The 72,089-nt window shown below is 41.5% G+C and overlaps 2 protein-coding genes across 3 annotated transcripts in view; both read left to right on the top strand.

Moving 5' to 3' along the window:
• The window catches only part of LOC130545909 (zinc finger protein 883-like), a 48,370-nt gene extending 30,052 nt beyond the window's left edge, over positions 1 to 18,318 (top strand). For both annotated transcript variants that reach the window (XM_057320836.1, XM_057320835.1), the window contains exons 6-7: positions 1,473 to 1,663; positions 6,584 to 18,318. In XM_057320836.1, coding sequence (XP_057176819.1) covers positions 1,473 to 1,663; positions 6,584 to 8,247 — 1,855 coding nt within the window. In that variant the 3' untranslated portion in view covers positions 8,248 to 18,318. The remainder of the gene's footprint in view (positions 1 to 1,472; positions 1,664 to 6,583) is intronic.
• Positions 18,319 to 29,759: 11,441 nt separating this feature from the next.
• On the top strand, positions 29,760 to 59,590 carry LOC130545904 (zinc finger protein 271-like). The gene is given in 6 exon segments (XM_057320828.1): positions 29,760 to 29,868; positions 43,478 to 43,587; positions 44,941 to 45,212; positions 47,701 to 47,768; positions 56,195 to 56,385; positions 57,528 to 59,590. Coding segments are annotated over 6 exon segments (2,748 nt in total). The 5' UTR covers positions 29,760 to 29,824.
• Positions 59,591 to 72,089: the final 12,499 nt, after the last annotated feature.

The following is a 72,089-nucleotide window of genomic DNA, read 5'->3' as shown; positions in this document are numbered from 1 at the left end:
ATTTCCACTATTTTATACATTACACAGTATTTAGCTCAATTACATCAGAAGAAACTTTAACTAAATTACAGAAAAAAATAAAAGTAATCCCTTTAATTTAATTACTTTTCTCCTTAAAAAGTACAGTAACTAACAAGAGCTGCAAGCACCACCACCGGGGCCAAGCCCACACTTTGCGCCGCTTTACCCAGCGTACCCACCACACCCAGCCCACACTTGCCCCACACGCCCACACCCAGCCCACACTTCCCCCAGTGTACCCGCAACATGAAATGAGACAGTAGAGCAAAAGTAGCAGAAATACAGTGTATTGGAGGAACAGATTCGGTTTGAATATATTTACATGTATTATGAACCACTTTAAGTTGCACTGCATACATCGCACTTTATTTTATTTTATTACTAAAATTACATTACATTTCGTTTGTTTACATACTTGCACTATTTTTGCACATACTTGCAAATTGAAATGTGCGACACGATGTTCGAACCAGCGGCCTTTCGTAACCGAGACTGACAATTTATCAGGTGTGCCACTCAGTTGGCATGCTTGACCCAGCAGCATTCATGGGTAATAAAAAAAAAAATATAAGAGTAATATCTCATGAACGCAGGTATTGATGACAGATGTCAGAAATGACAATGACAGAAAGAATGTAATTTTGTACTTACCTTGTTTCTGTTTGTATATATTTACATGTATTATAATACACTTTAGGTTGCACTACATACATCGCACTTTATTTTATTTCATTACTAAAATGACATTACTTTTCGTTTGTTTACATACTTGCACTATTTGTGCACATACTTGCCAATTGAAATGTGTAAATGCGCATCACGAGGTTCGAACCAACGACCTCTTGCACCAGAGACTTGTAATTTATCAGGTGTGCCACTCAATTTTTGGGTCAACTTTGAAAAGTTTGCGGCGTTGTAACTTTTGAGAAACAGCGAAAATCTCAATTCCGGAGCTTCTCTTCTATTCGGATCAGTCCAAAGATCGTCTCAGCCGATTTTCATGACAATCTGTTACAAATTCTAGGACTAGTAGCCTTCGGGACTTGGCCCCTAATTACTTAGTAACTAGTTACACCCAACACTGTTGTTGACTAATGCTGTCAGTCCCTACATTCTGCTTTTTGTTGTCTACTGAAGAAGTAAAGTCATAGAGGTTTGAAACAACACAAGGGTGAGAATATGATGAGAAAATAATACCAGAATACAGTGAACAGTTTGGATGGGAGGGGTTAAAAATAAGAGGACATGATGAAAGTTGGTTTAGAGGTGAATCAGAGCATTGCATTTAGATGAATGATTATAAAGTTTCTTTTTCAAATCTTGAGATTGTGCATTTGATTTGAGAAATCAAGTGGACTAGTTTATTTCCGTTTGAAAAGGGTTGTTAAGGAATATTGACACTGAGATGGAGCTTGTTTTTAATACCCATTTTTATTTGTTTTTTTTCTCAGGTATGTAAATTGTGCTCGCAGTGAAGAGGAACAAAATCTGGTGGCATTTCAGTATGAAGGAGCGATTCTGTACCGATGTTGCCGGACAATCAAAACTGGAGAAGAATTGCTAGTCTGGTATGGAGAGGAGTATGCCAGAGATTTTGACATCACTTTTGACCATCTGTGGAACACTAAATGCTCTGAGAGAGGTATGAAAAACTATTTTTTTTGTGAAATATTGTTTTAGTATAAATAAAACAGTAGAGGTTAGAAAGAATATCTCTGGTAATCTTTAGATATCTTGCAGTTCATTCAGGCAGTCTCAATGAAATTATAGTATTTCCATTATATTCTTATACAGTATTCACTCTCTCAGCGTCTACTCTATGCATGAGTGGTGGGGATAAACACATTCAGTTCACGTTACAGCGACAGACTCGTGAATAAAAGACTACACAACAGAGTTTCCAAAACCTGTCACTGTTATCAACTGCTTAGATACTGTATATAAACATGAGCAGAATGGGGTATTTGCACACGGGACGATGACGTACTTCCGTTAAAATCACTGCCAGCTAGGTCACTTCCGCTCTCATAGCACCAAGGGGATTTTTCACCAAGTGATAAAGATGTGTTTAGTAAGAAAAGTTCAAATTTTGGAGAAACGACAGCACTACTGGGGAGCATTGTTAAGTGCCTCTGTGTTCAAGCCTCTAGTAAGTGCAAAAGTTCACTTTGCTTTTCTTCATATTTGTTGATTTTCCTTGAAACGGATAGCCTAAAGTGCTTCTCCTTTTTGGTTGTCGACGTATGGCGAAGTGTTTGAATAATTAGACTCATGTTGTTGACCATAATCCTATGTGCATCCTGAAGCAAAATGCCATTGTTCCCTATGGATGTTACATGTGCCGGATGTAACAGCCTGGCTGAGATTTTAGCAGATGTACGTCATCGTTTCGATAAGCTTCTGCAATGTCCAGAATTTTTCCCTGTCCAGAGTTGCATTCATTTTTGGCCAAGATTTTGTATTGATGATGGGAGAGTCGGACCGCTGTGCCAAAGTCTTCTCCAGCACATCCCGACCCAAAGATTCTCAATGGTGTTAAGGTCTGGACTCTGTGCTGGCCAATACATGTGTGAAAACTATGTCTCATGCTCCCTGAACAACTCTTTCACAATTTGAGCCTGATGAATCCTGGCATTGTCATCTTGGAATGTGCCTGTGCCATCAGGGAAGAAAAAAACCCAATGATGGAATAACCTGGTCATTCAGTATATTCAGGTAGTCAGCTGACCTCATTCTTTGGGCACATAACGTTGCTGAACCTAGACCTCCAATCCAATGGGAGACTCTTACCTATTTGCTTAGTTAAATCCAGGTGGTGACTTTTTTTGGACAAGCAGTGTATAACATATTTACATATAATATAAACTGGCTGGGCTTAATCTTTCTCTTACTTAAGAAACGTAGCCTAACTTGCGTTCTTGTTGCTCGTTGTTGTTCTGCATTTACCAATAAATGTATACATATAAAGTATTTCATTAAACAGCAGAGTTTAAACCAATAACCCAAATTAGCTTATTTTGGCCTTTTTGGCACTAAATAGGCGAAGATAAGCGGTAATAAAAGCAAACCATGCTATTGAGCCACCTAAATACACCACAAGGGAAAATCCTTCAGCGTGACAGGCGTTAATGATTAAAGAAATGCACATAACATTCCATTATAGTACATTACACGTCACGTGTCTTTACGGGATGGGAATACATTACGTGTGTATTTTCCGGGATCTCTGTATGAAAAGTATTACATAATTCGGTGGCGAATGACGTCAACTCAGTTTGACACCAGAGCACCATTTTACTTGCTTTTCTGGTCAGTCTATCTAGCTTGGATTGTTTCGCCATGTATAGTAGACATCGTATACAGGTCACTTTTGAAAGATGTAAGCAGGTCTTCAAAAAACAGATAGTCCCAAAAACGGAATTGGGCATTAAGACCTGAAGTGTAAATGCGGCCATAGATGCTGGAAGGTGTTTAGAAATAAATTGACATTACATTTACATTTTTAGGCATTTAGCAGATGCTTTTATCCAAAGCGACTTACAGAGAAGATAAAGGAAAACAATACAATAAATACTTATACCAAGATACTAGTTTTTACAAAGCTGGAAAAACACCTATTGAAAGTGTTTTTTTTTTTGTAGAGAAGTCACGAAAAATATATGTTTTAAGTTGTTTCTTGAATGATGAGAGAGATGTGGTTGACCGTACTGAATTTGAAAGATCGTTCCACCAGCAAGGAGTAGTGAAGGAAAATTAGCAGGAAAGTGATTTAGTACCCTTTTAAGAGTGTATTACCAGGCACCGTTCATTCACTGAGCGCAAGAGCAGGATGGGGTGTAAGAGTGTAGGAGGGTGTAAAAGCATGATTGTGCAGAGCCAGTAATCGTCCTGTAGGCAAGCATCAGTGACTTAAACCTGTCTGTACCAATTGGTAGCCAGGGCAGAGATGAGATGATGAGGGGCGGCACGTGAGCTCTTAGGCTCCTGGAACATGAGTTCACTGCTGCGTTCTGAGCCAGCTTGAGTGGTTTAATTGCCTTTGCAGGAAGACCAGCATGGGGAGCTTTGCAGTAGTCCAGCCCAGAGATTACGAGGGCCTGGACAAGTATTTGCTCTGCATGCTCGGTAAGGTAGGGCCTGATGTCCAGATGTTGTACAATGCAAATGCATGACCGTGTTGTTTGAAGGACAGCTGGTCTTCGAAGATTACGCCGAGGTTCCTGGCTGTATTGGAATGAGTGATTGTTGTATTGCCCAGTTGGATGGTAAGATCATGTCGTTCCATGGGGCAGGCCGGGAATACAAGCAGCTCTGTTTTGGCCAGGTTCAGCTGGAGGTGGTGATTTTCATCCAAGTTGAGACATCTGCCACACAAGCTGTAATGTGTGCTGATATGGAGTGATCATCTGAGTGAGAAGTAGATCTGGGGCTCATCAGCATAGCAGTGTTAGGAGATCCCATGTGTCTGTATGATAGGTCCTAAAAATGTTGTGTATATGGGTGGAAAGGAGTGGTCCCAGCAGGTCCCTAAGGGACCACCTGACCACGCGGTGAGCTGTGGACAACGTGCCTCTCCATGACACCCTGAAAGATTTATTGGAGGGATAGGATTTAAACCAGAGATGAAGGGTACCTGTGATCCCTAGCGATGATGGGCAGGATCTGATTAATGGTATCGAAGGCCGGAGATAAGTCTGGCAGACTTTGGACCCGTGTTTTGCATTCTGCCTTAGCCAGCCGCAGTGCTTCCATGACTAGCAGCATCTTGGTGGAATGGTTGCTTTTGAAGCCTGACAGGTTGGTGGCCAGTAGATTGGGCTCAGAAGGTAAACACCTGTTTTTGTAATGAACGAGAGAAGTGAGACTGGCCTGTAAATCTGTAAAGGTCAGTGAGATTCTTGGTCTTGCGCCATTTCCTTTTGCTGCCCTGAGTGTTGTTTGTTTTTCACGCAGGATATCACAGAGCCAAGAACAGGAGGGGGTAGCGTGAGCTGGTCTGGACGATAGAGGGCATAGGTTATGAAGGCAGAATGTAAGTGTTGTGCAGAGGGTGTCAGTGGCGGTGTCTGCATCTAGAGATGAGAAGTGGGATGAAGTGAGGATGCCACTGTTGCAGAAAGGATGCTAGGTGAGAGAGAGCGGAGAAGTTGCACCTGTAATAGACTGGTGGTGGTGTGGGGGTAGAGCATGTAGTAAGGTGCATGTTGTAAGGAAAAAGTGGTCAGATGTGTGAAGAGGTACAACGTTGCTGTTGTGTGTAGTGCAGTTACAGGTGTAAATAAGATCAAGCTGGTTTCCTGATCTGTGAGTACCGGCTATGATGAGTCGAGTGAGAACAAACCAGGTGGTGAGTGTGTGGAAGTCCGCAACATAGGGCTTGGCCAGATGAATGATGAAGTCCCCGAAAACTGTGAGCGGGCTGTAATCTTCAGGAAATAAAGAGAGCAGCACTAGTTCTTCTGCAAAGTTGTGAAGAGGACCTGGGTGGTGCCTGGAGTGAAACACTGTCTATTATAAAGGACAGGAATATATTGGAAATATATATTGTTAGTAAACAAGAAAAGTTAAAACCGAAGGATTATATGCTTTGTCGGTGTCCTTGCTCGGTGGAGTTGCACAGGTAGAGTCGCAAGTCTTTACACTCGTTGGTTCTTCACACGAGGGCTAACCCCACTCGATGAGGCAGTGGAGGCACCATTTAAAATATGTGCTTTGATTAGCATTAACAGTATACACCTGAACACGCCTTCACGATCGACCCTCATGACCCTAGTATCGAAACAATGATCTACTAGCACCAACATTTTAAGTGCAAAAACTATAATGTGCAATAGCAACGAGCAGCAAATAACATCTTAATGACGATAGTTCACACAGTCCCTGTTGAAAAAAACAGCTAAGGACCATCTTAAACCAGCTCAAACCAGCAACCATGCTTCAAAACCTACCTAACCAGCATATGCTGTTTTTTTTTCAACATGGGTACCCAACGGAAGAAAACGTTAACACTTCAGCAGTCACTCAACGACCAGATTAAATAAACAAAACAAGTTAAATTACTCTTAACTGACAATGGGTAACAGTCTAGGTAGGTTTAGGATAGGTATTGAGCAGATTTACGTACTACTGCAGACTTTTGCTGACTAATCGCTTTTCCTAAGTTAGCAGAGTGGGCAGTTTAAATGTACTTACGGTCGCTGAACACAATAAGACACAAATAAGAACTGACAACAGAAACAGAATATTTAGAGCAGGGATCTCCAACCCTGCTCCTGGAGAGCTACCGTCCTGCAGATTGCAACTCAAACCCTGTTTCAACACACCTGTTTGTAATTATCAAGCAACCCTGAACACATTGATTAGCTGCTTCAGCTGTGTTTGATTTGGTTTAGAGCTGAAATCTTCGGGATGGTAGCTCTCCAGGAACAGGGTTGGAGACCCCTGGTTTAGAGAGTAGAAGCGAAACAGGTCTGAAATGTATTGTCACTTTATTATGTAATGTTTTGTCCTGTAATGTTGAATGAATGAGGATTTACTTATTTTCTATTTTTGTCTTTTTTAGAGAACTGTTCCTGTCCAGTGTTCACCTGCTCTGTGTGTTCATTGTCATACATGGCTCAAACGTATCTCCACAAACATATGAGAAGATGCCATCATGAGGAGTGTGACAAAATGCTGAAATGGGGAGAGATTGACAGTGAGGACATGGTACCTAAGACCACCTTGAAAACAGAACATGTATCATCTGATTATCTCTGCTCTGCCACTCAGAACGAACTAAAACACATAGAAGGCAAGGAGAAAACTCACCATTGTGCAGATTGTGGGAAGAGTTTCTCTTTATTAAGTCATTTTATTGCACACAAGCGCACACACACAGGAGAGAAGCCGTATCACTGCACACAGTGTGGGAAGAGTTTCTCTCATTTGGTTAATCTTAGTAGACACCAACAAACACACACAGGAGAGAAGCCGTATCACTGCACACAGTGTGGGAAGAGTTTCTCTCGGTCAAGTAATCTTAAAAGACATCTGCGCTCACACACAGGAGAGAAGCCGTATCACTGCTCACAGTGTGGGAAGAGTTTCTCTCAGTCAAGTCACCTTAGTGTACACCAGCAAACACACACAAAGGAGAAGCAATATCACTGCTTACAGTGTGGGAAGAATTTTTCCACATTAAATAGGCTCCAAATACATCAGCGTGCACACACAGGAGATAAGCCGTATCACTGCACACAGTGTGAGAAGAGTTTCTCTCGATTAGGTGATCTACGTGTACATCAGCGTAGACACACAGGAGAGAAGCCGTATCACTGCACACAGTGTGGGAAGAGTTTCTGTCGGTTAGCTGATCTCAATGTACATCAGCGTAGACACACAGGAGAGAAGCCGTATTACTGCACACAGTGTGGCAAGAGTTTCTCTCGGTCAACTCTTCTTAGTGAACACCAGCGCATACACACAGGAGAAAAGCCTTATCCCTGCGCACACTGTGGGAAGAGTTACTCTCGGTTAGGTGATCTCCGTGTACATAAGCGTATACACACTGGAGAGAAGCCGTATCACTGCACACCGTGTGGAAAGAGTTTCTCTCGGTGCAGTGATATCCGTGTACATCAGCGTATACACACAGGAGAGAAGCCGTATCACTGTTCACAGTGTCCCAGGAGTTTCTCTCGATCAAGTCTTCTTATTGAACACCAGCGCATACACACAGGAGAAAAGCCTTATCACTGCACAAATTGTGGGAAGAGTTTCTCTCGGTTAGGTGATCTCAGTGTACATCAGCACATGCACACAGGAGAGAAGCCGTATCACTGCACACAGTGTGGTAAAAGTTTCTCTCATTTGGTTAATCTTAGTAGACACCAACAAACACACGCAGGAGATAAGATGTATCTTTGCTCACAGTGTGGGAAGAGTTTCTCTCGGTCAAGTAATCTTAAAAGACATCTGCGCTCACACACAGGAGAGAAGCCGTATCACTGCTCGCAGTGTGGGAAGAGTTTCTCTCAGTCAAGTCACCTTAGTGTACACCAGAAAACACACACAGAGGAGAAGCCATATCACTGCACACAGTGTGGAAAGAATTTCTCTCGGTCAAGTCACCTTATTAGACACCAGAAAACACACACAGGAGTGAACCTCTATTACTGTGTACCATGTGGAAAGAGTTTTAACAGGTTTATTGGCCTCCAAAGACATCAGCAGAAACACAAATAAGTTATATCACTGCTTAAAGAAGAAACTGATGTCACTATTCATGCAGGTACATAAATTCAGAACATAAATAGAATTGTGAGTTCCCTTTCTGTCACTTACTCAACGTTGTGTAGATGACTTTACACTAGGGGTTCGATCTTAAGAGACCAATCACACTGCTTCTTTCTAAAGAGTGCCATGAGAATTGGCTTTTGGGATTTTCTGGCCTGTCTCCACCCCAGTTATCTGGGTATAAAAGAGCATTGTTCTTCAGAGCAGATCTGTGCATGCTATTGCATTACTCTGCTTCTCTGTTTGGGGCATTCCCCCTGGGACATTATGTGTGCTGGTCTCTTTCTTTTTTTAAATCAATGGACCACTTTGGATGTTCCCTGGGCTGCTGTTTGTGCTGCAGATGTGCTTAAAAGGATACTCCACAGTAGCATGATAATTAAGATGACATTCTGCCAGTTACGTTGCTGTCTCTGGGTGGGAGTCAGAATGCTTAATTTGAGTTCTGAAGATGAACGGAGGTCCTAGGGTTGTTGTACGACTTCAGGGTGAGTAATTCATGACAGAATTTGCATGCTACAGTGGAGTATCCCTTTAAGAGCAATTTGGGAAATACAAGTTTTTTTTTTTGCTAAACGAGTCCTCCTGTTTCCCTTCACACTCATGCTAAACTATCTTCATCCTGAGTTCTCAACAAGACAGACAATCCACTGTTTGGTGGTTTTATTGTCATGTTCGGGAGTACACAGTTTCATGGCCTCGCCAGCATTGGCATATATAACTGACTGGAGTTATTGGCAGTTTTGCTTGCCTTGTGGAGGCTGTGGACTTTGATTCAGAGCAAGCATGTGTTCATCCAGTTAGATATCACCATGTGTGTAAATAAATCACGATGGAGGTTTCCGCTCCCGTTGCTTTTTGCCATTGCAACTCGCCTGCCACTTCCACCTATAGAATCAGCAGAGGTTGAAGTCTTAACGACTCACATGAAAAGCTATGTTGGATGGGAAATGCTTAAGAAAGCAGGACCTTATTTTCAAATTTCTCCCAGGCCTGGCTTGATGCCCTCTTGGCACCTTTGGTGCTTGTGGTCCTTTAGAGAGTCCCTTTTAAGGCCTTAGATTCAAAAAAGTTTAGAGCCCTCTTTTAACAGAGGGTTGGGAATATGCAAACATTCTCTTTGTTTAGCCCGTACCTAGAGATGTTTTTTTGGCTTTTTAATACCGTAGGGCAGTAGAGAGCAGACAGGAATGCGTTGGATATACTGGTACATGAAAAAGGTCAATATTTTTTGTCACTTATTTCAGATAGTTTAACCCATATATTATATAGATTCTTTACACAGAGTTTAAAAAGGAGGCCCAACCAAGTATTGAGTGCATGGAAATTGAGTGCAATTATTGCATATGATGCGATTTCCTTGTTGGTAGTCCCATATGAGGTTATTTCTGCTGTCTAGTTTTCCTGTCTTCCTCTAAACAGAGACCTAATCTGTTTTCTCCATTGAGGTTGGTTGGTCCTTCTTTTCAGCAGTCCTTTGTTCTGGGGTTCAGCCAGATATGTTACCTACTGTGGTATAAAGTGCATCTGTGGTATTTCCACATGTAAACTCTTCTGGCAAGGAGACTGCCATGCAAATTGTATTTGAGTGATTGGTCTCCCAAGGGCAAACCACTAGAGTCAAATCATCATTTTTATTGGTTTTTATTTTTGTTCCTTTTTGTTGTGTAATTCAGGTCTTTAAGAAAATTATAATTTGTCAATGTGAATTGTGATTTGAAAATAAATGTTATTTGAATTTCCAATTTTATTTTCACATTTTATTCACAAACCTAATCATGGACCATGTATAGAATAGTTAGCTCAGTGTGTGGTTCCCTTTCTGCCGGTCTCTCGACGTTGTGTTGAACCGACAGATGGGGTTTGACTTGAGAACCTATCATCTTCTGACTACTTTGAAAAGGCCAATGAAATTGGCGAATGAAATTTGCATGCCGGACTCCACCCCGGATGAGACGGCGTGCTGCATTCATTCACCTTTTGTTCTTCGGACCCTTCGATCTTATGATCCTATTTATGATCTACACTGATCTACAAAATACTGCTGGATTCTTACGACGTGGTGCAGCGGACTGTCCCTTCCTGCAGCGACTTCCCCTGGGCATCTCGGCAGTTCCAGAGGTGTTTTCTATTCTAATAGAGCAAATTTCTCCAGCGCGGCATGTCCCGTTGTTCTCATGGGTGCAACACACTCATCGAGGAGGGGGACGGACACAATGTCTGCCTCAAGTGCTTGGGTGTCCGGCACGCTGAGGCAGCCATCATGGATACGTCCTGCCCACACTGCAGCCGGATAGCGATCCAGACTTTGCGGTCACGGGTGGCTGTGTTCTTTATGGACCCAGCCACCACCTTGTCTGCTTCCCGTTCCACCGCACCGCCCCTTCCCCAACGCTCGCGGCTGGATACATGGTACATCGGGTCTGAGCACGGCTCCAAGCCGCGCACGGCCCCGGTGCCGTATTTCCTGGAAGTGCATGTGGAACTCCGTAAGACCTGGAACGCCCCCTTTTCGGCACGCTCCCGGCAAACTAGTTCTGTCGCCTTTACTTCCCTTGATGGTGGGGCAGCTAGAGGCTACGTCGATGTGCCCCAGGTGGAGCGTGCCTTCGCGGTACATCTGTGCCCGCAGGGTGCGGCCACCTGGAGAGGACGCCCTAGACTCCCGTCCAAAGCGTGTAATTTTTTTTTCGGCCTCTCTGGTGTCAAAGGCTTACACTGCTGTAGGCCAAGCTGCCTCCTCTTTCCATGCCATGGCCATCCAGAATACCATCGGGCCCGACCCCAGCCATTCCATCGCTGGTTGGTTCGATCGGGGACGGTTCCTGCCCCGTCCCAACAGCCCACTTTTAAGAGTTTCCTCTCTCTCTGGGTGTTTATCACAGCCGCTCTCACCCTCTACACGACGGTGTTCGGCAACTCGACATTGCGTCACGCATACTCAGCAGCCCTCAGCACTCTGAGTCCGATGGTGCGTTGAGCTGCAGCATCGCCGGGCAGGTAAGTAAGCAGAGCCGATCTCCTCCCCGGGGGCCTCCCCATGGCGAGGGATCCGCACTGCCAGCCATCGAACCACCCCCCGGGGGGTTGATGAAGCAGATCGAACCCCTAGTCCCCCTGTCTCGGTCCCTAAGAGCCTGGCTAGAGCTTCCCAAACCGTCACGGTGGCTAGGGAATACAATCCGTCTCGGCTACGCGATCCAATTCGCCAGACGCCCGCCCAAGTTTCGGGGCATCCTCTCCACCTCAGTCAGAGGCAAGGATGCTCCCGTGCTTCGGGCCGAGGTTGCCACCCTTCTGGCAAAGGAAGCGATCGAGCTCGTCCCTCTAGCCGAGATGTTCAACGGGTTTTCCAGCCCGTACTTCATCGTCCACAAGAAAGGCGGGGGGTTGCACCTCATCCTAGATCTGCGTACTCTGAACAGGCACCTACACAAGCTGCCATTCAGGATGCTCACGCAGAAGCGCATCCTGACGTCTATCAGATGTTAGGATTGGTTCATGGCAATCGACCTGAAGGACGCGTAATGTATAGATCCTCCATCATCATCGACCGTTCCCGCGGTTCGCTTTCGAGGGACAGGCATATCAGTACAGGATCCTCCCCTTCGGCCTGTCCCTGTCCCCACGAGTCTTCACGAAGGTTGTGAAAGCCGCCCTCGCTCCCCTCAGGGAGAAGGGCATGCACGTACTCAACTATCTCGACGACTGGCTCATCTTGGCACACTCACAGGGACCTGGTGCTCCGGCACCTAGATCGTTTGGGCCTACTGGTCAACCAGGAAAAGAGCAAGCCCTCCCCATGCAGAGAATCTGTTTTCTCGGATGGAACTCAACTCTGTCTCCATGACAGCGCGACTGACTACCGAGCGCGCACAGTCAGTGCTGAACTGCTTGAACCTTTTCAAGCAGCCAGTGGTCCCCCTGAAACTTTCAGAGGCTCCTGGGGCACATGGCATCCTCGGTGGGGGTGGTCCCCCTCGTGTTGATGCACATGAGACCGCTCCATCACTGGCTACAGAGTCGGGTTCCCTGGAGAGCATGGCACACCGGCAGCAGGCGTATGGTCATCACGCCTCTCTGCCGACGCACCCTAACCCCCTGGTCTTCTGCGGATAGGGTCCCCCTTGGGCAGGCTTCGAGGCATGTCGTGGTGACTACGGACGCCTCCCTGCAGGGTTGGGGTGGCATGTGCACCGGGCACGCAGTGTCAGGGCGATGGACGGCCCCCACCTACGTTGGCATATCAACTGCCTAGAGTTGTTTGCTGTGCTACTTGCACTGAAGAGGCTACAACCTCTCATGCAAGACAAGCACGTGCTGGTCCGGTCGAACAGCACAACTGCTCACGACAGTTAACACAACTTGCCCGACGCATCCTCCGGTGGAGTCAACAGGTGACGAAGTCCTTGCGAGCCACACACATCCGCGGGCGACCTGAACCAGACAGCCAATGCGCTCTTTCGTCAGTCGATGCCTTGCGGAGAGTGGCGACTCCACCCCCGCGCAGTCCAGCTCATTTGGGTGCAGTTCAGGCAGGCACAGGTGGACCTGTTCGCCTCCTTGGACACCACCCATTGCCCGCTATTGTACTCCCTGTCCGAGGCCCCCCTCGGCACGGATGCCCTAGCGCACAGCTGGTTGCGGGACAAGCTGAAGTACGCCTGCCCCCCAGTGAGCCTCATTGCACAGGACCTGTGCAAGATTAGGGAAGAGGTGCATCAAGTGTTACTAGTTGCGCCATACTGGCCCAACCGGACTTGGTTCTCGGAGCTAATGCTCCTGACGACAACTCCCCCCTGGCCGATTCCCCTGACGAAGGACCTTCTTTCGCAGGGGAAGGGCACGTTGTGGCATCCGAGACCATACCTCTGGAACCTCCATGTCTCGCTCCTGGACGGGACGAGGAGATCCTGAATGGCCTACCCCCAGCGGTGGTTGAGATCATTACTCAGGCTAGGGCCCCTGCCACTAAGTGGCTGTACGCCTTTAAGTGGTGCCTCTTCTCATCCTGGTGCTCTTCTCGAGCAGAAGAGCACGAGAGATGCTCGATCGAGAACGTACTGTCCTTCGTACAGGAGATACTTGAGTAACCTCTCCCCTTCCACACTGAAAGTATATGTAACCACCATTGCCGCTCATCATGAACCAGTTGCTGGTAAGTCTCTAGGACAGCACAACCTGGTCATTAGGTTCCTAAAGGCTGAATCCGTCTCGTCCGCGCTCCGTACCCTCTTGGGACCTTGATGTGGTCCTGGCGGGCCTCCAGAGCCCCCCCTTCAAGCCCCTCGGAGATGCCGCTCTTTCTCATCTCATGATGAAGACTGCTCTCCTGGTGGCGCTCGCCTCCATCAAGAGGGTAGCGGACCTACAAGCATTCTCCGTGTCCACGGATTGCCTAGAATTCAGGCCGGGAGACTCTCACGTTATCCTGAGACCCCGGCCCGGCTATGTGCCCAAAGTTCCCACCACTCCCTTTCGGGACCAGGTGGTGAACTTGCAGGCGCTCCCCATCCGTGTTGTGTCCAGTACGCGCACTGCGCCTCTACTTGAACCGGATGCAGAGCTTTAGGAGCTCTGAGCAGCTCTTTGTCTGTTTTGGAGGTTAGCAGAAGGGGAGGGCTGTCTCCAAACAGAGATTGGCGCACTGGATCGTGGACGCCATCACTACGGAGTACCGGTCCCAAGATCGCCTGTGCCCACTGGCAGGAGTGTAGCCTCCTCGTGGGCACTGGCTCAGGACGCCTCTCTGGCAGACATCAGCAGAGCTGCGGGTTGGGCTATGCCCAACACCTTCGCAAGGTTCTACAGCCTCCGCATGGAACCTGTGTCAGCCCGAGTCTTGCATGGTACCAACAGGTAAGACCGGCAACCGGTGGGGCATACACCTGCGAAAGCACCTCCCCCCGTCATAGGTGGGTCTGTGTGCTATTTCCGCCTCCCTTCCCCCACCGGGTGAAGAATAGGCATTCCATCCATCACTAAGCACTTCCTGGTGGCGGGCTGGGCGGAGCAACCCTGCCTCCTCAGGCTGGGCATCAACTGAGTTATCTAGCACATGGCTCTAATCAGAGCTAGTGCCCCACACGTAATAACAGGGTGGTTCCATCTGATGTATTTTCATGGTCTGGTTCCCAGGTAGGTAACACATGACCTTGCCTAGGTGGGCCTCCACCTCTTGCGATACTCCCTTACAGTCCGCACATTCCTCCCAAGAGTTCTCCCCTGCTGGCAAGACCATGTTGGTGTCTCCACTGAATTCCTCCCTATGGTAGGAAGTGGCCTCTGTAGCGCGTTTCCCCTATTGAGTATTATATGTAATTCTACTATTTAAGTGAACTAAGAAATGTAGTTATGGTCATGCACTCCTACTGGAGTTTCCCATTATGGGCATTTCTGTAAAAGTCTTCTTTATAAAAGAAAAAAAATCCTACGCAATATATACATCTGTACCCAGAAATCAACGACAGAACAGCCAACTAAACTGCACACCAAGAAGGCACCATAGGACACTTGCCTTTTTTGTCTGCTTTGAACTGTTTTCTTGTAGCCTAATAAATCCCATTACTTGACATTGTAACAATACAACCATGTGTAAATTACCAACATAAATTACCATGCTTTCTAACTGTCTGGCCATTCTTTTATGGCAAATGTCTGGCTACAGTGTTATGTCTTTACATCAAGTGAAATCAGCCAACAGGCACCAAGCAGATCGGTTGGAGTCTCTAATCGCCATGATTGGCTCAGCAATGGTGAAGCAAAAGTTGTTTCCTGGAGCACAGTTTGAAACTCTTCGAGTCCAAGTTAGTAAAACAAATTGGTGACATACAGTGATCGTAGCATGCTGCGAAAACCCAGACGCCCTTCATCCCTCACCTCCTCCCTTCTTTCCATACTGTCTTTAGTACTCTTGTGTTTTGCCTTTCTTCCTCTTCACTCTCTCTCCCAAGCCCGCTCTTCCTTCACCCTGTCTTCTGCTGTGCCAGTGCCTATTCCACTAAATTCTTCAGTCCTAGAAGCATTTTTTGTTGTTGTTAATTTTTATGTTTGTTTTGAACCAATGAGCTCATAGAAGATCTAATCACAACCCATTTTAAGATTTCTGGCAGAGAATGTCAGGTTTAGATTTTTTTAACTTTTGGTATTTGATAGAAAACATGATTCCATGTATCTGAACAAGATGTTGTTGTGTATAATTTTGTGCACATTTTGTGTAACATTGGGCTCTGTTACCCCAGTTATAAGAAGTATTCATAGGAATGTTAATACCATAGGTGTGTTAGTAGAATAATCTAAAAATCACACTAAACCAAAGATGAGTGTATACAAGTGAAAATATGATGATTTGATGATTTAATGATATAATTAATATACTTAAGCAATGATTGATTGTTGATTGATCACATAATTACATTTTTTATATAATCAATATACTTAAGCACATAAATGCATTTTTAATCATTTTAACTAAGTATAGAACACATTTGAGCAATGCAAAATCCAGTGATGCTTCAGAGGCCTGACCTAGATAAAGCTCGAGGCATGTTGTTCACTTTGAGACCTGGGTACTTTCTATTGTTTACTGGTAACTATGATACGGACAGGGTCCAGCAACATTTTACGACTTCATATGTCAAACATATTTACTTTAAAAGCAAGTTATTATTAAAAAAACAAGTAAAAGTCAACATTCCTCCATTAGATACAAACCTCGTTTCCTAAGAAATAATAGTGGCAGACAAGAACGATTGGATAATAAAAAATAAGAGATAACGGGAATTTACCTGATTGGTTTTTAGAAAGGACCACCTTTCAGAAGTTTTACTATAACTGTAGACTGGAAAACACTTGGTTTTCAGATGACTTGGGACATCTCACTTTGTTTGGCTTGAACAAATAAAGTTAACTCTTTGACACCAGGACCTTTTTTGTCCGAGACATTTTTTGAACTTCAAGTTCGATTTTCTCCCCCATCAATGTCCAGAACCTCTGGCATAAAAGTAGGTCCACAACAATGAAGATCCTGTGGTATATTTAACTGTGGATATGGAGCACTTTTTATCCCTGTGTGCACCAAACCCATCTTGTGTTATTGCTGCCAAAAAAAACTATTTTTATGGCCATAGACCCCAGTCCCGTTTGAAGTTCCAGTATGGCAGATTATTTTTGCATGAGAGCAGAAGTAAATAACTTGTGGTGATGGAGGTGCAGTTTTCCTTTATTTTTTAAATTGCTTTCTGACCCCAAAATTTAACTGAATTCAACAATTTTGCATCTGTGATCTTGGAAGAGTCTTTGGCCACTTAAATTCTTCTCCTCACTGTGCATTTAGACAATATAGACACGTTCTCTTTCAGGAAGATTTTCAACATCTCCAGGCGATTAAAACTTATTGATCATTGCCCTGATGTTGGAAATGGGATTTTTTTATTGTTTTTCTATTTCCTTAAAGCCACTTTTTATTTTGTGTAACTCAATGTCACGATCACCGATTGGAGTGCCCTGCAGATCCACTAGAGGGCACTCCCCTCATCACCCTGACTGCCAATACGCTACATTTCCCATAAACCTTTGGACTCATTACTCAGTATTACATTCACCTGTGTCTAGTTATCTCTTGCACCTCTTTCTATATACAGTAATCAGGTTCAGTCAGTCATTGCAAAGTTTTGTGGTACTACTGCAGTTCTGAGTGGTCCCTGGTGAGGTTTCACAGGTCGTTGTTTTGGTTTCTTAGTTTGCAGTGTTTCAAGTTTTGACCATTCATCTGTGTTTTTGACTTTTGCCTGTTTATTGAATTACGTGTTTGGATTGCCCTTTGGATGTGTTAGCTCTGTGTGGACTGATCACCTGTGTTTTGGACTTTATGCCTGATTATGTCTGTGGATTACCCTTAAACCCAATTTTTACTTGTGCGTCGAACCTACGCCATAGCCTACGTACATAGATGACGGCATCGTTAACATTTATGGTTCTGCGTTGAGAGTATGTGTTGCGCTGCAATTACACTGCCGAAATGCTAGTTGGCTCTTTATGTTTTCACGGGTTTGATCTTTTGGATTTGTGTGTATACATTACATATACTGTTACATTTTTGGAGAGGTGCGCGTCAGGCTATGGTATAGGTTACACGGCTCTGCATAAGCTAGGTCGTAGGCTATGGCGTAGTACCTTCGCACAAGCATAAACTGAACTTTAATCAACTCAATTTGACCCTCAACCTCTCGAGTCCCTGTGCTGATCTGAGCAAGGAAAAGACAAAAACGTTTATCTTAGTCATGTTGCTATGTCTTTTGAAGACTGTGATTGGATGGTTGACCAAGAAGGAAAAAAAAGTGCCTTTACGTATAGGGTCTTGAGAATTTTTAGAGTTTTTCCACACTCAAGCACATGTAACCGGTCCTTCCTGACAACTGTCACGACTGATAACTCTGCGTTGTGTGTAATAAAGACTGGACAACCAACAGCTCTGGAGATTTCAATGAGGTTTTAGCATTGTATAACTGAATGTTTTTGGTTGAATTAAAATTCTAAGTTTAAGATTATACGTCTTTATATGGGGGGCCGCAAAGCGATGCACTTAACACAAAGGGGGCCTTACAACAAAAAAGTTTGAGAACCACTGATCTAATAGGATAGGTCATAGACATGAACCCTACACGATCTAATGTGCTGTGTCTTATTAACTCACTGTCATTTAATTCAATGTAATTTTATTTTATAGCTTTTTTTAGAATTTGCATTGCATCAAAGCAGCTATAGAAGAAAACCAAAACCAAGATAAACAAAAGTTGAACACACAAAAACAACAAAATAAAATATTAGATAAACCTCAAAAGTAATATGGAAATTGTCATGCATTGCAACACATTTCTTCTCACTTTTCGTCCATTTTCTCTGCTGCTAAAGAATTTGTTAAAAGTCCTCCTCGCTACTCCTAAAATTTTAGACCTTAAGAGCTCTTTTAAGGGTTAAGATGCTTTATGAATTACTTTTTTCTGTACTAGGTATGGAATTCCAAACCTGACTTAATAAAAAATAAATAAATACAAAAATAAATCCATGAAGAAATGTAAAAAAGCAAAAATAAATGAGTATTTATACTTTTATTTCCTTATTTATGTGTAATTATATATTTTTTCACGTTTATTTATTTTTTCATTTATTTATTTATACATTTATTTATTTCCACATTTATTCATGTATATATGTATTTATTCCTACATTTATTTATTTTACATTTATTTATTTATGTATTTCTTTGTCTGTATGCTAATGAGTGGGGGCGTGTTTCACCTCAGACATTAGCAACCGATCTCAGAGCGGCGGTGCTGAAGCTTTAAAGCCACAGGGACACCTTGTGGTGTGACCAAACGAAACATAAAAGGAAAACATAAAAAGCCCTTTACTGATGGGAAAATAGTAAAAGAGTGCATGGAGGCTGCGTGTGAAACACTTTTAGAAGGAAAATAAAGACATGAACTAAACGAAAATATTAAACAAACCCCCCTTTCAGCTGCACCAGCCACAAGAAGAGCTGAAATGTTATAAGAGGATGATCAGTCACAACTTGATGCTTCTATTTGTTCATCTCAGTTCAGCAGAAAACAACACTTTAGTTTTCTTTTAAAGTTGTTCATGTTGAAATGAATGTATATTCAGTGCAGGTTCATTGCACATTTTCCTTCATTATATTGTTGTCAGACATTGTAATGCCATCGTATAGATATGAAAAGACATGTTTATTTCTTTGGTCTGCCAAAAACCATCAATTCATGTTTTTTGGTATTTAATTATCCGGACCTCGGCTGGTAAGGAGGGTTCGTTTACTGGACCTAGCGATTTTAGTTGAAGACTCCATACCAAGCGTTGTGCAACAGCTGAACCTGATTTAAACCAGGGGCCTGTACCATGAATGTTGCTGAACAAACTCAGGGTTACAGGATTAGTTTTGGGTTGACAAAACCAAACCGACGTGATCAAGCTTTGTTGGTACCATGAAGCAGCTCATGGAGTTTCTTTGTCAACTCAAGCTTTGATCCTGAAGCTAAGATTAGTTATTCGTGTGCAGGATGAGTGACGTCGGCATCGCAAAACCAATCGCTTTCAACATGGATAGAGGGAGTTCCGTATGTTTCTTAGGAAATAATTATGAGCAAATATTAGTAACACAAAAATGTATTTCAGCCACGGAGTAATACAGTTGTCTATGCAAGAGAGAAGTGTTTCAGAAACACTGCTGATTGTGTTAATGTGCAAGTTAAACGACTATATATATATATTCTGTTATGGTCTCTGTGTACTGTTGTTGCTGTTTCTGTGTTCTGGATGCTCCTGTCACCAAAACAAATTCCTTGTATGTGCAAACATACTTGGCAATAAAGCTCTTTCTGATTCTATATTGTACACACATTTACTGTAGTATACTGTAGTAAGGTAAATACAGTATTACAGAATTGTAATATGATGTGTGTGTATAATGTGTGCGTGTTCCCCCACAGTGGATGAAAATATCCTGCCTTATATTAGTTACCATTTAGTTTACCTTTATTAATGAGGATGAAGCACATGATGAAGTGAAACTATCTGTGCGCTCTGACAGAGTTAAAGAGATCAATATACTGTAGGCTTCTATTCAATATGGCACATGTGTGAATGTGAGGATTATATTTTACATTACTGGTGTCTCATTTCACAACCTTCCCCAGAAACTGAAGTGTCTACCTCCATAGGTTACAGAAGAAATGTGAACAAAATACACTAGAGAAGCTGATTCTAAATAAAGAAGGCTAAATAAAAAAAATGTCAGTAATTGAACTTAGTAGTCAGTTGAAGTGTACATTTAAAAATCTGATGGTCATCTCAATCCTGACTCTGGTTTGACTGCGGGCCATGTTGAAGTGGTTCTGTGGTCAGGATAGAAAAATCTCTGGCATACATAAACCCTGTCTCCCACCAACAGGCTATCAAACAGTTCTGTCATAGAACAAAGAAGAGAAGATTGTATTGAAGTTTGAAATGTATTTTCGGTCACACATTTAATTCATTTAAAGGGTTTTGTACTGTTCCCCATTTACTTTAGCTTCCTTAAAGCACTGACACAACACAGATGCATTAGGGAATGTTGTAGACATTAAAGTATTAAAAACTTCTTATACATTTTCAAATGTAGGCCTACTGTATGATACATTATTTAGGTGAATTCTAAGTGTAACTTGATAAAAAAAGATTAAAATAGCAGTGTTAAAAGATATGTGATGTCACCTGTCAATGTATGGTTTTGTTTGTACCTTACTGTAGCTGTTTCATAGAAAGTTTCTTTAGTGGACAAAGAAGATAAATGTCCCAACACAGTGAAACTGAAAGTGTTCCTAGATGTTCTGCACCACAGACAAGAATGTAAAAAAAATGCAATGCAAAGAAATACATATTGTATGTAGTACAATAAAAGAATGGAATATAAATAAAAGTGTAACACCGTGTCTACACCAGACGAGACCGGCACGATGCAACACGACAAAAAACATTAGAAACGCGTTAGAACCCATTATAATTTAAAATTTTGTCCACACTGGATGCGGCACGACGCGACAAACCCATTAAGAACAAGCAGGTTGTCATGTCGCATCGCACCTGTCGCGTCCGGTGTAGACACGGTGTTAGGGAAAGCCAGAAAATGTTATCTCTAAAATCAGATTTTACCTATATAGTAACCATTATTTGATTTTATATTTTTAATATATATTTTTATATTAGTATTTTTATTTTATTAAACATTACTAAAAATTACTAGCCATTGTAACATGCATGCAGTGTTGGGTAAGTTACTCTGAAAAAGTAATGAATTACTAGTTACTAATTACACATTCGATAATGTAATTAGATTACTGTACAAGTTACTCTCTTCAAAAAGTATTTAATTACTTATTACTAATTACTTTCTATATCCTACATCAACCTTGATGAGTTAAGTGATTCAAGGATAGACATGAAATGGCTCTTTTAATTCATTCAAATAAATAATATAAAACTACATAAAGTAGTATTATTAATTACAAATGTGAGAATTATACATTAAAGCACGGATTTTTTGAATTTTGATGTCAATTCCTCTTCTGCACACACACATATTACACAAAGTATTTAGTTTAATTACATCAGAAGTAACTGTAATTAAATTACAGAAAACTAAGAGTAATCCCTTACTGTACTTTTTCAAGGGAAAAGTAATTAAATTACAGTAACTAATTACTTAGTAACTAGTTACACTCAACACTGCATGCATGTCATTTATATGTAAATTTGCTCGCCGCTGATTGGTTCACTTTCGGTGTGAGATCTCTAATCTAGATCATAACCTGCTCCGGAGCAGGATAGTGTGCAGCGTAAGTTACCATGGCGATGAACACTGATTAAAGCTGAGTTACTTTCATGGTATCTAAAACCCAGTGTTGGCGCAAACTAATACTAAACTTACCTGACTAGTCATGTAAACCGGCTTCATGGTACAGGCCCCAGGTTGGGTTGTCTGGTTTTGTCAACTCAAAACTTACTCTGCAACTCAGTGTTTGTTCACCTCGCTTCGTGATACAGGCCACTGAAGTATGAAATTGATATTTATAAAAAACAACACATCCATCAAATATCTAAGCTAATAACTGCATCCCACCATTACACTTAGCCACAAATGCTACATAATCTTTTTTGTTAGGTTATTTCCTACAAAATAAGTCCATTCCTAACTCTTTTCATGGTTTTAACAGTTAAATATCCAGTTCCAATTTCTTCCATCAATGTGCTGCATCAGCAACGTGACATAAAAGCTTGGATAGTTAAAAATTCAGTAAACTATCTGAACCTCTGTCTATCTACATGAGATACATATTAAACAGAAGCTCAGACTCTGACCTCTATGTAGACTCTATGATTTTATGTAGAAAACAGTAAAAAGACTCGCTGGGTTTTCACAAGCAGGATCACATTTTGTTCTAACTGGGAATTTAAAGATAGAAGTAGTTCTGGTATGAAAGGCATGGAAAGGATAATTTAGTAAGTAACTTTGTGTTCTGTTTATGATGAGAGCAATTTAATTCTTACATTAAATTTGTTGTTTATAGCTTTTTTATTTACAAATATTAATGATCAGACTTAAGAGGGCATTCCCCTAAAGCCACAGGGCCTACAATACATACATACTGTGGATATCAAAATATAAAATAAATGGCCTGATAAAAGATCATACCTTATATATATATATATATATATATCTGTAATATTCTGTGTTAATACCAAGCAAAGCCACGCCCATACGTTACGTGCGGATTGACGTAAATTAAAATTACGTGGAGCGCAGGGCGGAATAAAGTGGCTACTGATTGTTTGTGCATCGATGTCAAATGGTTATGTTCAACGCAAAGTGATAAAATAAAATGCATTACAATATCCAAGTGGGCTAAATTGATTAAATATTTATTGTTTGTTATTTAAAAAAAACATATTGTCCGGACCTCTGTTTGGAAGAAAGTATAAAGACTGGACCTCTTGGAACTTTAATTGCATACCCCTGATCTAGACGTATTTGTGGCAGATGTGCAAGCCACTTGGTAAACTCCATTCTGAGGCACTAGCAGAAGTAACTTCTTCTTGAGTTTTACTGGCGGTTGGCAAATCAGTTTATAGGTGTGTGGCGAGGGAGGCGTGACGAGAGCCGTGGGAGGAAGAAGCGAGGCCGGGACGCGATTGATAATGAGTGTCAACTGGGCGTCATTCCGGCCTCGTATCTCTCACGGAGGAGAGCGGAAGCATAAAAGGACGAACGGCAGGAGAATACGGCGAGAGAGGACCGGATTTTCCCACGCCATGCTTCTGTGTAGAGATGAACTCCAAAAGGATCAACCTGTAGATGCTGCACATATCCTGTAAAGTGTCACCGCTGACACACATTTATTTCACAGATAATATTCCAAACAGGTGACTAATTCACAAACAGGTATCAAAGTGGGTTTTGATGCTGGAGGTGTGGTTGAATTGGGAACTGAGTCTGTGACATTGACAATGGACAATGGAATGAGGGTGAGATGCGAAACTGGGGTGGTAACTGAAGACGGTAGATTACTGGCTTGATTTGCTGTTCGATAGGGAAGGGGCCAATGAAGTTGGGCCTCTGCTTCTGACAGGGCTGCCACAGACAGATGTCCCAGGTCATGAGACTGACCTTTTGCCCGGGCTGAAACTGTGGAGTTGGGGACCGACGTGCATCGGCCTGGCTCTTCTGTCTGCGGACAGCCCTCTGCAGGTGGACGTTGGCGATGGGCCTTCGGGATGGCGCAGACTGAGCATCCCTTGACAAAACGGGATATATCCTGAGTCATTCCTGGCTACCAGTAACGACTGGAAATAAAAGGGTCAGCTGACTACCTAGGTGGCCGGATCCCAGAACAGAGTGGGCTGAGTCCATATAAGGGAAATTCGCAAATCAGCAGGGACAAAGATCTTTCCCTCAGGACCTCCCGGTGGATCTGGCTGATTCCCATATCTATTCCTCCAAAGCCCATTGATTGGGGCTAACAATCATGGCTGGAGGGGGTATGGGCTCGGGGTCTGCAGTCTCTTGGTCAGGTGAGTGAACATGGGACAGGGCACTGGGTTTAACATTCTGTGAACCCGGGCGGTTGGTAACTGTAAAGTGGAACCGGGTGAAGAACAGCGCCCATCTGGCCTGTCGCGTGTTAAGATGTTTGGCTTCTCGTAGATTCTAGATTCCGATAATCGGTTATTACAGTGAACGGCACAGTTGTATTAAACAGTGAATAAATAAATGAAGTTTAAATAAATTCATAATTTAAGTTTGTAACACTTCAAATCTTAATTTGAAAGATTATTGCTGCCAAATGAGCATATTAAACACAACCTCTTTAAGTTTTGATGCCAAAACTGTGTATTTTAAGTAGGGTTGTCAACGTTAACCCATGCAATTAATTTTTTTCAGATTAACGTGTTCAAATATTTAACACAATTAATGCAGCATCCGTTTATTTTGTCATCCTTTGTCTAGAGTTACATTATATAATCACGCTCTCATTCATGTAAAGGCCTATAAACTATTTAAGCACGATTTGAAACAGTTGCTTTGACATGTTCAGTATAGATAGACAGCTTCTAGCTGTGGGACGCGGCACAACGCAACGCGACAGTGGTCCCGTCTGGTGTATGTAGTTACAGGCTAAAGGCTGTGTCAGTGAATCGCTCCAGTCAGACAGCGCACCAGTATTATTCTCTTACTTTCGTGCTTGAATGAACAGAAACACACAAGATTAGGCCAGAAAGCCCATATTGTATTTTCGTAAGCACAGACTTCAATGTGCTAAATAAAATACTGAATGAATGCAAAGACTTGTGAAAATGGGAAAGGGCGTCAGATCTGCGTAGAGCAGCAGCTCTTAAAGGGACCGCATTCTTAAACCTGCTGCTGTGACTCCAGTCATTAATGTTAATGTTTTGTATTAACATTACAATTAATTGTTTTGTAAATTTAAATTTGTATTTAATTTAGAATTTAGCATTAAAGACTGTAAAGTGTTTGAGAACTTAATTAAATGTCTGTGTATTTCCTATCTGTTAGACATGATAGCTCTCAATTATACTGTACTTCAATGTTGAACGGCCATAATTAATGTTAAAAAAAGGACAAATAATAAATTTAATAGACACATGTTGCAGTACTTATATCAGAATGTTGGCTTACATTCATTAAATAATGTTGTTAAAGAAATCTGTTGTTTCTACATTAATTTGGAGATTTGAAATTATTAGAATGTAAAAGTATATTTAAAAAACATTAATGTTATGTGCGATTAATCTTGATTAATAACAGAAAAAATATGTGATTTCATTTTGAAATAGATCGCAAATTACTCTTATTTTAGTGGTCGACAAAAGATAAAACATAGGATTCCATAACATCAAGTGAAGACAACAAAGGGAAACAGTGCTATGTGAATAACTGAAGAGATTTGAGTAACTGGTATTTTACAGTGACAGAGAAAATCTTAATATAAGAAAATCCATTATATAATTGGCCGAAAAGTTTAATATTATTATCAAACCAATTCCTTTAAAAGAAAGATTTGTGGTGTCCAGGCAGCTACCACAGTCTTAAATAGCAAACCTCTGGTCAGTAATTAAACCTCACATCAACTGTACCATAACTTCTGTTTCTTGAGCTTGTGCTAAAAAAACACCTTTTTGAGGTCGCTACAGACCAGGGGTCAGCAACCTTTGAGACCAAAAGAGCCATTTTGGGCCCTCTACCACCAAATAAAATTTGCCTGCAGCCACAAAATATATGTAAACTTTAAATTACTATAACACATGTTGTTATGCATGTTATGTAGTAGTTACCCAGTTGCACCACTAAGTGGCAATATAGTGCAATTTTTATTGTATTTAGATTCATTTATAAATGTTTGTCCCTGGCAAGAAGTGGGAGTGTTGCAATAGGAGAGTAGCGTCGTGGTGTTGTACGCGCTGCGTTAGTTACACTTCAGCTTTTTTTCTGTGAAATTTTGTTTTGACTTTTGTTTTTGCGGCGTTTGATGAACAGCCACAAGAGACCGCCTACTCTCCGCATATGGACATCATGCGTAAACATTATGAGACGTGCGCTAACCAAGCAGGATTTAAACTACAGTGAGGTAAATGAGTATTTGATCCCCTGCTGATTTTGTAAGTTTGCCAAAGAAATGAAGGGTCTATCATTTTTATGGTAGGTTTATTTTAACTGATAGAGACGGAATATAAAAAAAATCTGGGGAAACATTTTTTATATAAAGGTTATAAATTGATTTGCATTTCAGTCAGTGAAATAAGTATTTGATCCCCTACCAACTAGCAAGAATTCTGGCTCCACAGATTGGTTATGTGCCTATATGGACCACAGATTAGTCCTGTCACTTTAAGAAGGTACTCCTAAATCAGCTTGTTATGTATATAAAAGATGCCTGCCAACAGAATCTGTGTCTTCCATTCAACCTCTCCACCACCATGGTCCAGACCAAATAGGTTTCAAAGGATGTCAGGGACAAGATTGGAGACCTGCACAAACCTTGAATAAGCTACAGACAGAAGCTTGGTGAGAAGGACTGTTGGTGTGATTATTTGGAAATAGAAGAAATAGAAAATAACTATCAAATGCCCTTCTTTTGGAGCTCCCTGCAAGGTTTCCCCAATGGGGTAAAGATGATCATGAGAAATGTTAAAGATCAGCCCAGAACTACACGGAAGAAGCTTGTTAATGATTTCAAGACATTTGGGACCACAGTTAGCAAGCAAACCATTGGTAACACGCTATGCCACAATAGACTGAAATCCTGAGGCACCCGCAAGGTCCTCCTGCCCAAGAAGACCCGCCTGGCTCGTCTGAAGCCCAAATTGACTCCTGTTTTTGGAGGGAGAGAAATGCTGACTATGAGCCCAAGAACACCATCCCTACAGAGAAGCACAGTGTTGGAAACATTCTGCTTTAGGGCTTTTTCTCTGCTACAGGTATACAGGATGACTTCACCGCATTGAGGGGCTGAGGGACGGGCCAGTGTACTGTAAAATCTTGGACAAGAACCTCCTCCCCTTAACTAGATCACTGAAGATGGGTCATGGATGTGCCTTTAACATGACAAAGACCCAAAACATATTGCCAAGACAAGCAAAGAGTGGCTTAAGGAGAAGCACATTAAATGTCCTAGCCAGTCTCTAGACCCTAGTCCAGGGGTCTTCAACTACTTTTCTTTGAGGGCCAGATTCCAATAGTATAAATAGGATGCGGGGCAGTTTTTTACCATATTCTAATTTCTTCTGTTATTTTGTTTTTCTGTTATTTATTGCGTTTCGTTCCTTTTATACTGTTTTTGTTGCTGTTACTTATAGGCCATGATTAAAACATGCACACAAATATTGCATCCAGTATTTGTGCCTTTTCATGATATTACATTAGAAGGGATATTGTCTTTTTAATTGTATTTTATATTCCTTAATGCGTTACTTCACCCAAATATTGCTACTAATTTACTCACCCACAGTCCTCCAGTACATTGAGATGTGGGTGGCATTGTTTTTTCAAGAAGATATTTCTGAAGATATTTGGTTGAATTAATTAAAGTTAAATCAATAAAAGTAAAAAAATGCAAATACATTCAACACAAAAGTAATCCCTGCCCCTTGTGACGTTAAATTAGCGTTTTATAAAGCGAGTCAACTGATCTGTGCAAGAAACGACACGACCTATCGCGTGCGCAAACCGATTGCATGTGGCTGCGCAATGCATTGCTGATTATAACGTTGTAAATAACATTAAGTTTCTTGGACTGACCGATCAAATCGCTTTATAAGACGTAAAACATTATGAGCCGCGGGAATTACTTTCGTTTTGAATGTAGCAGCATTTTGGACTTTTAAAGATGTGGCGTCTCAGGAGGACGTGCATTTAAAGAACACTGTTCTTAAAAGTCTCTCCACTTATTCACAGCAAAATCAGCAGTGTTAAAAAAGGTCAAATTTGTTATGTCTTAATGTAGACAAGAAGCTGGAGACCGTAGATTCCTTTCAGTAACATTTATTAACTAGCTAACACATTCTGACTCACATGCATATCCGCTCAGCATATCTACCACTTCTTCTCTCGTCTCCCTTCCTATATCCATCCACATAACTCAGAAGCTTGAGTGCCATCTAGTGGTGCATTAATGTGACAACACCACATAATTAACACTCACAGTGTTTATATAATCCACACTATCAAAGTGTGGATTATATATACACTGTGAGTGTTAATCTGACATTTTTTAACACTGGCGATTTTGCTGTGTTTGAAATGTTAAGGCGTGCCAGGAAAAGATGATTGGCGGGCAGCCAGTTGACTAGCCCTGCCCTAGTCCTATAGAACATCTGTGAAGGAGGCGAAAACTCCAATTTACTGAGTGACAGCCAAGAAACCTTAAAGATTGACAGAGGAGTGGAGTAAAATGTATCCTGACACATGTGCAAACCTGGTGACCAACTATCAGAAATGTCTGACCTCTGTGCTTGCCAACAAGGGTTTCTCCACTAAGTACAAAGTTATTTTTTCTCGGGGATCAAATACTTATTTCACTGACTGAAATGCAAATCAATTTATAACCTTTATATAACATTTTTTCCCTGATTTTTTATATTCTGTCTCTATCAGTTAAAATAAACCCACCATAAAAATTATAGACCCTTCATTTCTTTGAAAGTAGGCAAACTTACAAAATCAGCAGGGGATCAAATACTTATTCCCTCACTGTATATGTCGTCTAAAGACCTAAAAGTTTGGTTTAAACACGAAAGACGTACCAAGCATAATGTTTTCTCAGCATTCCATTTCTAACACACGCATACAGTGTTTGATGCTTTCTCACATCTGTCAAAGCATAAATAAAACCGCTGCTCTCTGTATGTTTTTTCGGTCATCTCCGGTTGCGCTCATATGTACATTGCATGCACTTATTTCATCTATTCGAATGAAATATCTGAAAAAGCAAATACATTTACCCAGCCAGGGTGTACTTGGCTACACTTGTCTCTCCAATATTTTGAATCTAGACTGCGATACCAAGCAATCAATGTACCATACGGTTTCTTTAAATGCGACCGAACTTCAGGATCCATTCAACAAAATTTTTATTTAATAAAATGAACACAACAAAAATCAACAAATCGTTCATTTAATACAATTATTATACAGTAAAATAATAATATAAATTAAATAAAATATAAATAGTTATCTGCGTTTCACGGTAAGAACCCTAGGCAGTTTCCGGTTGGGGAGAAGCAGAGAGAAATGGGAAACTGAGAAAATAGTTACATTTAGCAGATGCTGTACACTGCGGTGGGAAGTGGCGTTCAACCGTATTTGACATGATAATTTCAGTTTACATGTCATTATAACATTCAAATGCGGTAGAACGCCACTTCAATATACCACAGCGGTGTGCCGCAATGTACAGCATCTGCTAAATTTAACTATTTTCTCGGGCTGCGGCCAAATACCCCCACTTGCGGTCTTTGCACTTGACCACTTGACTACTTTCATGACGTATTTCCTGTTTTTGGCCCAAGTGTTCTAGTGGGCGTGAAGATCCCAAGTGAGCATGTAGTATTTCTAACCCGATGGGACAAACTTAGCAAGTGCAAACATATAACATTAATTAATGCTTGGTGTATTGCCACCCAGGTGAGCATGTCCCGACATGTGCCGTCAATGCATACCCTCTATAGAGCCCTCCATGACACGAGTTATTTCCGCATTCCATTCTTCCAACGGATGTCTGTGAGTGTCGCGACTCTGTTTTTCAACAGCTCCGGTCAGTCTTGTATTCCATTGTCGATTGGCTCATTTTACTGGAAGGCGGGACTTCCTTCGTTAGAGCTGCCATACTGAGCGATGCATTCCCTCCCCATTCATTGCAATAGCACTCCTGCAGTGTGTTAATATTTGCTGTCTTCGTTTATGATCATTCTGTCGGATCATCAGAGACCTACAAGAGAGGAGAGGTAAGACTGATTTACCTCAGTTTATTTTGTCGTAAAATGATCTTTAATAGTAAACTCTGTTTCATGTGTCATGTTTCACCATCAGTTCAGGTTAACATGTTATATGGAGTTTATAAAAGTTTTGTTAGTGGGTAAATCTTTCCGTTGTAACATATGAATGCACGTTTAATAGGAGACACGCGTTGGTTAGCGTTTCCTGAATGTGTGTAATGGACGCTATATGTTGTATTGTGTTCTATAGTTAGCTACTGGTGTATTCAGACTCCATATTCTGTGTTTAACAGACAGGACAGAGCGAGCAAGCACCACTGATAATACTGGTATGTTGATATGTATTTAAAGAAACACTGTATTGCTGTTGTATTTCTATGGTGTAGGAATAATTCCATATTCAGCAGACGCCTATCCGAAGAGAGGAAGATTAAAAGCTTTTCACAATTTGTCACTAAGCTAAATAGAAGTTAGTTGTTAAAGTCCGAGTAAAGTGACATTAAAATAAGTGTTCTGAGTTTGTCACACAACAGAAAAGTGTGTTACTAACCACCCAGCCAAATTTGAATGGAGAAAAACATCTAAGTAAATAAAATAAGTTATCAAAATCTTGGAAAAATGAGCAGGACTCTCCGCTCTCAAACGCTGGGGGTGTGTCCGCTGTTGGCGCTGAAGCCACGCCCACTCGCGTCACTCAACCAACGTCGAGTCCCCTGCCCAGTAGACTATTATGTGAATCATGTGAATACGTTTTATGGTAGGATTTGAACTCAAACACGTGCGATATTCATCAATAGATAATTCACGAGTTCGCCAATGCAGATAATAATGCAGGTGAAATGGTATTTGGCGTGCTGTCCGGTGATATGGCTCTGGGCCCGGTATTAGCCCGAACCCAGAGCGCTCCCCTGTTGTCCTGTGGGTGAAAACAGTCTCACGGTGAGGAGCCGGGGTGGTGGAGGGATGCCTGAAGACTGTAGAGTGAATGCAGGTAAGACAGCTTTGTCTATTTGTAGTGGTTCTCTTGAGCTGATAAGGTAGATGCTGAGATTGCTGATAGCGAAACAGCCGGGTGGATTAACTGCTCGTCTCGCCATTTTTAATTAAATGTCATTCACTGAAGCACGTCGCGATCACGCGCAGTGATCCTCCTTCCGTTCACGTTATTCTCCTCCATCCATTCGCGTATGTGTTACCATTTGCTTGTTATTTGGCTTGAGATTTGTTTAGTTGGGCAGAGTGAGAGAGCCTGAAAGCGTGTGCGTGACAGGGGCAGTGCTGGGGGGGCAGAGGGGGGCCAGTGCCCCTGTGTCAGCACACTTGGCCACCCCACTGGCCCCCCTAAATCTGGAATCGTTTCTGAAATTTTTACCACAACCGATCAATTTCGGGTGCAATGCACAATTTGTCCTGCTAGTGGCAGTAATGATGCTTGTGTGCCAAAAGGAAGATTACGCAAGCAAGACGCAAACAATGTCGAGTCTGTGCGCCTTCAGCGAGATTACGTCTACATCATACAGGTAATGGAAATATTTTGTAAAAATATAATGAAAATGCATATCATTACACGTCATATTAAAATACTGACCTACATTTTCTGGTGTTGCGCATGTTAAATCTACATATAAAGCAGTCGTGACTCGTGCCTATACAAAGAATCAGCTGCTGCCAGAGAACGTGTAACGCACTAAAGAAATTTTATTTGTTAATGAAATGAGATCAAATGTAACTTACATTTATTGGGATGAATGTTTTATAAAATGCACTTTTGCCTTATAATTAAAATAAAGGGTCTGTCATTCCCAAGGAATTAGCAGAGTTCAAGTAACGTTAATCAATACAGTTTATTCTATACTGTCCTGTATATTACTTGTTGTGTATTTGAGAGTCCTCTTTTCATTTACACATTTTCATAATGTTCCCATTTGCAGTTAAAATGAAGAGAAAAAATCATAAGGACATAATGCCCTTTTTTAATAAGAAAACTAAAGATAATAGTCAGTCAAGGCTGGAGAAAGAAGATGCTTCTGAAAAAGAGTCAGAAATGCACAAAAGCTTAGAGAATGAAGAAAGTCCAGAAGACCAGAGGACCCATCAGCAAGGTCGTTGTGCAGAGACAACTTTTGTAACCCTGAAATTCCATGTGACAAACATGAGTTTTTAAACGAGTATTTAGTTAACATGGCATTCACATGAAAGTGTGCCAAAACCACATATATGACATGTGAAAAATTTGAAATTCATGTTTTTTTCTTTGTGTAAAGGAAATATCTGATAATGTGACTCATGTTTAGATGACTGCTTAAGTTGATTTTTGGATATCTTGTTTGTGGGTAGTTTTTCATTCATGTATGTACATTTAAGATGCAAATGTACTTGTTATTAAATGTTATTATTGTTGTCATTGTTATTTTCACTATAAACAATCTGTTGTGAAATAAATGACCATGGAACATTAATTTGAGCTGAACTTGTTTTATTAGCTTATTAGTTTACTTCTAGAGAAAACAGTAATACATGACAGTGAAAAATGACTGAAAATTAATCATGACACATGTTAGTGTGCCCCCTACAAGCATAAGTGGCCCCTGCCTGGCCCCCCAGTTACAGTAGTCTTGAACCGCCACTGGTGCGTGAGAGCTTACAACCCTGAGCTCGTGATTGAGCAGACACCTGATGCTAGGTGCTCTAGTGATAGGGGAGGGGCCATGCATGCTCGGACGCTCCATTGCATCATCGATCCCCCATTTTAGCCCCGCCCAAAAAATGAACAGAGAATTAGTGAAAAAAAAAAGGTTTATCTCCACAATTCAGTACTACATCCTTCTGAGTCTTTGTAATGTGTTTCAGCAATACATTTCTAACATCTATAATGTGTTTAGAAACAATTCTCAGAATTCTCTTTACCTGGACTTTAAGAGCTTTTTCAGATAGAACATTCAGCCTTTGTGGTCAAATTTTAGAGGAGAGACATGCAGTTATATGTGACGTAATGTTAGGGACGGATTATGACGTCAAAGGGCCCCGGGGCCAGTTACCTCCAAGGGCATTTTCTTTTAAATCGCTGTCCATATAGGCAAAATTGACTTGTAAATGATTAACTAACAATCTGGTCAACATAAAGTTCTTTATTTGAAGCACAATTCTACAAGAAAGGTAACTTACTGAAAAAGTGTTGGTGCTTAAAGTGCTTCACTGAACTGAAATTTAAACTTAAAACATCTCAAGATAAATGGACCAGGGCTTGACATAACCTGGGAGGTTGATGGCTCTGTCAGAGCATTGCTTATGATTTTCGGACGGATCAGGCCTTAACTTAACATTATTCACGAAAAAGTTGTCAATCGTTCTTTTCATCTTCTCTCATCATCTGCGCTACATCCACTCTGTTTAACTGACGGGCCTATAGGCTCCTCACCTCTCTGTCTGACTGCAACACAGCATTTTCACACGTACACACCAGAGGTTGCGCTAGACTTTTTTATCGTCCGTCATTTTGACTGACAGGCTTGTAAAAAATCCATCATAATCTATTATTACCCGTCACTATGGTGCAAGGTGGCTTTACGTGGTAATTAGTATGTTCGTGACATCATCAAGCTGTACTTGCGTCTCGTATTTTAATACAACTGAATGCCCAATAAAGCCGTTGTTGTTTATATTCATTTATATATTTTATGTTTTAATGTTTATGTTCATATGTGATTCGATCTGGGAAAACCCAACACATGGTGCAAATTTATATATTACAGTTTTTGATACCATATTCAAGCCCTTTAAAAATCAGCTTTTATGTTGCTCATACCTTGTGTATGTAACAAAAGTTATGGCTGAGGTCGGCTGAAGCGCTAGGATTTTCAGGAACGGAATTTGGAGGAAAACGGTTTTAAAGTTAAGTGATGAAAATAAAAGCACAACAGTCCAGTATCACAAGTAAAAGTCACTTTGCAGTGGTAAAAGACTTACTCTAATAACAATTTAATAAAAAAACATTTCCCAGTGTTGAAGTCTATAAAAATACTGTACAAAACCGTTTGAATAAAACGAAAGTAAGGAAAATGGTGCGGGCACACTTAAAGAACGAGAGCTCTGCCATTATCACTACACAAGGAAACTAACAAACATTACGGACAACAACTAATAAGCAGTGAAGTAAGTTTTACGCAGTTTATCATGTGCATAGTGTCTGGACTTTTGATCATCCCTTGTATGTTTTGCGATCGGATAACTCCCGGTGCTGCAGACTTGGAGCTCTGTCATCTCACGAAAACATTGTATAAAAAACTTTGCATGCCGTAGTTTACACAGGACTGGCGTGAAATGTGCATTGCTACTCCTTCATTCTTCATGTTATGTGGTTGACTTTGATAGGTGAACTGTCTTTCCCGCGTCCCAGCGTCACATCCGACGGGTTTTCCCAGATCGCATCACATATGTCTAGTCGGTAACAATGACAGGTGAAAACACGCACGTCCCTAAAAAAACACGCATATCACGCTCTAATGAAGGGAAACGGGGAGTTACAAATTGTCCTCATTGTAATCCGTCAAAATGACGGGCGGACGGCCTTCAGATTTTTCCGCCACTGGTAAAAAAAATCTGTCAATGACAGAATTTTCGGTTAACGCGACCTCTGGTACACACACGTACAGGAAAATCTGGACCACGGCCAATCAGAGGGGGTCCGCCCTTCACTATCTCTGATTGGTTTAGACCACGATATGGGCCTAATGTGTGTATGTTGTTGAATCACAGGGAGACTTTCAGAGTCGCGGAGACTTTTTTTTCTCCCTCGAACGGCTGGTCGCACCGGTGCGACCTCTGATTTTTCTTAGTCGCACCATTGAGAAATAAGGTCGCATGTTGGTCGCACTCTAGAGCCCTTTGTGACATGTTTGTAAACATCAAATCATCAATCAAAAGATTCAGAAAATGCTATTTAAATGTGCTGTAATTTAATGAATAAGTTAATTTTTAATAAGTCACATTTAATTTAATAAGATAACATGAAAACATACGTTGCCATGATTTGTTGATCATTTCTTTTTTTTACAGCGTATCCACAAATGCCTTGTATAGGCTATGGGACCCATATATTAAACATAGATAAGCATTTGTTTTCATTGTTGTTGGGTTTTCTGTACCAAACCGGATGGCGTAACCTTGAAGCTAAGGGCCCCCTCGGGCTCATGGTAGTCAAGGGCCCCTGGGCACTGGCCCCATTGGCCCAGTCAGTAATCCATCCCTGCGTCACTCAATTAAGGGGAACGCCCTGTTGGAGGGCAAAGCATTTGTTGTTGTCCACCAAGTTAAAAGTGATTTTTTTCTACCCTTGGGGATGCACCGAAATGAAAATTCTTGACCGAAGCTGAATAAAAATGAAACACTTGGCTGAAGGCCGAACACCAAACATGGCTTTGCGCATTTCTTCTATTTACCCTTACGAAAATTAACCATGTTTTTTTTGTTGTACAAGTGTGGTAACCATGGTTTTTTGGTGCATTGATTACTTGAGGCAAAATCATGGTTTTACTACAGTAACCATCGTTTACTATGGTTTTTACAAAAACATGGTTTTCAAAACCATGGTTATTTTGTGATAACCATTGTTTTACTACAGTAATCATGTTATTTTGGTTTTACCTGTAGTAAAACCATGGTTTTTCCATTTTAACTGTAGTAAAACCATGGTAAATTTTTGTAATGTATTTAGACATTTTTTTCACTATTGCATAAACTGAATGGTCAAAATGTTTAAATTAAAATAAAAAATTGAGCCCTCTCTCAATAGCCTTTATTAGGCCTATAACTGACTGCTGAAAGAATGTACTGTACTCTGTCTGTACCCCACAACAAAATACTTCGTTGAAAAGTGTCATTCAACTTTATAAGCTAAAAATATGAATATGAATAAACGAAAACTGTTGGAATATTGGAGGCTACACTGCAAAATGATTTAAAGAGTACATAACATGAGATCATGAAAATACATTTCATGCAGTCTGTAATGTTGCCGTGTTTGAAAGTAGCAGTCTGCCAAGTTGTAAATCCGAAGGTAAATGAATAACAAAGTTATTGGCTTGGAAAAAAGGGAGTCGAATCACGCAAATGAGTCGTCCCTAGTCCGATTCGCGAACCGCCGCTGATTTACATCACTAGATATAGTCCCCGCTACATTTTGCTAGGACTGCCCGCGAAAACACACTTCTCCCCCAAACACTGTAGCTCGTGAGCCTCATTTGCGGTAGACCAATCACAGCTAACTAGACCATCTGACCAATCACATTAGACTAGGCTAGCGGAAAGGAGGGGATTAGATAGATGAATCGCGGAGTCAGTCAAGAAGTAAGGTAATAATAACTGCCTATTATTACGAAATAATAGTGTTTTTACTCCTATGTACATAATCTTGTTGTTGGACACTCCATAAACCAAAGTAGGACCTTAAAAATCCCTAGTTATGTACTCTTTAAAGAAAAAAATAACATCCATGCAAGCAATTCTGGTTGACAACCATTTCAGTTCATGTCTCTCCACCAAACTCCGCCCACAAAAGCTGACTGTTCTCTTAGAAGTGTACTCATGGCCGGAATGCACAGAACTTACTTTGACAAGTTGTTTAGTGCAGGGAATTGTGTGCACGTGACCACTGTATGATGTCAAAGGATGTCACGAGCGGCGGGGCTACTGTCAGACCACCCGCTCCAGTCTGAAGTACATATGTTACCGAACGGTAAAGACGCTTCATTCAGAAATTTACTCCGCAAGTTACGTGCTGTGTCTTTCTCTGACACGTTTGCTGCGTTAATAAAGTGCGCGCGCGTCTCTCTCTCTCTGCGCTGGTTGCTGCTTGATCATATCACACGTCATGTTTTTGCTATGTTCGTTGCATCCCATTCCCTACCTTAAAGATACAGTTTGTAACTTTTTTTGCAGTAAAATATCCAATAACCATTATGCTAGTGTTATATACTTTGTTCAGTTGAGTACTTACAATATCTGAAATGTTTCCAGCTATTTGTAAATCGTGAGAAAATTGCCATTTTAACAAGTGACACAGGGCTGGTTTTGGCTAGAAAGGATACAGCTACCTCCACTAGGCAATGCGCACTTTAATACCCGCATAATTTTTGTCATGCTGACAACAGTTACATTTTTTTTATTATTGTAAGGTTTGGGGTTAGGGTAGGTGTAGGTGTAGGCATTAGCTAATGTAATTTATGGTAATTTTATGGGGAGATTTTGCATCTCTTTCGGCCGTAGCTGTATCCCTTCTAGCAACAACCCACGGGGCCGTGTCTGGCAGTCACCTGTCAATGGCGTCATATCTGCGTTACCAAAGACACTAGATAGAAAGCCGGTGAAATGCAGGAAATGAGATTAGAGGCTGTTATATGATTGGCTGAGGTGCCTCACGTGATTTGTGTAAGCCGTTGCGCTTTCTCCAGACCTTGTATCTCCCTAATGTGTGCTCTCACTGTGCTTGCGTGTGTGGCTGCGTGCGTGTGTGTGTGTGTGCATGTCTGTGTGCATGCGTGTCTGTGTGCGTGCGTGTCTATGTGTGTGTGTGCGTGCGTGCGTGTCTGTGTGTGTGCGTACTTGTCTGTGTACGTGTGTGTGTGCGTGCGCGTCTGTGTGTCTGCGCGTCCGTGTGTGTGTGTCTATGTCTATGTGTGTTAGTACGTGTGCATATTGTGTGTGTGGAGTGTTTTGTATGTGGGTATGTTTGTCTTCTGTGTTTTCACCTTTTTCTTGTTTTTACAGGTACAACTTTAATTGTTTTGCTTATAGTCATTATGTCTCATGTACAGCTGCTTTGTAACAATGAAAATTGTAAAAAGCGCTATATAAATAAAGTTGAGTTGAGTTAATAACACACTCTTTCGTATTACCCTCGGTGTCCACTTTTATTGCCCTAGGAACCATGACAACACAGTCTCGTGGGCAAAGTGTCACGTATATATTTTCTTGTATATATTTACTGAACAAGCAGTTATCATTTTTACATCATATGACTAAATGGTAATAGACGTAATTTATAAAATGTATTTATGTGTCAAATTCATTATAATGAAATAAAATCATGTCATCAAACGCAACATTTATAAAACTTGATTATTTTACATCATCCATAAATGTGATTTCATGTCTGATTGATTATTAGTGGTGGAGTTGAAGACGACAGTTCCCATTATTCCTTGCTCCTTCACAGCCTCATCAAGCTACACAGTTGTTGTTGTTTTGAACATATCTGTTTTGAATGTGCGCCCTCTAGCGGCGGATTTTACAAACTGCGCCTTTAAGTTTGAGATGCTGGAATATTGTGTTTGCACATAAAGGTGCGTTCAGACCGCCAGCGACTGTGTCGCTGTGTGCTGCTAGTCTCTTGCTACAGGTCAGTAGAAGAATAGATATAAATAACAAGATGCCGCATTAGCATATGTTTCTATGGGCCGCTATATGTAGGTCGTAGGGATGTTCATATTGTCACGACCAGAGCGTGGTGGAAGAGAGAACCCAAGCGCAGGCAGGCAGTGAAGGGTTAACAGATACTTTATTTTACAAAACACAACCAAAAACAGAAACTAAAACACCCACGATGGGGGAAACGAAACTGATATACATATATAAAACAAGAGACTTCCCACGAGGGGGCAAAATGAAAACAAGACAAATAAACTACACACAAAGACACGACCAAACGTCTTAAATCATACGAGGCACAAAACTCACAAAACAGGAACAGGAACACGGGCAAGAGCACGAGCACGAGCACGATACAGGAACACAAAGCACAGGCACCAAACACATACAATGCACGAGCACAAGACAAAGAAACAAGAGGGTATTTATAGGAAACACAAACGAGGGATAACGACATGGGGCAGGTGTGAGACATTAAACACTCAGGGAAAGATTACGAGGAAACGAGAGGAATGGGACCAATGACAAGACACTGGAGAGAATGTATATTATTGTCAAACGGACAATAATATGTTTCTCTCCACACATAACCTAAGGACTCTGCCCCGATCCCACCACACGACTAGAATTTCATAAACAAGACGGTGGGACCGTGACACATATTGACCGTTTAACCGTTGAGAATGCTAATCTCTATCAAAAATATGTTTTGTAAAAAAACTTTCATATCAGCGTCATATCGACAGCATATGGAAGCATATTGGTTGCTATTTTCAATTTGAAATGCAATATGCAGAATGGCAATGCAGTATGTAAAATGACAATGCAATTGTGTATTTAAATGTACATTTTAAATAACATATGTGCAACATTAAAATGAAAATAAAAATTAAATTATATGTATTACATTTGTCAGTTCCTACACTAGTTTTAATGTGTTATTTAAATTGATATTTTTAACGCTCTTTAAGTTGCAAAATGAGAATGAAAATGTTATTTTCCATAAATGCATTAACATTAACAGGTTGAACATTTCGGATTGCATTTTCATGTACACACACCGCGTTGGGTGTTGCAAAATTCAATGTGGACTTGAAAATGCATTTTGAGCTGGCCACGCCCCCTCCCCGGTACAGCGTCATTGTGTGAGGACGGAGCCAGCATCGCTCGTTACCTGTGTTTCATATCATACCAATCATACTGCATTGCCATTTTGCATATTGCATTTCAAATTGAAAATGGCAACCAATATGCATCCATAACCGCATCATCGGAGAAGCAGTTTGTTGCAGCAGAAGTCTACTGGTTTACTACCGCCATGTCACGTGTTGAAGTCACGTTTGTTCTCGTGTTGGTTTCGCTTGTTATTGTGAGATATTGGAAGGCGTGTCCAACGCCAGGTAAAGTATTTAAATGGTGCGCTCAGCCCAGTTTGTGGGATAATCCATTTGTTGCAGCAGAAGTCAACAGAAGCGCATAAGTGTAATTGATTAATTTTGTCTTATTGAGTTTAAACACAATTTAGTTGCTTTGTTTACTACCGCCGTGTCACGTGTTGAAGTCGCGTTTGTTCTCGTGCTGGTTTCACTTGTTTATTGTGAAATATTGGAGGACGTGTCCTGCTGAATTCAACTGCGTGATTCAGACGGGTATAGAAGTGCGATTAACACCTGGCAGCAGTCGCGGCAGCATATTCGCGTGAAGACCGAAGAGTGTAAAGACCATTGACTCTACCTGCGTGACTCCACCGAGCAAGGACACCGATAAGGCACTTGACTATTGCACTTCAGTATAAACTTTTTGCACTTCTATTTATTCTCTTCTTTTTATTTTTATTGCACATTCATTATTCTCCGCTTTGACTATGTGTTTTCAAATCCCTACTGTTACAACTTGTAAATCATCGGTATCATGTAGAAGGGCACGCAGTGCTAATAATCTGCGCACTCTTTCCGCCTCCACAACTACCTCAGTTACATTAACCATTGGTTTATGGGACTGCCAATCTGCTGTAAACAAAGCAGATTTCATCACAGCTATTGCTAAACATTCTGGTCTTTCTCTTTTAGCACTTACTGAACCCTGGATCAAGCCAGAGGACAGTGCCACATCGGCTGCCCTCTTCAATATCTACACTTTCTACCACAGCCCACGCATATCAGGGAGGGGTGGAGGAACCGGTCTACTTATCCCTAATGACTGGAAATTCAAACAGCTTGCACCCTCATGTGACAACATCTCATTCGAGTCACATGCTATTACTATCATCCACCCTGTTAAAACTCATGTTGTAGTTATCTATCGTCCCCCAGGTCAACTTGGACATTTCTTGGAGGAGTTGGATACGCTTCTGTCATCCTTCCCCCCTTCGGAGACTTCCACATCCACCTTGAAAAACCACAGGCTGCAGACTTCTACAACCTGTCTGCGTCGTTTGACCTCAAGCAAGTTCCCACTTCAGCAACCCATAAGTCTGGTAATCGACTAGATCTTATCTACACACGCTACTGCTCCACTCATCACTCCCAGGTCACCCCGCTGCACACGTCTGATCATTTACTCATCACTCTTGATCTTGACCTAACTTCTCCAGACACTACACATGCTACCTACTGATCACATTCCGGTTCAACCTATGAACACTCTCTCCCTCCCGCTTATCCTATGCGGTCTCTGCCACGCTCCCTCCCTCTGAACAGCTCTCTCTCTTGGATATTAATAGTGCCACCGACACTCACTTAATTGTTTGCTAGACACTAACCTCCTGCTTAGACAGCTTATGCCCTTTTACATCTAGGCCATCTCGTGCATCCCCTTCTGCCCCCTGGTTATCCGATGTTCTCCGTGAGCATCGCACCATGCTCAGGTCTGCTGAGAGAAAGTGGCACAAATCTAAAGATCCTACTGACCTCGGTCTCTATCAGTCTCTCCTCTCTTCTTTCTCTGCGGATGTCTCCTCTGCGAAAACCCAGTCGTACTCTCTTTAAAACCTTCTCTGCTCTTCTTTGCCCGCCTGCCCCCTCACCTCCATCTAACTTTAAAGCTGATGATTTTGCGTCTTTCTTCATAAAGAAAATGACCACCATCAGAGGTCAGTTCTCTGTGCCACCGCCTCTTGATTATGCCCAAACCCCCGACACATGCTCGCTCCCCTCTTTCTCTCACCTATCTGAAGATGACGTTTCCAAGGTCATGTCTTCTTAACCACGCAACTACCTGCCCGTTAGATCCCATCCCCACTCATCTCCTCCAGGCCTTCTCTCCATTGGTTGTTCCCGCTCTGACCCACATTATCAACTCGTCTCTCACCACTGGTACATTTCCCACAGTCTTCAAAGAGGCCCGTATTACCCCTCTACTGAAGAAACCCACTCTTAATCCTGCACTGTTAGAGAACTACAGACCGGTATCAATCCTCCCCTTCATTACTAAAACTCTTGAACGTGTTGTATGTAACCAGCTCTCATCCTTTCTCACGCAGAACAACCTCCTGCACAGCAACCAGTCTGGTTTCAAGATTTGTCATTCCACTGAGACTGCGCTGCTCTCTGTCATTGAAGCCCTGAGACTGGCAAGAGCCACCTCTAACTCATGTGTACTTATCTTACTGGCTCTTTCTGCCGCCTTTGACACCGTTAACCACCACATACTCCTGTCGACCCTCAAGGCTATGGGTGTCTCTGGAATGGTGCTACAATGGTTCAGGTCTTACCTCTCAGGTAGGTCATTTAGAGTATCCTGGAGAGGTGAGGTCTCTGAGTCCCAATATCTTGATACAGGGGTGCCTCAGGGCTCAGTGCTTGGACCGTTGCTCTTTTCTGTATACATGACATCCCTAGGCTCTGTCATTCGGAAACATCCTATCACTGCTATGCGGATGATACACAACTCCACCTGTCATTTCAGCCTGACGATACGACTGTTTCTGCACGCATTTCAGCAGCCTTAGTGACATTTCGCTCTGGATGAACTACCATCACCTGCCGCTGAACCTTGCAAAAATGGAACTGCTTATAATCCTGGCCAACACAAAGATTCATAACAATTTCTCCATTCAACTGGGTTTATTAACCATCACATCTTCCAGAATGGCCAGAAACCTGGGAGTGGTGATCGATGATCAGCTAAACTTCACAGATCAGGTTGCCAGCACCACCCAGTCCTGTAGATTTATCCTCTACAATATTAGGAAAATTAGACCTTTCCTATCCGAGCATGCTACCCAAATCCTAGTCCAGGCCATTGATCTGTCCAGACTGGACTACTGCAATCCGCTACTTGCACAACCAAACCTCTACAGATGATCCAGAATGCAGCAGCAAGAGTGGTCTTCAATGAACCGAAGAGAGCACACGTCACTTCTCTCTTCATTAAGTTACATTGGCTCAATATAGTCGCCTTTCATCAAATTCAAGATTCTGCTCCTGGCCTACAAGACCACCCCCTTATATTCACTCGCTAATGCAGATTTATGTACCCGCCAGATCCCTACGCTCTGCAAACGAACGACGTCTTGTGGTGCAATCCCAAAAAGGTTGGATTGGCTCTGGATCGGTTCCACTATTGTGGAATGATCTGCCTGCTGCTACAAGATCAGCAGATTCTGTAGCCATATTTAAAAATCGGCTGAATGCACATCTCTTCCATCAGTACCTGACTGATCAGTTCTGACTTCTATCTCTTTTCTACTCTTTCAAAAAAAATATCTTAGCTCTGTATACTGTGGTTGGCTATATGAGGCTATATGAGACCAGTTTTATTGCGCTTTTTGTTGTCCTTATGTTTTTCCAATTGCTTCCATTGTTTACCTAATTTGTAAATCGCTTTGGATAAAAGTGTCTGCTAAATGACTAAATGTAAATGTCATACTTATTACAAAGTCACTGAATATATTTTACAGAGCGCCACAAAAGCACACATGCACATCCTGGGTGCAGAATAATGTGCTTAAAACATCCTCTATTTTTGAACCGTTGGATATTCTCATTCACAATGAATAGTTTAAAACTATTAATAAAGACATGTTTTATATGCTCAAAACATAGTGTACTGTGTCCATCCAACAGTTTACGGAGCCTTTTTTATTCAGAAGTTTAAAATACAGTTACTGTGTGTGTGAATGACGCTTTACCCATGTGATGGACTTTAGTAAACTTGGCCTTGTACTCATGACTTTGTCTTTTGTGTGTTAAAGGAGCAGCAGAAAGAGGGCGAGTGAAGATACAGTCAGTGCAGGTGAACAGCTACATTCTGCACCACGTGTCGCCAACATGGAGGAGGACGAACATAAACAAGACTTTCTCTGTGAGACAAATATTACAAATCTTTTGTTTGTTGTATTATGTTTACACATTGTCCTCACGGCAGAGCTGCTGGCCTTAAGATATTTAGGATTCCAGATTATGACTAAAAGAATGAAACATCACCATCAAGTTATCTACAGGGCCAATCGGGCATGTTGTCATTTATGGCATTTTTACTATACATGCATATATAGAAATAGACTTTGACAATTAAACCTGTGCCAACACTTAATATTTAAGCTTAGGTTGCCAAAAGCAAAGCATTAATATAGAATGTGTGTTTACAGATATCTGTTTATAGTCATTGGAACATGTTTCATTCAACCAGAATTTGGAGTCTGAGTTGTCTTTTCCTTTAGATGGAACTCAATTCTGCATCATGGTATTAATGCTAATGAATAGGGTTGTCACTGTACCATAAACATCTTGCCATGCTATACCTGTCGGAATTCAATTCTTCAAACCCCCCCCCTCCCCTAAAGACAATTGTGAAAGACGGTCCTCCTATTAGCCGCAGTGCTTTGCTGTTCTGAACTTGAGTGCAGGAGGCGTGCACTGTTACATTCCCATACAGCAGAGAGCGGCCTGCAAGTACTGTAGCGTGTTACTATCTCTTGACTTATTTAATCAACAGATTTACAATGTCCAATAGTTAGGGCTGTCACGATTATTAAATAATCGTCTCATCGCGATTGTTTGACTTCATCGCGATGGTTTCAGATAATTGCAATTATTGCACATCTCTAAAGAAGACACTAGGGGGAGCTGTAGTGCAACTGCATATTGCATATTTTATTGTATATATTGTTACTAAAGCATGATAATACTTGTAAAATGTACCACCACAACACAATCACTTTAAAAAAAACTAAAGCATATACCATAAAAATAACCTGCAGTACAATTTAACATTATTTCAGTGTGAAAACCAGTCTACCAAAATCTCATTAACATAGAAGTAAACTTTTATAGTCTTGCAAGTGAGAAAAAAACAGACTGTTTCTGCACGCATTTCAGCAGCCTGAGTGACATTTCGCTCTGATCGAGACCAATTTTTTCAGTGGTCCCTGTCCGCTTGTTTGGTGCGCACCCCGGTTCTGATGGCAGCGTTCACACTTCACATCACCTGATTTTTTGGCTGCGTGTAAATAAGCTTCAGACACCAGTGCACCCAGGTTACCATTGCATCAACACCATGATGCAGTGTCTTGCTCCCTTTTCAGGAAACCAGGTTACATACATAATCTGAAATATTTTGTAATGTACTCTTACATTTCTCTGGTGAAAAAAAGCAATGTCATTAGAAATTTCATTTTAAAATCTTTTTAAATTTCTTTGTTTTATATTCACTCAGATTGTGAAGAGTGTCAGTCATTTTTCATCTGTGAATGTGACGTTCATGGTGCTCCATTGTTCATTCCTGACACCCTTGTGCCTGTGGGGGCTGCAGACCGGGCCAGACTTACCCTTCCTGCTGGACTGGAGGTTCTTACATCCAACATTCCCAACGCAGGACTCGGGGTGTTTAACCAGGGTGATATTCTTCCAATTGGAGCACATTTTGGCCCTTATGAGGCAGAAGCAAGCAAAATGGAGGAAGCTGTCAGCAGTGGATACTCGTTTGTGGTGAGCCTGTTGCCTTTTTCATACAGAAACTGTGAACATTTTTGAGATCGATGTAGAGTACTAACTCCAACAATGACTTGCTGTAATACATAATTCAAATGCGTTTTGAAATATGTTTAAAATCAAGTGTACTGTCTTTACATGAAACAACACAGGAACATGTTATGGATTTAAGTTTCTGTCTAGAATCAAAAAAGATAATATATTATTGATCCCTAATTTAATATCTAAAAGCCAATCTTGTAAAATATTGAAATCAAAGTATTTGTAAAAACACTGAAATATGCCTCGCTCAGATTACACAAATTCAGTCTGGTTTTGGCATGATTTATGTTGTAGCATGTCAGAGTGATTTGTAAAGGACGTTGGGGCTAGGGTCGTAAGATTCATTTTTTTCCTCCCGTCCCATATTGTTAGTCATTGTTAAAGACAATCGACAGACGCTATGTCAGCATTGCTTCACATCGTTATGATTGCGGCTGCGCTTTGCAACCTGGTGAGTGCTGGGAAAATCACATAAGTTGACACAGTGACTATACTAGACAAATAATTTAGTGATTTGAACTGGGCATAAGATAGATGTATGAAATTGTTATCTGCAGGGTCTAAATTGGGCTGTCTGGGGCTGAGCCCCGGCACATAGGCTAAAGGTCTCGCTTGGTTTCGTGCCAGTGTGTGGCTCTTCTGATGTTATGGGGCGGCACTCCGTCATGACAGTATATATCTGCTGTGCCCCACTGTATAAGAGTACGTTTACATGAGGAACAATTGAAAAATTGTTGTGTAAGTTTCACGTACACACGACAGTGTTATCAAAACTATCTGCATTTACACGGATCTGGGAAAACAACTTCAAAGTTTTCACAGAAACGATAATGCCGTCATTTTCAAAAACTTGCACTTTTAGACCCGTGTTCAAAAGTTTGCGTTTGCAGTCCCCCAAAACGCCATTGTAGTGTAAATGAACTGCCAAAACGCATAAAAAGTTTTCCGTTTGTAGTTGAAAACGGCCTTGTGTAAACGTCCTCTCAATCTCAAGTTGAAGTTTTAACAATTTACCTTTTTTGTCAGTGTATTCATTGATAATCACAGAAAAAACGTATACCGTATGTGAACCCTGGTCGTAAAGGTAAATTTTTTACGAAACTGAGATTTGTACATCATGTGATAGGTGAATAAATAAGCTTTCCATTGACTTATGGTTTGTTAGGATAGGACAATTTTGGGCCGAGATAGAAGTGTTTAAAACTCTGGAATCTGAGGGTGCAAAAAATCAAAATATTTAGAAAATGGCCTTTGAAGTTCAGAATTGCTGTAGCAGGCGGTTGCTAAGAAGAAACAGGTTTGTTTTAATGCTCTCTATTGGCTTACCGCTGTAATGACGTTGTGGAGAGTAGATGAACCCGAAACCTTTACATTACATTTTGTTAACGATTTTGCTGCATACATATATTAACAGACATTTATTTACAAAATATCTTCATGGAACATGAACTTGACTTAATATCCATGCGCGTCTGTGTTTCCTTTGTGCAGTACCCAGCCGCCGCATACTGCCTATTCTCTGTTTAATGTTTAAGAGCCACATGTTTTACTTCTGCATAAGGATTTTTTTTTGTCATATGACAGTCATATTTGTCATATGACAGTTATATGATTACCACTTGTAATTTCCTGCCTGTAAGAGTTTCCTAGGATATTTTGGAGCAACGTGGCATTCTGGTCGATGGCCATCTGGGTTTGGAGAAAAAAACAATTCAACAGACAACGCCATAGCCGCTAAGTGACAGTGTACAGCGGTGTTTCTCAACTCTGACCTGCGAGACCAGTTTTCCTGCCGAGTTTAGCCCCAGCTCTGATAAAACACACCTGAACAAGCTAATCAGTGGCTTCAGTAACAGACGAGTTCAACTTAATGCGTGGCTGTGCAAATTGTTTGGAGTATCGCATTAAAGTACCACAAGAGCGATTCTGATGCATTGGGCACTTGAATCTCTCTCGCGGTACTTTGATGTCATACGCCGATATACTTGCACAGCGTCGAATTAAGTTAAAAGCATCTATTCCTAAAGACGCTGATTAGCTTCAGGTGTGTTTTATCAGAGCTGGGGCTAAATTCGACTGGAAAACAGATCTCGCGGGCCAGAGTTGAGAAACACTGATGTACAGGATGTGCCCCAGTGTCCCCTGGAGTCAGGGCTTCAAGATTAATCGACAATAAACTACACGTGATTTTGCGTTTGGCAGCGATTTTTTTTTATGACCAGTTTGTTAGTGAAGTACATTTAAATGCTGCTGCATCTGAAGGCCAGGTGGCGCTCTCGCGCACAAACTCCAAATATGCTCCAAAGACGAAGGCAGGACAACGGCCCACTAGGATCGACTTTGGACACCCCTGGTTAAAACATTAAACATATTGAACGTAATTGTGAACTTAGATCTAACTTATATAAGTGTAAGTTTAAATTGTTTATTATTAATTTCACAGATATACAAGAGAAAGCACTTGAATGAATATATAGATGCCAGAAGAGAAACACACTCGAACTGGATGAGGTGAGATGCTGTTAGTATAATTATTATAAGATACTGGATGTTCACTGTCTGGAATGCATGCAGCCTTTTAAAGGGATTTATCCAAAAAGGTTACATCTTAATCACTTGCTCACCTTCATGTTGTTCTCAGCTATTCAGCAATTCAGATGACTTTCCCTAAAACAGCCCACCATCGGCATGACCATGTCAACGGTCTCGTGAAATGCTTTTCTATATAGGTGGGGGGATGTTGTTGGGGGCCTGAGTACCTAGAGCAGTGCCACAATGATTCGCAATAATGCCCGTGGCTTGTAACGCAAGGTCAGTTAATTCACTAACCAGTAGGTCAGATGAAACCTCACTCAAAGAGGACTGTAATGCCACAACCATGTGTGCTAAGGTGTTAATACACACGGCCGAGGCTTCCCGTGGAGTTGTACGCACGTGACAGCAACTCGTCTGTCCGTCTGCACTCGACATTGGGGCAGCGCACAAGTGATTCTTCAGGAGTTACAATAAGAGCTGCCACACTTGGTTCTTTAGATGGCATGCCACCAAGTCCCACCATGTCTGGATCTTGCATTATTCTGGATCTGACCCGATTTCACAGATGCAGTTTCACTGCCAGAGTGACGTGACTGATCTACAGACACATTTTCCTCAGCTATAGACATTGATGTGGTTTCAGTGACTCATACTTTGAAGCTACTCCAGCAAACTCATTTCCTGTAACACCTGGTGACGATGCGGTAATGCATGATTCCAGTTGAGTTGTTTCTAGTGCTTCCACATAAGGCTGAGCTCCACTGCATAGGACAGCTGATCAACTTTGCATGCTAAATCAGACGATTTAGCCTTTTTTGTCTTCTTTTCACTTTGAACAATCTGCTTACATTTACGATCGACTACAGTACTCGTAGAAGAAAGTAACAAATCTTCAGATTCAAGACCCGCCAACCACGCTCGACGCACCGCGAGCGGCATGATTGAGCATTCCGGGCAGGGGTTAGACAAGGCTTCTTTAAGATGTTCCATACCCAGTTACGCAGGGCACTGGTGATCTCCATCCATGATATCCATAACATTAGGGCATGTAGAGCACCTAACCGAATCCATATCGAATCAATACTCACACAAAATCCAAGACTCGACAAAAGAACTATGCTCGTAGTGAATTCACCTGCTGAGAAAACACTCGGGCGCGCTCATAAGCCAAGGCAACCAGGGCATATGAGTGCGTATAAACACTAAGGCATTCAAACTTACAGGCAGCCAGAAGTTGAAAAAAAATCACGCCTTCCCAGAAAGAGATGCATAAAAAGTCATCTTTACCCACCATGCACTGAAGACACGTACAGTGTATACACAATCCGTAGTCAATGACAAAACAGCAGAAAATAACATAAAGAACTTTTCAGCAGCAAGCTGCACAAAATATCGTCACACTCAAAAATCAAACAATCGTCAAGTGAGAATGAGAAAGAGATCGATATGACGTGTTTTGGGTTTATTATAGCTCAAGACATGCATAAGTCACGAGGTGACAACTTTATTATTCTACTCTCGGTCAAGCGTGAACAAGAGGGGTTTTCCACTAGTGCTTACAGCACTGCCTCTGGCGGTCAAAACGTAAGGAAACAGAACCTTTTTTCACTGGATCAGACCGCAAAAATAGCCTATAATGTCAGTATTTTCTTCAAAAACTAAATTGAAGCAATATTTTAAACGTAGAATATAAAATAAATTGTAAATAAACAAATAAATAAAAATACAGCAAACTGAAGTATTTAAAAATATATATATCAGTGGAAATAATCAAGCAGACGGCTTTAAAACCGAAAGAAAACTCTGAGGTCAGAACGCAAAAAATAGGAATAAATAAATATATTCAATACATCATATAAACAAATAAAAATATAAAGCAGTTACTAAACACTACAACAATATAGGCCATTAACTCGCCTCACTTTTTCATTCAATTTCCGCGTCTCCACCATCAGAGCTCTTCTTTCTAAAGACGGGTGCACCGGTTTCACGGAGGACACGGAGCCCAGATTTCCCAACAATGTGGCCAAACCCATATTCTTGCGACATTCCAAAACACTAAATGTTCGGTATACACCATATAATAAGCGTATTGTGTAAAGAAAAGCAGAAGCCCACCAGAACATGAATGGAAAGCACTTACACTTTGTCCTGTGATCCTTTATTGTTGTGCTTTCCCGTTCACGTTCAATTCAATTCAATACTTTATTGTCATTGTCATACAAGATAACAATTAAATTTTGTTAGAGCATCAAACATCAAACACTGCATAGTAATGAAACACAAATAGTAGTGCAGAGATCCTATCCCATTATAATAAATAACCACTGTGTAAACATATTTTACAAATAATAATAGTGTTCAGTGCAAACACAGATGTAGTAGTAACATCCTTCAATTGCTGCATACTGATGGCATATCAAACAGGAGAGGGGGGAAGTAAACAGTCAAATTTGTAGAATTATAGTGTAATATTGCAACAATGCAAAGTCCACTTCACAGTTATTATAATAGAGGGGATGTGGTTAATGTCCATGGGTGTGGGTCAAGTGGGGGGGGGGGCTGGCACTGTTCAGCAGCCTCACTACTTGAGGGAACAGGCTGTGGGCCAGTCTGGTTGTTCTGGCCCGGATGGCCTGTACCTTCTACCTGAGGGCAGCAAGTGGAACAGTTGGTGATCAGGATGATGTTGGTCCCGCAGGATGTTATATACTCTCCTCAGATAGCGGGTGGTGTAGATGGTACTGATCTCAGGGAGAGTAGTCCCAATAATTTTCGCCGCTGTATTTACCACCTGCTGGAGTGCCTGCTGGTCGGCCTTAGTGCAGCTGGAGGACCACACTAAAAGTCCATATGTTAAAACACTGCTGATGGCACAATTGTAGAAATTCACCATCAACTGTTTTGATATTTTGGCACTCCTCAGTTTCCTCAAGTAGTAGAGGCGTTGTTGGGTATTTCCTACCACTGAGGCAGTGTTAATGCACCAGGATAGGTCCTCGGTCACAGTCACTCCCAGGAAATTAAAGTTTGTCACCCACTGTACCCTCTTGCTGCCAATAGAGAGTGGAAGCTGGTCGTACCCTTTTTTGTGGAAATCAACAATAATTTTCTTGGTCTTTTTAATGTTCAAGGCCAGGTTATTGCTGTCACACCATGTTGTTGTACCTCGGTCCTGTATACCATCTCATTGTTGTTGCTGATTGGTCCGAGCACTGTGATGTCGTCGGCAAATTTGACAATGAGATTGGAAGTGGAAGAGGTGGAGAAATCGTGTGTGAAGAGAGTATAAAGCATAGGGCTTAGCACACACCCTTGTGGAGCCCCGGTGTTAGTAAGAAGGGTGGAGGAGATATACTAATCCATTCTTACTCTCTGTGGGCGATTTGTTAAGAAATCCACAATCCAATTGCATAGTGAGATGTTAAGTCCAAGATGCTGTAGTTTAGCTCGGAGTAGGGATGGGCGATATGACCCTAAAACTCTATCACGATAATTCTTGGTATTTGTTGCGATAACGATAAAAATGACGATATATCCATAATGCCATCCACCGCTGTTTTTTGCGTCAAGCAATAGTAGCGCATGTAGTCTAGACCCTCAGAAAAACAAATATTATAAAAAAGTAAAACTTACCCCAAATCAAACAGCTCCTAAAATATACCTACAGTATTTTTGTAAATATAAAATATAATAGTGAGAATCGACTTCAAAAGGTTGTAGTAAAGAAAAGTTAAATGAACTAAAGCTCAATAAACACATCATGTCATACCTAAAACTGTATATATTCTATTGTTGGGTGGAAACGATCGATCGCATCATGCTGTCAATCACTCTCTCTTGAACTGTGTGAACCTTCTCTTCTCACAGCAACATACACTGAATCTGTCTATGACTCGCGCTACAGAAAGAGAACGTAATACAAACTCGCATTTGTACTGTATGTAAACAGGCAGCAGTGCTGTGCACGCTGTGTCGCTATGAAAGCACATGTGGGCGTGAGCTGCGCATGGGACGCTCCGTTCATCCTGTATATAACAGGCAAGAAATCGTATTAAACAATTTGCGCACGCGCACATAACATCTAACGAATGTTTAAATAAATACTTTTAGCCAAACTAAATGTTGTGGTGTAATGTATTATGACTATCAACGACTACTTAACAAACGAATTAAATAAAACGAAAGTGAAACTAAACATTAACTCGGATGCATCTACAGTGCCAACCTAAACGAGATTTAGAGCTCGTCTTTTAGTGCAAACTCTTTTTCAGCTTCACGTCCGCCCTCTGCTATACCCGTTTTCGCTTCACATGTATGAATGGGTCTCACAAAGAAATACGTCATCAACTAGAATTTATCGTTTATATCGCGGGAAGACTAATTCCTATAGTGTGGGGAATTTCTACCGGTATATCGCAAACGATATAATATCGCCCATCCCTAGCTCGGAGTTTATACTGCCGAATCGTATTAAAAGCTGAGCTTAAGTCAACAAAGAGGAGCCGCGCATAGGTGTTCTTTTGCTCCAGATTGTCCAGTAATGTGTGGAGCACAATGGCGATGGTGTCCTCTGTTGACTGGTTCTCCCTGTATGCAAATTGGTATGGATCATGTGCTGGTGGTATTGCCCCTTTAATGTATTAAATCACCAGCTTCTCTTGGCATTTGGCTGTAGGGGTGCAACGGATCAAAAAACTCACGGTTCGGATCGTTTCTCGGATCAGAGTCACGGATCTGATAATTTTTCGGATCAGCAAAAAAAAAAAAAGACACGACAAATAAACATAAGTTTTGTCTTTTTGTTTAACACTTTTAAATTATTAAATTAAAATATATAAAATCAACTTAAAGTGCACAAGGCATAATATCTTCTTTTTAACATAATTAATGAAAAACAACTTAAAGTGCAACATAAAAAGGCATATCTCCTTCCTTTAAACATGGACCAATGACCAATGACCATTAATAAACAACAACTTAAAGTGCAACATAAGAAGGCACATCATCTTCCTTGAAACATGGATAGTGAAATAAAGCCTATGTCCACATCATCAAAGAAGAATAAAAGAAAGAAAGCAAAGCATACCTGAGCTTATAATTTCAAATTCTTTTTCAAAAAGACAAGGATGTCTACATTGTCTGAGGAGAGTGTGGACCTCTTTGCAGTCACTATGTCCCCTGCTGTTGAGAACACTCTCTCGGAAGGAACTGAAGAGCCTGGCACAGCGAGATAGCATCTTGCCATCTTGGCAATATGAGGGTATTTACACTCATTGCTTTTCCACCATGTCAGTGGATCACCATCCACTGTAATGCCGCTTGCTGCCAGGTAGGATGCCACCTCCTCTTTGATGATGTCATCAGGAGTCTTGCTGTCCATGTCTTTGCTGGCAAAGGTCTCTCCAAAAAGCTCTGCCATCGCCGACTTTTTTTGTGGAGGAGATGTGTCCAAGTTTGCTCCTGTTGGCTCTGCAGCTTCACCCTGCAGAAAAAAATTATTTATTTTCATGTTTCATAGACATGAAAAATGTGGCAATAACATTTAATAAAACAAAGCCATTATTACTGAAAATAAAAAATGTATTTATTTATCATTTTTAAATAATATTATTTTTCTTTACCTCATCACAGTCTTCTTCAGTGCCCAGACTGCTCACAATCTCAGTGGTGAGGTCACTGTATGTCCTCTGGCGTAGGGCAGGGTCCATGTGAGACAGGGACTTGAACCTCGGATCCAGGGCAGTAGATCTGTGAAGGTAGTCCTGTAGAGTAGGGGGTGAAGTGTATCTGGGCTTCAGGTCCTCTCTAATGGCAGTCTTGACATCTCGAGTGATGGTGCTGTCTTCCACACTTTGAGCCATGGATTGTAGAATCCTTGTTTTTAGCGGCAGGATCATTGACACAGATGGTGAAGTTTCAGTGCTCAGCAGAGATGTAACTGTTTTGAGGGGTTTAAGCACCTGGAGGACCTCCTCTGCCACTCTCACATCATCATCAGACAGGGTGATGATGTCTTTGACATTTTTCTTCAGGGTCTTGTCGGTCAATGCAGAGTATATAGCTGCCTGCTGCTCCAGATAACGCTCCAACATATCATAAGTGGAGTTCCACCTTGTTGGGACATCATGTATGAGCTTATGAGTAGGCAGCTTTAGCATTTCTTGCTTTGTCTTAAGCACATGAGCAGCTGTTGTGCTTCGGTGGAAGTAGGAAACCACCTTCCTGATCCTCCCAAGGAGGCGGTCCATCCTATTGACTGAGATTCCCTTCTGTGATGCCAAATTCACTACATGTGCAAAGCACCCTATCTGTGGGCCCAGTCCTGCCTCATTCACTGCATTTATTTGATTTTTGGCATTATCAGTTGTGACTGTGATATTAGTACTGGGCCTCTTTATTTTCCATTCCTCCACTGCTTGTGTCAGTACCTGCGCAAGATGAGTGCCTGTGTGACTCTCGTAGAGGGGGCGTGTCTGCAGCACCGGACTTCTCATCTCCCAGTCTGCTGTGATGAAGTGAGCGGTTATTTTCACATAGCTCTCCGTTCCCCTGGACTTCCACCCGTCTGTTGTGAGCGCAACAGAGAATGCTCGGGATAGTTCATCCACAACTGTTTTCTTCTCCTGCTCATAAAGATCTGGCACAATCTTTTCGCTGAAGTGGGTGCGCGACGGGATGTCGTAACGTGGCTCAAGCACTTTCAGCATGTGTTTAAAGCCCTCGTTTTGCACAACCGAATATGGCCTCATGTCGGCACCTATAAACACACCGATAGCGTTTGTGATGGCTTTAGCCCGGTCTGATTGTGCAACAAGGGGCTGCTTAAATGCCGCGGTGATAAGCGGTTGTTGAGCATCCTTCGTTTTCACTCCTGTCAGTGAAACATGCTCCCATACAGGGGATTTAAATGACGCGGGGCGTTCAAGCTCCTCCGTTCCTCCGCTCGCCATGACCACGCTGTGTGTGGACTGAACATGCGCACAACTTTTTTTCATAAATCAATCCGCGGATCACGTGTGTGCCGAACCGAAGATATTTATCCGAACGGATCACGGATCAATGATGATCACTATGACCACTATTTGGCTGGGATGGGGGTGAGTGCCACTGGTCTATAGTCATTAAGACATGTAACCTTGGAATGTTTGGGGATGGGAACAATTGTAGCTGCCTTAAAGTAGGCTGGGGACCTGTGATGTAGCCAGCGATGTATTGTAAATGAAGGTGAAGACGTCCGCTAATTCAGCTGCGCAGTCCTTAAGCACCCGTCCCAGCACTCTGTCTGGTCCAGCTGCTTTCCTGGTATTAATGCTGTGGAAGACAAGACTCACCTCATGTGTGCTCAGGACTGCCGCAGAGTCAGTAGAGGGGAGGGGAGGCAGTATGGGGTCGGTGTTCTCCCTTTCAAAATGGGCATAAAAAACATTTAACTCCTCAGCTAAGTTGGCACTACTACCATCTGAGGAAGATGTTGGTTTAGTCTTATAGCCCGTAATGTCCCTGATACCCTCCCATACCTGCCTAGAATTTGAGGAGTTGTTAAAACTGGCCTCAATACGCCTCCTGTATTGTAATTTGGCAGTTTAATGCCTTTTCTCAGAGCAGTCCTGGCTGTGCTGTGTGCTTCCGGGTCCCCGGATCTGTATGCTAAACTCCTAGCTCGGATTAGTTGTTGTACACTGTGTGTCATCCAAGGTTTCCTGCTAGGAGACACACGGAATTGCTTCCATGATATAACGTTATCCACACAGAAGTTGATGTATTCTAAAACAGTAGTGGTGTATTCATCCAGAAATTCACGGGTATCCGTGTCCGTGACCTGTCCTTTAAATACATCCCAATCTGTGTGGTGGTAACAGTCCTGGAGCATAGGAATAGCATCCTCTGGACATATTCGCACAGTTTTAACCATAGTCTCAGCAGTTTTGATTTTTGGGTGTATACCGTGAGTGTAGCAGAAGAGAAAGATGGTCCGACAGACCCAGATGAGGGTAGACCTGGGCTGTGTATGCATCAGCTACGTTAGTATACATTTGGTCCAGGATTTTATCTCCCCTTGTAGCACATTTCACATTACGGTGGAATTTGTGAAGAACTGTTTTTAGGTCAGCATGGTTAAAGTCCCCAGCTGCAATAAAAACACTATCCAGATGTGCTACGCTGTTGCAAATGCTAACATAGACCTGTTATACTAGCTTAGCATTAGTGTCTGGTGGGATATACACAGCACAGATGTTAAGTTAAATTAACTTGAAATTGTGCACAAAGAGCTCATAAGTAATCAACTGGACCAGTTTTATGTCCATTTGATAAGGGTTGTTAAGGGATATTGACACTTGGAGACTAAGCTTGTTTTTAATACCTGTTTTTGTTTTGTTTTTTGTCGGTCTCTTTCTCAGATATGTAAATTGTGCTCGCAGTGAAGTGGAACAAAATCTGGTGGCATTTCAGTATGAAGGAGCGATTCTGTACCGATGTTGCCGGCCAATCAAAACTGGTGAAGAATTGCTAGTCTGGTATGGAGAGGAGTATGCCAGAGATTTTGACGTCACTTTTGACCATCTGTGGAACACTAAATGCTCTGACAGAGGTATGAAAAACTATTTTGTTTGTGAAATATTGTTTTATTTCAAGAAAGAGCATCTCTGGTAATCTTTAGATATCTCACATTTCATTCAGGCAGTCAAAATGAAATTACATAATTTCCACTATATTCATATATTCACTTTCTCAGTGTCTATGCACGTCTATTCAGTGAGTGGTGGGGATAAACAGCACATTTAGTTCACCTTACGGGGGCAGACTCATGAATGAAAGAGTACATAACAGAGATTCCAAAACCTGTCACTGTTATCAACTGTTTGGATATATAAACATTAGCAGAATTTGCCTGTTAATAAGCACATGGTTACCGAAACAGAGGCTTGCTCTATGTGAAAGAATAGAGCCAAAATCACCAAGGTGTGTGGGGTGATCTTCTCAGACAATGTTTTAAATCAGAACTTAGGGTGGCACAGTGGCTTGGTGGTAAGCACTCCTGTCCTACAGCAAGAAGGTCCCGAGATTGAGCCCTGGCTGTATGCCTAGTTCTTCTACAAAGTTGTGAAGAGGACCTGGGGGGCGCCTGGCATGAGGGCACTGACTTAATATCCGCGCAGCTCTCGCATGTATGGAGAAGACACGCATGACTTAATATCCGCGCAGCTCTTGCATGTATGGAGAAGACACATGTGACTTAATATCCGCGCAGCTCGCGTATGTATGGAGAAGACACGCGTGACTTAATATCCATACAGCTCGCGAATGTATGGAGAAGACACGCATGATTTAATGTCTGCGTAGCTCGTGCATGTATGGAGAAGATGTGCATGACTACATAGCTTGAGTATGTATAGGTCCTCGAGGACCCCCTTCCAGAATGTTTTAGATGTCTCCCTATAAAAACACCTGATTCAACACCTGACCCCCACTCCGAAGGCACTTAGTTTGTTAATTAGTCTTCCCAATCAACACACTAACTAGCTGATGAGTTGTATCAGGTGTTTTATATAGGGAAGGGGGTCCTCAAGGAACAGGGTTGAGAAACACTGGCTTAGACCAAGCAAATAATCATGCAAAAGAATAAAATAAGTGAAGATGACAGCTAATATTACAACAACAACATATCTTGCCTTTTACTCTGCAATCCGCAATGAGAATGTCTAATTTTTTCTTCTTTGTTGTCTTTTTTAGAGACCGGATCATGTCCAGTGTTTTCCTGCTCTGTGTGTTCATTGTCATACACGGCTCAAACTTATCTCCACAAACATATGAGAAGATGCCATCATGAGGAGTGTGACAAACTGCTGAAATGTGGAGAGATTGACAGTGAGGACATGGTACCTAAGACGACCTTGAAAACAGAACATGTATCATCTGATAATCTCTGCTCTGCCACCCAGAACGAACTAAAACACAGAGAAGGCAAGGAGAAAACTCACCATTGTGCAGATTGTGGGAAGAGTTTCTCTTTGTTAAGTCATCTTATTGCACACAAGCGCATCCACACAGTACCGAAGCTGTATCACTGCCCACAATGTGGAAAGAGTTTCTCTTGGCCAAGTCATTTAATTGAACACAAGCGCACACACACAGGAGAGAAGCCGTATCGGTGCACACAGTGTGATAAGAGTTTCTCTCAGTTAGGTCACCTTATTACACACAAGCGCACACACACAGGAGAGAAACTGTATTGTTGCAAACAGTGTGGGAAGAGTTTCTCTCGGTCAAGTGATCTCAGCGTACACCAGCACATACACGGAGGAGAAAAGCTGCATCACTGCACACAGTGTGGGAAGAATTTTACCAAATTTGATAGGCTCCAAATACATCAGCGCTTACACACAGGAGAGAAGCCGTATCACTGCACACAGTGTGGGAAGAGTTTTTCTCGGTTAGGTGATCTCAGTGTACACCAGCTCATACACACAGTATAGAAGCCGTATCACTGCACACAGTGTGGGAAGAGTTTCTCTCGGTCAAGCCTTCTTACTGCACACCGGCGCATACACACAGGAGAAAAGCCATATCACTGCTTGCAGTGTGGAAAGAGTTTTACCTGGTCTAGTAATTTAAAAGTACACCAGGCAATACACACAAGAGAGAAACCATATCACTGCTTGCAGTGTGGAAAGAGTTTTACCTGGTCTAGTAATTTAAAAGTACACCAGGCAATACACACAAGAGAGAAACCGTATCACTGCACACAGTGTGAGAAGAGTTTCTCTCTTTTAAGTCATATCAGTAGACACCACCGCATACACACAGAAGAGAAGCTGCATCAGTGCTCATGTTGTGGCAGGAGTTTCCTTCGGCCCTACGATCTCTGCGTGCACCAGCGCACACACACAGGAGAGAAGCCATATCGCTGCAAACAGTGTGGGAAGAATTTCTCTCAGTCAAGTCATCTTAGTGTACACCAGCAAACACACACAGGAGAGAAGCCGTATCACTGCACACAGTGTGGGAAGAATTTCTTTCGGTCCAGCGATCTCCGTGCACACCAGCGCATACACACAGGGGAGAAGCCGTATCACTGCACACAGTGTGATAAAAGTTTCTCTTACTCTTCCCATCTCTGTGTACACCAGCGCGGACACACAGGAGAGAAGCCGTACCGCTGCACACAGTGTTGCAAAAGTTTTTCCGAGTTAAGTCATCTTACTAGACACCAACGAACACACACAAGTGATAAGCTGTATCCTTGCTCACATTGTGATAAGAGTTTCTCTCTGTCAAGTTATCTTACTGAACACCAGCGTGTACACACAGGAGAGAAGCCATTTCACTGCTCACAGTGTGAGAAGAGTTTCTCTCGTTCAAAAGATTTATGTGAACACCAGCGCATACACACAGGAGAGAAGCCGTTTCACTGCCTACAGTGTGGAAAGAGTTTCTCTCATTCCAAAGGTTTCCGTATACACCAGCGCACACACACAGGAGAGAAGCCGTATCACTGCTCACAGTGTGGGAAAAGTTTTGCTCAGTCAAGTCATCTTAGTAGACACCAGCGCACACACACAGAGGAGAAGCCGTATCACTGCTCACAGTGTGAGAAGAATTTCTCTCGGGCAAGTCACCTTAGTAGACACCAGAAAACACACACAGGAGTGAACCTCTATTACTGTGTACCATGTGGAATGAGTTTTAACAGGTTTATTGGCCTCCAAAGACATCAGCAGAAACATTCAGAAGTTGTATCACTGCTCAAAGAAACTGATGTCGTCAATCAGACCAATCACTCTGCTTCTTTCTAAACGTGGCCAATGAGAATTGGCAAGTGGGATTTTCATGCCTCATGTATCCGCCACAGATATCTGGGTATAAAACATGTTTGTTCTTCAGAGCAGATCTGTGCATGCTATTGCATGACTATTGCTTTGATTCCACTCGCTCTGTTGGCAGTCTGGGAGGGTATGGCATGGTTCAACCATCTCTGTTTCATCAGGTCCAGCAATTTCCCTTGGGTGCTTAAGCAGCAACTAATAAAGCAAATATATTCTTAGAGAGGGCTCTACAGTCAGTGTCTTTTTCATGCGGTGCGGTTGATACCACTCTTCTTCTGACGGTCACTATCTCTGTCTCAGATGTTTGGGGGCATTTCTATTGCCCACTGGGACACTATGTGTGCTGGTTTCTTTCTTCAACAGACCACTTTGGATGTTTCCTGGGCTGCTGCGGATGTGCACAAGGGCAATTTAAGAGATACAATAGAGGGTTTTTTGCCAAGTCATCCTGTTTTCCTTCACACTCATCCAAACCTATCCCAATCCTGAGTTCTCAACAAGACAGACAATCCACTGTATGGTGGTTTAATTGTCATGTTGAGATTTTGGAGGATGATGACCTGTCGCAGTATTAAAGGGTGGGTTTTCACCATCATATGCAGATAACTTACATTCCCTGTGCAGAGCATTACTTTTCTTGGGATGCAGAAAGTTTCTACAGACAGAGGTACCCTTAGAACAGGTTCGGAGGCGTGTTGCATGTTGTCATAACAGACACATTGAACATGGTTTGTGGTATGCAGCAAGTACACAGTGTCAGGGCCCCCAGACATGGCCTCACCAGTATTGGCATATCTAACTGTCTAGAGTTATTGGCAGTTTCTTTTACCTTGCAGAGGCTGTGTACTTTGATTCAGGGCAAGCTTGTGTTCATCTGGCTAGATATCACCATGACTGTGGTGTGAATAAATCACAATGGAGGTTTCTGCTTTTTGCCATTGCATCTCGCCCGCCACTTTCACCTAAAGAATCAGAAGAGGCTTTGCGACTCACACCCCGGGCAGTCTTTATCGTGCGCATATGCTTTCATAAAGAATGTTAGAGCCCCCTCTATAAGGCATCTTTGTTTTGAGTGGTACCCTTTCGTAGACTGGTGCTTTTCCCTCGGGCAGACCCACAGAGATCCTCTGTTGTGTCAGCATTTAACTTTTTACTGGAAGAATTGACTGGTGCTTTTCCCTCGGGCAGACCCACAGAAGATCCTCTGTTGTCTCAGCGTTTAACTTTTTACTGGAAGAATTGGAGGAAAGGTTGTCTTCCTCCACCCTGAAAGTATAAGTGCCTACTATTGTGGCACATCAAGCTATGCTGGATGACAAATCATTAAGCAAGCAGGACCTTATTGTCCGATGTCTTAGAGGCACTGTGAGGTGGAATTCTCCCAGGCCTGGCTTGATGCCTTCTTGGAACCTTTCTTTGGTGCTAGTGGTCCTCCAAAAAGCCCTTTTTGGGGCCTTAGAGTCATATAAGTTTAGAGCCCTCTTTCAAATTACAACCTTTCTGATGGTGCTCACTTCCATTAAAAGAGTTGGGGATCTGCAAACATTCTCCTTGTTTAGCGGATACCTAGTGATAGGTCCAGGACACTTGCATGATCCCAAGACCTCAGCCTGCCACTACTCCCTTCAACTTGGTGAACTTGCAGGCCCTCCCACAGTCGAGGAAGCCTTATCCTTGCTGTGTCCAGTGTGTACCTTGCAATTATTCCATATGAAGGGCTTTCCTTGTTGGTAGTCCCATGTGAGGTATTTCTGCTGTCTAGTTTTCCTGTCTGTAAACCCTGTCTTCCTCTAGACAGAGATATAATCTGTTTCCCCCACTAAGGTTGGTTGATTCTTCCCTTTGGCAGTCCTTTGTTCTGGGGTTCAGCCAGATGTTGCACCACCTGTGGTATAAAGTGCATCTGTGGTATTTCCACATGTAACCTCCCCTTAAGTTAGATGTGGTCTCTGTAATACCCCACTTCCCCAGCACACTTGGTTAGCAGGGTTAATTCCAGTTACTATATGGAAGCCTTTCCCCCACCCCTTACATAAAGTTTAAATGTCAAAGTTTTAGGTGGCGGCAAACTCTCTGGCAGGAAGACTGCTATGCAAAGTTTATTCGAGTGATTGGTCTCCAAAGGGCGAACCACCAGTGTCAAGTCATAATTTTTATTTTTTTTAATTTGGTTGAATCTTAAATAACTTTTCCTTTGTTCCTTTTTGTTGTGTATTTCAGTTCTTTAAGAAAATAATTTGTCAGTGTGAATTGTGATTTGAAAATAAATGTTATTTGGATTTCATTTGTTCTCATTTCATTCAAAACATTTTATTCACAAACCTAATAATGGACCATGTATAATTTTGTAAGATCAGTGTATTGTTTAATCCCTATTGAGTACTATATGTAATCTTGGTATTTAAGTTTAACACTTTTGGTAAACTGCATACCAAGGCGGCACCATAGGACACAAAGATATTTTCACTTGCCTTTTTTTGTCTGCTTCCAACTGTTTTCTTGTAGCCTAAATCCCATTTTTTACGGATGACATTGTAACAATACAACCATGTGTCAGTGGTTTTAATTTTATGGGTGAATAATGTTGGCTAAAATGCAAGCTGTTATGAATGTACTTCATACTCGCATTCATCTAAATTACCATGCTTTCTAACTGTCTGGCAACAGTGTTATGTTGTTACATCAAGTAAAATCATGACAAAGACAAGGCAGATCAGTAGGAGTCTCTAATCTAGAGGTGTTCACAGGTTAAAAAATTTGTACCTGAATCCGAAGAGACCTGGGGCCCGTTCTTCGTACATCGCTAACTCGGTTAGCTGGATTTGATTGTTGACGATTTCGCATGATCTTAGATTGTTCGGTTCTTCGACGCTCATCCTGGACTTGTTGTCTTAGCAACAGGTCCGTTAGCTTAAACCTGCTCGGGAGCAGGCTTATTTCATGTAAACAGGATTAGATCGCAGCCATGACGCAGTCAAGTCGGCTTCAATCATACAAAAACAACTTGCTGCGCAAGGTACAGGATTAATAAAAATAGCTTTTCGAAAAATATTTATTGTAATGTAATATATTTTAGAACGATTTTTATTTACTGTGAAAAGTCTTCGATGAGGACCAAAAAACTGAATAAATGAATAAAATATATTTTTTTCTTGTGAAGGAGATATTTGCCAAATAAATTTGTTAAACCTTCATATTAAATATAATATGACAGTGCATATGTATATATGATGCAGGGAATTTATAAAAAAATGTAGTCTGTCCTGCCATTTGCAAATTTGTGGTATTTCAGTTTCTTAAAACCCCAGCTTGTAACACTTTTTCTACCAATGAATATTAAAAAAGGGAACTAAATATTCTGCTGTCATGATCATGTCAAGGAGCGTTGTATTTACATTTACATTTAGTCATTTAGCAGACGCTAAAAATCCAAAGCGACTTACAAAGAGTTTATGGAGCAATAAGCGATATGTCATACAGGAGCAATAATACAATAGGTGCCAATACAAAGTCACTAGTTTCAACAAAAGCTAAACCACTACCTGTTGAGAGAAAGAGAGAGGGTTAGTGTTTTTTTTCATATGTCTGTCAAGTATTCACAGTAGTTTTTTGAATGTTGTGAGAGATGTGGTTGACCGGACCGAATTAGGAAGAATGTTCCACCAGGAGGGAGTTGTGAATGAGAATGAGCGGGAGAGCGATTTACTGCCCTTATGGGAAGGCAATACAAGACGCCACTGGTTTGCTAAACGCAAGGATCTTGATGGGGTGTAGGACTGTAGGAGGGTGTGAAAGTATGTCTGTGCAGATCCAGTGATAGTCCTGTAGGCAAGCATTAGTGACTTGAATCTGATACGGCTTCAACCGGTAGCAAGTGGAGAGAGATGAAAAGGGGTGGTACATGAGCCCTTTTGGGCTGTTGAAAGACGAGGTGTGCTGCTGCGTTCTGAACCAGATGGAGCGGTTTGATAGCCTTTGCAGGAAGACCAGCCAGGAGAACATTTGCAGTAGTCCAACCTTGAGATTACCAGGGCCTGGACAAGGAGTTGTGCCGCATGCTCAGTGAGATAGGGTCTAACCTTTCTAATGTTGAATAAGGCATATCGTCATGACCGCGTTGTCTTTGCAATGTTATCATTGAAGGACAGCTGTTCATCAAATATGACTCCGAGGTTCCTGGCTGTTTTGGAAGGAGTGATTGTGGTATTGCCAAGTTGGATGGTGAGATCGAGTTGCACCGTGGTGTGTGCTGGAAACACGAGTAGTTCTGTCTTGTCAGGGTTCAGCTGGAGGTGATGCTCTTTCATCCAAGCTGAGATGTCTTCTAGGCAGGCTGTAATGCGAGCTGCTACAGTGGTATCGTCTGGGTGAAACGAGATGTAGATCTGGGTGTCATCAGCATAACAGTGATCCCAAGGATGTCGTGTAGATGGAAAAAAGCAGCAGTCCAAGCACCGATCCCTGAGGGACCCCAGTGATCATGTGGTGAGCAGTGGACAGCGAGCCCCTCCATGACACCCTGAAGGATCTGCCGGAGAGGTAGGATTTGAACCAGCGGAGAGGAGAGCCTGAGATTCTTAGAGATGACAGGGTTGCTAGCAGTATCTGGTGATTGACAGTGTCAAACGCTTCACATAGGTCTATCAGAATCAGGACCGAGGATTTAGATTCCGCCTTGGCTAGCCGCAGTGCTTCTGTGACCGATAGCAGTGCAGTCTCAGTGGAGTGGTTTGTTTTGAAGCCAGACTGCTTGTCATCCAGTAGTTTGTTCTGGGATAGGTAGGAAGACACCTGGTTGAATATTGCCCTTTCAAGTGATTTTGCAATAAATGGCAGGAGAGAGACAGGTCTGTAACTGTCGGTAGTAGAGGGGTCCAATGTGGGTTTCTTCAGTAGGGGCGTGACCTGGGCCTGTTTGAATGTGGATGGAAAAGTGCCGGTGAGCACACTACACACATCATCAGAAAAGAGAAGAGACCAGTGATGGAGATGCAGCCACTACACTACACTACGACTGAGCTTCACGAGCTACTGTATAACTTTTGGAATACAATTTCTTTATTATTCTTCAATTAAAAACAACACAAACATGCTTGGGCCCACATGCATTTTATTGTTATAATAATAGGCAGGTATCCGTGTCATCTTTGACCTGCAATAAGAGATGTTAGGTCAGTAAACAATATAGAAATAGTTCCTAAATCTCTAATCTTTTTTAAACTATGTCTTCAGTTTCGTATCGGTCCCAGGTCTTCTGTGAAGACCTCTACTCTAACTGCCATGATTGGATCAGCAATGGTGAAGCAAAATTTGTTTCCTGGAGCACAGTTTGGAGCTCTTCGAGTCCAACTCGACTGCATTCAGAAGAAGCTTTCTCAGCCGAGTTAGTAAAACAGAAAAAATTGGGGACATGCAGTGATAGTGGCATAATGCGAGGAGAATCTATCTGGATTAGAAAACCTGAGCAGCAGAGATAATGTCCAAATTATGAAGGTGTTTACGATTCAAAGCGACACTTCAACAGTTTGTCTTTCAAGCTAACAGTAGGTATAATACAAACAGTGTTTAAAAGTAGTAGGACTAGTAATTCATGATGGTGTTTGGAAATAACAGTGCTTTACCGGGGTTCACTGTAAGTCAGTGGACTAATTAACAACTTTATTGGGTAGACTAATAAATAGTGGTTTTGCGGGACTGGAGGTTGGGGGGTGTCCTTAGGGGTCAGGGCACCAGTCAGCATCTTCGTTAGTTAAGCGGACAAATAGCTGTTTTGTGGTAAACTTGGGGGCGTGACGGTGTGTCTGAATTGTTCAGGGGCTATATAATCAACTTGGAAGGAATAACAGGTATGTGTCCTCCTGGCCAATATAAAGGCACCTGTTGATGGAAAGTGAGGTTCATGAGGTTTATTGTACACCACAGTGGGAAAAGCCTAATGAGGACAAATGGAGGTCCAATAAATCTAATATATTACACAGAATAATTCAATCAAAAATGTAGGGATGGATTACTCACTCCCTGGTTGTTCCAAATCTGTATTAATTTCTTTGTTCTGTTGAACACAAAGACAAAATTAGGAAGAACGACATTTCTGGGGCATCATTGACTACCATAGTAGGAAAAAATAATTGTGGATGTGCATATATATATATATATATATATATATATCTGTGTGTGTGTGCGTGGGTGGGTGCATGGGTGTGTGCGCACGCCGTGCAGAGACCTTTGGAGAGGCAGATGCTGAAGACTTTGATCATGTTCCGGCATTCGCACTCGCTTTCTGCCCATGCGCGGCTATGTTTTGTCCAGTCGACCTTGCATTCCGGCCGGTTGCAAATGCCTTTCTGGGGGGGAACATCCGTTTGTGAAAAGGGCACTTTGGGCAAAGGGGCAGGGGCTCAACCCCAACCTCCTACCCCACAAACCCACCCCCCCAGGGGGAACCTTTGACTGACATTTTTTTTCTATGGTTGTCAATGATATCCCAGAAAGGTCAGCTGCTAACATTCTTCAAAATATCTTTCTTTGTGTTCAGCAGAATGTAGTGACTTCAGAGTTTTGCTCACCAAATAAATTCTTCTCCAAGAGGTAATATGGGTCGCAATTTGGAAATGTTAAGCGTGAGCTTACGTACAGGTTAGCCATTTACATTTGAAACATTTGTCTCCACCAGATTTTAGATCATATTCATGAAATTAGTTATTTAAAACATCAATTACAGTCAGGGAATCATTGGTTTAGCTCAGTGGTTCTCAACCTTTTCATGGTCGCACCCCCTTGTAAACCCATTTTAAGAACTGACACCCCCCCCCATACTGTACATTGAGGATAGATAAGACAATGTATAAAATATGTTGGATATATAAACTATATATAAAGCAAAAAAACCTGTATATGACAGATTGATCTCAAGAGTTCAGATTATAAATGTAACAACCCTGCTGATAAAAACAAAAGAAACCATCACAGAAATGAATGGTTTCCATTAAAATACCATTGTGAACCATTAGCTTTTTGCATTAAAACCATTACAAAATTGTAGTGTTTTGGGCATTATTCTAAAAGGATTAATCTGCCAGATCACGAGAACAGTGTGCATTTCATGATTTTAACAGTTTATAATACAGACACTGTGTGGTGTCATTTGCCTGTCGAAAATAGCGTTTTACATCTTTAATAACTGTCAACATCTTTAAACAGCCATCCAAGTTCAGAAATGCATGAAATGGCACTTTATTTACACACCACTCCTTTCACGCGGGCACTCTGAACTCATCGGGAGAGAGACTTGCACTTATTCTAAAATTACAGTCTGAAAGACAAACATACTTATATGATCTACCCGTTTCTTGCTGCTGCTTCCTGAGTGGATGTTTGCCTACTTTGTATATATTAAGCTTTTGTTTGCAGGCTAAAATTGCACTGCGCAGGACCTACAATGAGTCTGTTCGGCCGCTCACGCATGCAGTTTCAGACAGAACATTGCCCTCCATCAATTTGCAATCGTGTTCCTCTGTGCATTCGCATTCGAGTTCCAAACTGTCACGCCCCACCTGCAGTACCTCTGCTCCCCCTTGGTTGAGAACCACTGGTTTAGCTCAAAGAAAAATGTGTATAATAATTGTTATTATGTATACATATTTTTCTGGTAATATCTGATTAGCAGAAGTAATAATAATATCGACTCAGATGCATTTTCTGGACGAAAACATAAGTGATATCATTAACCCTACACGTTATCTCTTGCTTCACAGAACTTCGAGGTAGCTAGGATCACAGATTAACCACAGATTAACCAAATAATGTGAGCATTGAACACAGAACAACATGAGTGAATACATGGGTATTTATAAAAACTAACTCTACATGGTCAGCATATAGTGATCGCATATAACATAGACATACATAAAACATTACACATAAAACATACAAACTAAGGATAAGAGAAATAGAGAGAATGGCAACTAAAACATTTCTGAACATCTGTAAAGCAATCATGTTTCAAATCTTTAAAACAAGCTCAATTTAAAGGCGCAGTTCTTGAAAATCAGCGGCCACTAGCGTTGTATTATAGTTTTGCAACGAATTTCTGAGTCATTTGCCCACCCCTCCCTTTCGAAGTACGATGACGGTGGCCGCAACAGTAAAAAAAGATGTCGTCTACTGAGACTGCGGATAGCAGTGATATAAGCAACGATGTTTCTTTACAAAGTTAAGGCAATATATTAACGTAATTAATCATTTAACATGTATTCTATTGCGAAAGTTACTGTTACAATTCTATAATTAGATATATTTCTTGCGTGCTATCTAGTACACGCTGAGAGTAGTGAAGTAACTAAAGTTAGCTAATCGTAAATAGCAACGCTGTTCAAAGCGTTTGATCTGTCAGCGACATAGGCAGTTAGGTGTAAGTTAGTAGACGTTTGTCTCCCCCTTTGAAAAGTCAGGAACAACCGGAGTACGTACCGCAGGGTCGGAAAAACATTATTATTCGGAGGTTATATGGCCATTTGTATAAAATGCTAACGTTACCGTTTCAACAAAACAGTTGTTTGGTAAACATTGAAAAAGTGGAAATATTGAAAATGTTGAATTATCTTACCAGTCTAGCAGAAAACAGGCAATTTCGGCGTCGCCTTGAAAACATTTGTCTTTCAACAGTGCCTTCCATCTGGTAATAGATACACCGATGTTTATCCTGGATTTCTGCCGCCGTTTGTCTCTAATTCGTCTGGCAGCATCACGTTTGCGCTTCTTTGACGACGGAGATTCACACTCTGTCGGCTCTTGTGCACAATACGCATGGTCCTAAGGTGGACATGACAACGAAATTTAAAAAGCAAATATAAGTTCACAACACAACGGAATCGAGTCACAACACAATCGAGTCACAACACAACGGAAATGCTCCCGACCACTAGGGGGCACTTTCGGCATGATAAAGCTAGGTCATGCCGGGTAGGAGGTGCGCGTTTTGCTGGGGGTTGTTTTAGTGGTTTTGGTAGCCTGTTTTGCTTGTGTAAAGCATTTAAAAGGAAAGTGTGCTCTACTGTGGAAAAACTGAATGTCAATGGCAAACAATCTCATATGAACAAATTTGCACAGCGCTTTTGAATGCTTGATTTTGATTGGCTAGACATGACATTCTAATGTATGTTATGGCCCTTTCCAGACTTGGCATTTGGACAGAGTTGCTGCGCTGCTGCTGTCTCTCATAGTGAAAATGTCTCTGGGCGGACGTTCAAGGTCACTAACCAGCCTGAAGTTGATGTATATTTTAAATATGCAGGCAATTTTTGCGGTAATGACTAATACTAATGACGCTCATTTTAGGCAGTTTACTATGACTATTTTAACTTGCAAATCAACCCACTCTGTATTCTTTATTTAAATCTCTGTATTTGTCTTCTTTTTGTTAGGTCATATAACTTCGGGAATTCCAGTATTAAAACTATGTTCTCCGTGTTTTGAGCTCACTAAAATGTTTAGGTTAAAGCCAGCGTGGATGCCGTTAACAAAAAGAGCGCTTGCGAAGAGTCGTGCCAGTGGAAGGATTTTGGGCACCGCTTGCACACCACCTCCGTGCCGCCAACGAAACCCTCGCATTTTGCAGCTTACCGCATGTCTCCCACTGAATATGAGCTATAGACATTCGCGACTGCTGCTCAAAACTAATAACAGAGGATAATCCCGGTGCTTCGAATAACGTTGACCAGCAGAGTTCACACAAACATCATATATATACTGTAAATACACCATAAGATTATATTTACATTGCATTGTTGCCTATTTGCATTGACATTCTGCCTTAACAACCAGCATATGAGTTAACCTCCGCTGCTTCTATATAGCTAGCCTACATAATTTGGATTGAAAGAATGAATTCCAAAACCTCCACTCACATATCCAGGTATCGTACGCTCGTAGAGTTTTTTTTAACTGTGTATATGTTTAAATGGTTTTAAATGCTAGAAACTGTATTGTGAGCTATACATTGGTCATATTTACAATAGGCTAAGCGTTTAAATAAAATGATTTCTTTAACATTGAAATTAAAGAATTAAATGAAAATATGTTTTTCATGCTTTGCTTCTATTGTGTGTATATGAATTGAAATAATCAAGACTTTAAATGACTACGGCCAAAAACGATTTAATCCGAAATTAAACGATGAGCATTGAAAGTAAAATATTTAGTTTTTTTATTTTATTTTATTACTTATTTTTTTGGTAAATGCAGAACAACAAACAGCAATGATGTGCATTAAAAACAACGGTTTTTCCTTGATTACACCATCTTTAGCTAAATATTGTCAAACGGAATACGGAAAAAATTAGGAATTTGTCCACATTGTGTGTCCAAATTTATTTATAATTGTATACATTACCAAAAGGTTAAATAATTTATATTTACCATGCCATTTATATTTGCCTTAATTTATATTTACCATGGCCACCTGCCACTGACATTATGAATGCACTTGAAACGATGAGGAACAAGACAGGAACATTTTGAGAAAATCTGACAAAAATACAAATGAACAAGCTATTATTGGGTTATTATTATATAGATGTTTTTAAATGACAAACACAGCTGTTTTCGAGGAAAATACACATTTTATTATTTACAAATGCAGAAAAACACAGCAGCAGGTGCAATTACAACGAAACGTTTTCCTACATGAAAAACGATAGCTATCTTAAGCTAAATATTGTCAATCGAAAATAAAAGCTATAGTTTACGCTGTGTGTGTGTGTGTGTGTAAGGGTACAGAAGAACATACAGTCTTGTTTTAAACATGGCTAAGCAATCAAATTTCGATCCAGCGATCAAAACACGTTGTATTTTTTATTATTATTTTGAAGTACTTTTCAACTTTAAATCTGCATTTAGATCCAGACAATGCCACAGTCTCCTATCTCAGTTTCAGTGTGCAAGCTCTGGACTTAGTCTGCATTCGTTTTTTTACTGTTACGAATAATTGATTACTCTATTAAATATTGTTTTCATTACCAATTTATTTAACCTTTATTATGCATGCATAACCTCTAAAACAATTAACGCATAACCAAGTGTAAAAAAACGTGAGCATTGCCGTTTTATGACTCACGAAACGGGAATATAATGCAGAGCTTGCTCATCTAATAGATCTATAGATTTGTTGGTTTAGCAGAAAGTCCAGTCGTCATCAGTAATTTAATGTGTTAATGTGTATAGTGTTCTGAAGCAGTCTTGTGCTCTTTTCTTACTGTCAAAGACTAGAATCCGCTCCAGTTGAAAGAAAAAGTCTTAGAATGTTTGTCCTCGGCTTTAATAATCAGCGTGAAAATCTTAATGCTCTCCCGATCTCTCAAGCACTGCTGTCTGCACTGAACCAAGCACGGAAGTGCCGAATGTGCCCATAAGAATATAGAACAATAATAAGAACTTTGGTGCCCCCTAGTGGTCGGGAGCATTTCCGTTGTGTTGTGGCTTTATTCCGTTGTGTTGTGACTCGATTCCGTTGTGTTGTGACTCGATTCCGTTGTGTTGTAGCTTGATTGCGTTGTGTTGTGAACTTATATTTGCTTTTTAAATTTCGTTGTCATGTGCACTAGTGGGCCACCGTAGGATCTGTCGGATTTACATCACGTGAATTCATCCACTTCTCTTAAAAACACAAACGTAAGTGCCTGGTGAACTGGTAGAAGAATTGGGTGATCTTAACAATTGCTTACATTGCAGATGCTGTGTCTGATGTGAATAAAACACATCCGTACAAAATTCAAATTCAGATTGTTTTGTCAGATTTCTGGCTCCATATCTACGAGTCATTCTACAATTAGGGGTACATGTCATGTCCATGGACTCTATTATCCATTTTACTTTAATCTGCGGTTTTTGTGCTGTCCGATTTGGTCAATGTGCGGTTTTGCTCTTCAGATCAGCGCTAGAATACATGTTTCTGTATATACTGTATTTCTTACAAGGTGTTTTAAAAAGTATTTTGCTCATGCATCTACCTTAAATCATCCATTTACTTACTGTATGTCCGAGAAATTAGTGTCAACCCTGTTACTCCCCATATAACCCCCTACAAATCACCAATAGTTTGTTACAAAGTCACATGTCAAACATCACATGATGTCATTTCCCTTTTTGGAGGAAAATTTGAAGACCGTGTGGTAAGTCATAACTTCTCCTCTTCAATATTTTATCTATATTATTGTCTGCACATAGAGTAGATTAATTGACCGTCTACTGTGTTATCAACATGTTCTATTTATAAATATGTAGAGAAAGAATATAAAAACATAAGTTAATCAAGGTCATGTACTAACTAGTCCAAGGTCAGCAGTTTGCACAAGGCCCTAAAGTGGCTGAAATGTCAACTGTGTTCCCATCAACGATTGACAATGTTGGCAATTCAGTGTTAATTTATTATAAAAACATTGGAGCATAAGCTTGCTATATAATTTATTTTGCA

The sequence above is a fragment of the Triplophysa rosa genome, linkage group LG22 (genome assembly GCF_024868665.1).
Source record: "Triplophysa rosa linkage group LG22, Trosa_1v2, whole genome shotgun sequence".
Classification (NCBI taxonomy): Eukaryota; Metazoa; Chordata; class Actinopteri; order Cypriniformes; family Nemacheilidae; genus Triplophysa; species Triplophysa rosa.
Note: the sequence above shows the minus strand (reverse complement) of the source record. Positions and strands in the feature narration are given on the sequence as shown.